We start from the raw sequence: 72089 nt of genomic DNA, 5'->3' as shown, positions 1-72089 counted from the left end.
AAGTGATTGAACCCACTATTCTTAGACTTTTCTATGTGATCTAAATGGTGCTTCTCTTTGCAATTACTTATAATCACATTAAAGATCTAAAAAAAGAAAAGAAGATGATTATTTCAACTTATTTCAATTTATTTATCATTGTAATAGTGGATATTTGTGGAGTACTATAAAGTTTGCAAAGCAAAAATACTGTTTGATCATCTAAATATAAGATACAATAGATGTTATTAAGCCTGTTTTATAGGTGAAGAAACTGAGTCTCAGGAAGATAGTCCCTAGCCAATGCAGCAAACAATTATCAAAGGCAGGATTTGAACGCAATTCTTCTGAGCCCAGATCCAGAACTCAATCTGATCTGCTAGTTAAAGCAATTTGCCATGGTAGTTAATCCTCATTCCCCAACCCCCATTATTATAAACAATAAGAACTGGTTGTAAATGAGAAAAGTAGCAATACAAGTCAACGGTACAATAACAGGATGCACCTGCAGATTTCATAGAAATAAGTGACAGCAAATTCGTATTATCTGTACCGTTAGGAGCATTACTAGGGTACATGACACACTGAAGGCTGAAACACAGCCTAAGAGTCTTTCAGACCTTTCAAAATTGAGAAAATACTGTCTGACAAACAAAACATCAAGCTGCTAACTGATGAAAAAAGCCAATATTATTGACCAATAAAGAATAGAAACATAGTTGCTCAACCGTAATAAAAATAAAAACAAGGAGTACTTAATTCAGCAACACATTCACCAACATTGGAACAATACAGAGAAGATTAGCATCACCCCTCAGCAAGGATGACCTGACAATTTGTAAAACATTCCATATTATTACACACATAAAAAAGACTGACCTAAATAATTTAAGGAATATTAATTGCTCATGGATAGACCAACCCATCATAATAAAATAACAATACTACTTAAATTGATTTACTTCCAAAAGATGACTTTATAAAGATAAAAAAAAATTCCTTGCCATTCCTTCGCACTCCTGCCCCCACCCCATTTTTTCCCTTAAGGTTCTTGAAGTACCAGATCTCAAGCTGCTAGCAGTAGCGTTTTAAAATTTTATTGCTGATTTAAAAATAGAGAGGTAGATCAGTGAAACAGATTAGGTACAAAATATATGGAAGCAAAGGAGCAGAATAGCCTAGTTTTTTATAACACCAAAGACTCCAACTACTGGAGTAAAAACTCACAATTTACCAAAGACTGAAAAGCAGTCTGTAAAAAACTACATGTAGAATACTATCTCGTAATTTCCTTTTTATTCTTGAGGGTACCACCATCATCCCAGTCCCCAGGCTTGCAACATAGGTATTAGCCTTGTCTCTTCATTCTCTCACCTCTCCACTTCACCCCAAATCCAATCACTTCTCAAGTCCTGTCATTTATGACTTCATACCATCTCTAATATACTCCCTCTTTTCTCCTCTCACCCTAGTGCAGGGCCTCATCACTTCACTCTTAGACTATTGCAATACCCTGCTGGTCAGTCTCCAAGAATCAAGTCTCTCCATTCAACTGTCCAACTGACATTTCTAAAACTCAAATCTGATCACATTGAATGAACTTCAGTGGCTCCCTATTACTTCCAGTTCATAACTCGATCCACTTCTAGCTTTCCAGTCTTCTTATACCTTACTCTATTTCATGTACTCTGAGATCCAGTAACACTGACCTCCTTTCTGTTCCTAAAACACAACACTCCTGACTGATCATTTTCACTGCCTGTCCCCTATAACTAGAATGTTCTCTCTTTGTTTCTGCCTCTTAGCTTCCCTGGTTTCCTTCAAGTTTCATTTGATGTACCACCTTCTGAAAAAACCCTTTCCCACTTTTTCTTTGTGTCTTCCCTCTCAGAACATCTCCAATTTATCCTGAGTCTATCTCATTTGTATGCAGTTGTTAGCATATTGTTTCCCCCATGAGACTGTGAGCTCCTTGAGAGTAGAAACTGGTTTCACCCTTTTTTGCTGTGTATAATGCCAAATAGTAGGCACTTAATAAATGCTAATTGACCAAGTGGCTGCCAATAGATCAAAATAAGTTCCAAGTAAGTTCATTCAGTCATATTCCACTGTTTGTGACCCCATTTAGGGTTTCTTAGCAAATATACTGAAGTGGTTTGTTGTTCCTCATCCAAATTACTATATGAGATAGAAGTAAAAGCTCAAATCATAAACAAATTAGAACAACAAAGAGTTCATGACCAAACAAAAGATAGGAAGATCCCAGACAATAAAAAGAACAATTTCAATTATATAACACTGAAAAGTTTTTGTACAAACAAAACCAGTGCGGTTAGAAGGGAAGAGATTTCCAGGGATGGATTCAAGATGGCAAAGTAGAGGAAGGACTCAGCCAAGTTTTCCTAGCATTCCCCTGCAAACAACTTTAAGAGGCTTATTTTTTTTTAAGTGAGGCAATTGGGGTTAAGTGACTTGCCCAGGGTCACACAGCTAGTAAGTGTTAAGTGTCTGAGGCCGGATTTGAACTCAAGTCCTCCTGACTCCAGGGCCAGTACTCTATCCACTGCGCCACCTAGCTGCCCCTGCAAACAACTTTAAAAGACCACCCCAAATCTTGTTCTAAAGTGTCAGCGCCAATAAAAGGTCAAAGGAAGATAATGGACCTAAAAAAGTCACTTCTTTTTCAGAAAAACGTAAAATGATCCAAAGCATAAAAAGAGTTGAAAGAACTTAAAAGGACTTTAAAAATCAAATAAGGAAGATGGAGAAAAAATTAGAAAAAAAAAAGAGCAACCTAAGAAAATCAAGAAAATTATGAAAGGAAAGTCAACCAAATGGAAATAAAGAATCAAAAACTTAAGGAAGAAAATAATTCCTTGAAAACTAGAATTGGGCATGGGGCAGCTAACACTATCCTAAGACACCAAGAAATAAAACAAAATCAAAAGAATGAATTAATAGAAAAGCAAGTGAACTATCTCATCAGAAAAAAAAACTGATCTAGAGAACAGATTGAGGAGAAAGACTATAAGAATAGTCAGACAATCTGAAAATTATTATTTAAAAAAAGAATCTTGATACAATATTACAAGAAATTATCAAGGAAAATCCATGAAGTTCTAGAACAAGAAGGCAAAGCAGAAATGGAAAAATTCCACCAATCACCACCTAAAAGAGATCCTAGGAAGGAAAACTTATAGGAATATCATAGTCATGTTTCATAGAACAAAAGAATTACGACCAAGGGTAATTTACCCAACAAAGTTAAGTATAATCCTGAATGGGGAAAAGGGACATTTAACAAACTGAAAGACTTTCAGGTTTTTGTGAAAAGAAACTGAGAACTTAAGGGGAAATTCAGCATATAATATCCAAGAGAAATATGAGGTAATCATTAAAGACCAATTATAAGGGAATCAATAAGGTCAAACTGTCTACTTTTTATGTGAAAATATTATAAGTTCTTTTATGATTGTCCTTTGAGCTGAGTATAATGGGATGATTCTAAAAAATAAAAATGTGTATGGAGAGATAAAAAAGGAGTAATTATCTCACATAAATGAGGCATAAAAGTAAAAATTGATACAGAAGAAGCTAGTACTCAGGAGAGTGGGTAGTGCTAGAACTTTACTTTCATCAGGAATGTGTGCATGCATGTGTTTATCTATGCATACATATATGTATATGTATGCACATACATGTGTGTGCCTATACATATATGTATACATGCATATCCAGAAGGATATAAAAGTCTTCTAAATTCAGAAAGTAATAAGAGGGCAAGGGAATAAGGTGGGGGAGAGGATAAGGAAGGAATTCTTACAGGGAGGGGTAGGTTAAGCAATAGGAGGGCAAGGTAATGGGTAGAAGCAAAACAAGAATGAGGTAAGATAGGACAAATAGTGTGAGAATAATAGTGAGGAAAATAGGAAGGAGGAAACTATACAAGTAATTATAGCTTAGAATGTGAATGGAATGAGTTTACCCATAAAACAGAAAATTAATAATAGATTAAAATTTTGAATTCAATAATATATTCCTTTCAGGAAACACTATAAAAATGAGAAATGCACACAAAGATAAAATAAAGGGCATGAGTAGAATTTATTATGTAAAAAAGCAGGAGTAGTAATCATGACCTCCAATAAAGTTCAAGCTAAAATAGATTTAGTCAAAAGAAAAAAATAGGGAAACTACACTGTCAGCAATATTATTCAATATTGTTTTAAACCATTTAAAGTTACTAGACAGTATAAAATAACTGAGCATATACCTGCCAAAACAGACTCAGGAACTATATGAACATAAACATAAAAATCTTTTTATACAAATAAAGTCAGATCTAAAAAAAGTGAAGTAATCTTTATTGTTCATTGGACAATTTTATTTAATTTATTTATTCAATACTATCCCAATTAAATTACTAAAAAATAAATTATCTTACTGAGTTAAAAAAAATAACAAACTTCATTTGGAAGAACAAAAGGACAGGAACTTCAAAGAAACCAGAGGGGGGAAATGTAAACAAAGAAGATTCAGCAGTATCAGACCTTAAACTATATTATAAAGTGAGAGCATTATTGAAGTATAAAATGGATAATTTAAATTACTTTCTTTTTTCTTTTGGCATGGCAATGAGGGTTAAGTGACTTGCCCAGGTCACATAGCTAGTGTCAAATGTCTGAGGACAAATTTGAACTCAGGTCCTCCTGAATCCAGGGTGGGTGCTTTATCTACTGCGCCACCTAGCTGCCCCTAAATTACTTTCAGTTAACATTTTCTTGTATAAATAAAATCTGTGTAGCCAAGAATAGGAATGCAGAAAATCTAGAAAAAACTTTCTTAATCTCTCAGGTATGATGTGATTGGGTTGAAATATTATTGTGGTATAGGAAATGATGAGCTGGTTGATTTAGGAAAACATGGAAAGAGTTGGATTTATGAAGGAAGATCCTATCCACCTTCAGAGAAACAGATAAGTGGAAATAAGCATAGTAAACTCTTACATATATATGTATATATGTGTATATTTCTAGATATCTATTTATATGTATATGTACACACACATATGTACTTAATTGTAGCCTTCTCTATAGTGGGGGTTAGAGGTGGGGAATAAAGTAAAAAGTTCACAGCAGAGAACAAAAGAAAACCTACAAGGAAGCAAAGAAAAGCTTGGCAGCTGGGAAAACAATATGCTTATGATATTTATGATATAGGTTTTCTTAAAGTGGAAATGTATTGTTTTATATGTTCTTATGTCTGCTATGTACATGGCAATGTTTTTTCTCTCTTATTTTTGTATTTAAGTTTAAAATATTTTTTAATTCCCAAAAAAGACAATTTAGGAGATTAGAAGGAGAGATCTGTGACATGGGAGTAGAGTGTGGCCTGGGGCCCACATGGATACACCAGAGGTGGGACTAGGTGGCCGCAACAGAAGCAGCAGCAGCTTCAGGAGCTCTCCAGCCAGAGGTAGCAAGGGCACCTGGCAACTGCTCAGAAAGAGATTACAGGGGACCCCTGTGCTACCACTGGTTTCAGGACCAGATGCTGTTTGGCAACTCCACTGACCATAAAGCACTTCTGGGCCACAATTCAAGGGCAGAGAGGTGCACCTTCACTTAAATCACTTCTAGTCCCAAGGGATAAGGGTCCTTTCCTAGGTAATGACAATATTATAAAGACAAATAGCTTTGAAAGACCTAAGAATTCTGAACACAATGACCAACCATTTTTTCCCAAAGCACTCAGGATGAAGCATGTTACCTAACTCCCGACACAGAGATGATGGACTCAAGGTACTCACTGAGACAATTTTTTTTTTGGACATGGCCAACAGGGAATTTATTTTGCTTGACCATGCATTTTTACAAGAGTTTTGCTCGTCTCTCTGTCTCTCTCTTTTTCCCAACGGAGAAAGGAGAGAAAAAATGGATTTTTGTTCCTTTAAAAACAAAATATAAAAAATAAAAAATAAAAAAACAAAAGCAAGGCTCCACAGACCAGCAGGGTAAGTGCTTATTGACTATTGACCGTATTGGTACTACCATGTTAAATTTAATACATATTTTAAAATAAGCTATATATAATGGATTCAGAACTTCAAATATAATCCCCATTTTTCTGACTTTCTTTGTATATAAAAGTGTTTATATTTGTTGATAATTCTCTAGTTCATAATACTTTAAAAAAAACACAACTGTAGAGGGCAGCTAGGTGGCGCAGTGGATAAAGTAACGACCCTGGATTCAGGAGGACATGAGTTCAAATCTAGGCTCAGACACTTGACACTTACTAGCTTTGTGACCTTGGGCAAGTCACTTAACCTTCACTGCCCTGCAAAAAACAAACAAAAAAAAAATGCAGACATCCCCCAAAAGAGAAAAAACCTATTTGTACAAAAATATTTATAGCAGCTCTTTTTGTGGTGGCTCGGAATTAGAAATCAAAGGAATGCCCATCAATTGGGGAATAGCTAAACAAGCTGTGGTATATGATGGTGATGGAATATTGTTGTCCTATGAGAAATGACAAGCATGATGATTTCAGAAAGGCCTGGAAATACTTACATAAACTAATATATAGTGAAGTGAGCAGAACCAGGAGAACATTGTGCACAGTGAGAATATTGTTCTGTGAAGAACTGTGAATGACTTAACTATCCTCAAAGGACTAATTATGAAGCATACTATCCACCTCCAAAGAAAAAACTGATATTGATTTAACACAGATTGAAGCATAGTATTTTTCATTTTCTTTCATTTTTTCTTTTATTCAGATTTTCTTATAAAAATGACAAATATGATAAGTTTTACATAATTGCACATGTATAATCTGATTGCTTACCACCTGAGGGAGGGAGAGGGGAGGAAGGGAAGGAGAGATAAAATTTGGAACTCAAAACTATAAAGAAAAATGTTTATTATTTGTTTAAAATAAATTAATTAATTGATTGAATGTAATGGTTTAAATGCAAAGAAATGGTTTAAAGGCAAAGAAACAATAGCAGAAAATAGCTGATTCTCTAGACTATAGCCAACCAAGACCGAAACTTAACATCAGCAGAAATTTCATAAGAAATTTGCATTATGTTTTCAAAGAGTTATTCATTTTAGTATCCTCACTAATCGTTAGCATATTGATAGTTGTTGAGACATACAGAATGAGCAGTGGAGAGAGGGTATAAATGGAGACTGTTCCAGATCTGAGATTTAAAATGACCATTCAACCCAGGCCTGGTGTAAGCAACCTGTAAAAGCCCCCAAGAAATCCCAAGATGAAAATGCAAACCAGCCTCTTCGGATTTTGACTTTGGGACCACAGCACAGCTTATCTTCAATCAGCCTAATTTCTTGAGGAGTATCAGGATAGCACACACTTAACCATCAACCCAAATATGTTAAATAAACCCTGGAGACAAATTACAGAAGCACAGAATAACTGTATAATATAGTACATACCATATAATACATATAATAATTTACCCCACATCACCTAGAAGGTGTAACACTGTTATTCTGCTTTATTCATAGGCCTACTAGGCTTCCTTCAGAGCTAAAGAAAAACAGGGCTTTTCTCAGTTGGCCTTCAGATACATTCCCTGAATTCAGTTAATTCTTAAATGTCATGATAATGAGAAGTATAATAGAAAGAGTGGGGGCAGCTAGGTGGCGCAGTGGATAGAGCACCGGCCCTGGAGTCAGGAGGACCTGAGTTCAAATCCGGCCTCAGACACTTAACACTTACTAGCTGTGTGACCCTGGGCAAGTCACTTAACCCCAATTGCCTCACTAAAAAAAAAAAAAAAAAAAGAAAGAAATAATAGAAAGAGTAACTAAAATGTACACCTAATCCCAAATGTCATTTAACTAGTTAATTTGCCAGGATCATGACTGGTGGTTGAAGGAGCCTTGGATTTGGAGACAAAACACCTGGGTTTGAGTCCTGAGTATGCCATTTACCACCTGTACTAATATGGGCAAGACATTTAACCTCTCTGAGACTCAGTTTCCTCAAATATAAAATGAGAGGTCTGAACTAGATTACCATTAAGTTCTTTTTAGTTATAAATTTATGGTACTACGATATGTTTTAGTCAACTGCCTAAGGCACCAGCCTATATTAGTAGAGGTTGTTTTCTAATCTCAGAATCTCTTATACTAAAGAAACCACAGGTCCCGTCCATATCCCTGTCCTTATCCCTCTAGAAATGTCCACAGATACTGATTAAATGCCCTGTGAAACATACATGGCTCAGAGAGACGCTGAGACCAATGCCTGAGGCCAATCTTGCTGTTAGAGATCACTCTTCAAGTTTATATAATTTCTGTATAGACCCTCTGCTAATGAATGAGAAGACCTGAGAGATGCTAAAAGGATCTATCATAATAGGTTATGAACATTATTCAACCACTAGTCCATGTATTTTGTGTATTATTTTTCTTTTTGATACTCTGTTGTGTCAAGATAATGGAATGTGATAGATGAGATTTGGCAGATACTCAGGAGCCCACCTAAGTGGATTACTGGCTGATTTGACTGGATTAGTAGTTGACTAGATTCTAAGCACATCTGGCTGGTACTTGAGAGAACTTAAGAAAGCATGGTTCTCAGAATCTAAAAAAACTTTGAATTTCCGGCCTAGTCAACCAACCAGCTTGAAGAACCTCCCATTTCTGGGAGGGGACAGGAAGGAGGAAGAAGAGCCCCGCACAGAGAGCTCTCTCTCTTTTGGTTCCTGATTTCACCATGGTGGAAGAGAGAGAGACTCCAGAGGACTTCACAGGAAAATTGAGGAAAGATAGGATTGCCAGGCTATAGGAATCTTTCTCTTTCTATTTTTCAATAAACCCTTAAAAACCTAAACTTGTTTTATCAGTGATTTTAGTCAGTTTCCCCCAAAACTGGGGGAACAGATTAGAACCCACATTTAGAATTTTAAATTACACAGTTGAATGAAATGTTTGTAATTTTTTAATTGTATTTATTTTTACTTATTATTTATGTGTAGTAGTTTATTTATTTTTATATATTATATTTATATTCTTTCTTTATAAGACTGATATTATTTATATATTTTTAATTTTGAATTGGTTTTATATTATTCTCTACAATAGGCACTATAGAGAATCATAGTATTGATGATTTGTACATTCTAAGACAGGCACATGGCACAAAGATTGACATAACTAAAAAGGGATTCCATGAAAGTACTGACCTGTAGATAAATGTTTTTAATTGCAAAAAATAAATACCCACTGAAGAATTCAAAGAGCAGAAGACCATTGTCCATAAAGATTTCCCATACCATTTCATAATAATCTGCCCAGTTCTAAAATTCTAAGGCATTTAGTTCCTGTACCATTCATTTAGTAATTAATCCAGTACTATCTTGAGATCTTTCCTGAACTGTTGCAATCAACTACTGATACTTCCATTCAATAAAATAACTGACCAACAAGCATTTATCAAGCAACAACTATAGGGCACCCACAGGGCAAGCAAACTAGCTTTACTGAAGCAGCAAGGCAGAAACAGACAGAGACAGAAGAGGTTACAAGTGCAAGACAGGTCCAAACACTGACAAATACCTTGACCTCACCTTTAGATCCCAATGAAGATAGCCTTGAACACATGAGCCCTTGGAATAGCAATACCTCCAGACCACCAGGCCTGTTTCCAGCCTGACCCCACATAGTTATCACTGAGAGAAACAATCCCTGTGGAGAATGGACCTTGCCAAAACTAACACTAACTAATGACCAATTGCCAATGATAAGCAGATAAGCCAAGAAACTCAAATTATAGTAATGCTTCCCAGACCATTGACAGAATGGGCTTCCAGCCCAATCCATCAACCATCATCCCTGGCAGTAATCCCTGTGGTGTAGGAGCCAGATATCTCTATCAATTAGCTGAGAACCAATTGCTACCTACAGGGCAGGTAAGCCAACCTAGCCTAAGCAGCAAGCACCTTGAGGGAAAGACTAAAGGAGGCTTGTATCAGGTAAGTCAATCTGTCATAACTACCACCTTTCCTCAGAACTCAGCAGAGACATCCCAAGACTCCCAGGCCAAGAACCTTAAGAATAGCAATTCCAGTCCCTCCAGAAAAACAGCTCTATCTCCAGCCCAGACCCCTTAGCTATCATCCATAGAATCAACCTTTCTGGACTTTCTATCTGGCTTCTGTAATTTCTGCAACCCCTACCACCTCAACAGCCACAGCTACTGAAGACCTGGAAAAGATCTTGCCTTCCAAAGCTTTGGGATTGTGAAGTGGTTTGACATCAGAAATAGATATAATGAGAGAATTATGGACAGAATAAAGCAGCAATCCCCCCTAAATAATTTAAAATAATGCCTCGAAGTAAATTTTAAAGTGTCAGAGATAATTAAAAGTCAACACAAAGCAATCATCCAACCTAAGACAACTTGGAAGGATATTAGGAAAGATCTGACCTCTCAGGGTGGTGATCTTTCCTGACCAAAGTCAACAAACCAAGCCCTGGAGGCATCTGAGGTTAGAGCAGCTGTGGTTGCCACAGCCTCATCTTCAAGAACTTTTGCCCCATAGACTATATGGAGAGTAGGTGGCTGATTGGGGGAACATTAGTGTAGGAGGATTTCCAAGGGAGGCCCAGGTGCACTAACTAAATGCTGTCCCAGACCATGGCTACTGGCAAGGAGGAGCATGAATACACAAGTGAGTACAGCCACAGAGGTGCACGCCCTGCTGGTTGTGGTCACTCACAGGAGAGCAAGTCCCTGGTTTCAGTTCCAGGGCCAAGAGATGTTCTGAAGCTTGTGACTGCTGGAGAGATTGCAGGAAGCAAGAGCTTTTGCAGTGGCAGTAGTGCTGAAGTGCTTGGTTGTAGCTTGAGGCAAAGAAGAGTACCTGAGGGCACCCATAGATCAAGGCATGAACCTGAGGAGCAATGACCACACCTGGCCTTGCATTATAGAACACTGTAAGAACCAGAAAGACCCCCAGATAAGAGTTCCAAAAGCAAAAGTATAAAAAAATCTGAATGCTGACATTATGCCCCATACCCCAGGAGGAGAGCCCAACCTAAACATAAAGTTAACAACCAAGAAATAGGCTGTTTTAAAAATGAAAAAAAAAGAAAAAGAAAAAGATGAATAAACAACAGATCTTTTTAGGGAGGTACAGAGAGGCAGGGTCAAAACCATTAGAGACCCTTTCAGAGAGATATAGCGGAGCAGAATCAGAACAGATATAGGTCCTCTAGGATATAGGTCCTCTCTATCAGAGAGATATAGAGGATTGATGGCGTAGGGGAGGGGAAAGGATGGTGGAATCTGAAGACTTTACCTTTCCAGACCCTAAGATCTTTAGCCCTCTTGTACCAGTCCATTCACCCTCCCCAGAATAGTGAACCCCATGTAACCCTTAGGATTGGGGACACTTATTATGATTGTTTATTAGATACTGGATCCTCAAGATCAGTCCTAGTGAGCAAACCTGACCCTGAATATACATCTATTGGATCTCTAAATGTAGTTGGAATCTCAGGGAAAACTCAAGCAGTTGCAAAATTAACACCTCACCTGGTGTCTATGGACCCATTAACAATAGAACATTAATTTCTACTTATGCCTGACTCTCCTAATAATCTTTTAGGTCGTGACCTCCTTTGTAAACTTAGAATGACTGTATCTTGTTCCCCAGATGGTGGCATTTCCCTGGAATTGCCAGAGGACACTGTTCATTTGCTGCCAATTTTGATCTCAAACACTCAGAAAACAGGGAGGGAAACATTTGAAATCCCTTCTGTTATTCCTGAGTCCCTGTGGGCTTCTTCCTCTTCTGATGTAAGTCTACTCAAATCTGCTGTGCCTGTTACCATTAAGACCAAAGATGGCCCACCACCATCTATTCCACAATATGTAGAGAGAAGCCATTGAGGGAATTATTTCTATAATTGAGGCTTTGACAAACCAAGGCATAATTGTTCCATACCATCATTCTCCATGTAATACTCCCATTTTTCCAGTTAAGAAAGCCCAAGCCTGGGCCTGATGGCAAACCTGTTTATCATTCTGTACAAGATCTATGAGCAATTAACTCCTATGTTATATTGTGGTAAAAAGTACGCCAGTTTTTGAAGGACCACCCTTTCAGGGAGGAGACTGACAGCCGTGCATGGGCTACGCACGCCAGCCCGGCTGCTAAGCACTCCACTTCCAGGGTGAGAGCTTAAAAGGTAAGGAGAGAACGGAAGTGAGAGGTCTTTTCGGCTCTCCTATTCACTGGCTGCTCTGCTCAGACAGATGCTGACTGGAGTTCGACTCGGCCCGGCTTGCCGTAGCAGCACGTGCTTGATGTGGCTCTCCCCCGCCAAAGGTGGCCTTGGGCTTTTGGTGAGTTTTATATGGAATAGAGACTAAGCTTAGACTTAAGACTATTTGTTTTGTATTTCTACTTTCCTATCCCTCTAATCAACATCACCTTGTGATTTCCAAACAATAAAAGCTCTAACTAGAGACCAGAGGCTTCTTCCATTTACTAGTCTGGGAGATAAAGAAGGGAAAAGTTAAAAAGGGAAGTTAATGCTCTAGTATCCAATTTTAAATCTCACAATATCTAGACGTCCAATAGTGCCCAACCCTGCTACTATCATTTCCTCAATCCCATGTGAGGCAACATGTTTTACAGGGATAGATCTCTGTTCTGCTTTCTTTTTGATACCAGTACATCAGGATTCCCAATACTTGTTTGCCTTCACCTGGAAGAATAGACAGTGAACTTGGATCAGACTCCCACAGGGGTTTATTGACAGTCGCACACTATTTTCTCAAATTTTACAGCAAGATTTAGCCTTCATTACTTTTAAAGGTTCCACTTTAGTCCAATATGTAGATGACTTACTCCTGGCTGCACCTAATGCTGAGATTTGCCAGGAAGACAGCCACCATCTGTTACTAGAGCTGCACAAACGAGGCCATAAGGTCTCTAAGTCTAAAGTACAATCGTGTCTACCTCAGGTGGAATATTTGAGTTTTGTTTTGGCCACTGGCACACAATCCATCTCTCCTAAGCATGTCTAGACTATTCAACAACTCTCTGCTCCCTCTACCAAGAAGCAGCTAAGGGCTATTCTGAGAGCAGCTGGATATTGCAGACAATGGATACCCTCTTTTGGTGAAATTACTAAGCCTCTTACATCTCTAACCAAAAATTCTGTCCCAGAACCTTTATAGCTGGATTCCCAGCATCTTTCAGCTATAACAGAATTAAAATGGGTCTTGTTATCAGCACCTGCAATAGGACTAGTAGTAGGCTAAAGAAATCAATGGGGTCTGGGTGACTTTGGAGGGGAAGCCACTTCTCCCCCAAGGCTTCTACCATTAGATATGCCTATCTATTCACAGAAAAGGCCATTTTGGCACACAAGCAATTGTGGACTCAGTAAAAAGGGTTTGGATTGCCCCTAGGGTTTCTGTCTCTTGCCCAGTCTGAAAGACTTATAATCAACATGTGTTCCAGGCTAAAACTTATGGAGGACATCTTTTAGCATATACACCTTTTGAGCACATACACATTTATTATATCACAATACCTAAGGTGGAATGTTATAAGTTTTGTCTTGTTATAGTTGATCAACTCACCCAGTGGCTAAAAGCTTTTTCATGTCCCGGAGCCACGTCTACATTTGTTGACAAAATTCTCCTCAAAGAAATAGTCCCTCACTTTGGCCCATCAGCCCGCATTGATTCTGACAAAGGCACACATTTTACTGATTCTTTTCTACCCAAAATTTACTCTTTCCTGGGAGTAACTCCAAAATTCCATACACCCTACCACCCACAAAGCTCAGGCCAGGTAGAATGTATGAATAAAGCTCTTAAGAGCATGATTGGCAAATTGCACACTGAAACTCATTTGAAGTGGCCTGATGTTCTACCCTTGACACTGTTCTATCTGCACAGCAGTCCAAGAGGAGAACTACATATATCTCCTTATGAGATGCTTTTTGGCTATCCTCCTATCCAAGCAAAACCTTTTTCCCCAGTATATACATCATTGGTGGGGGGAGATACCTCTGTTGCTTCCTATATACAGGAATTACAAGCTAGGCTACGTGAACTCCCCAAGGCAGGAGCAGCAGTACAGGCTGGCCCCTTGGACTTCTCCTTACATGATTTGAAACCAGGAGACAGTGTATATATCAAAAATTTTCAGTGAACTAGTGGAACTCAGCCAGCTTCAAAAGTTCCTTTCCAGGTATTGCTAACAACTCCGACTGCCATCAAAATCTGAGAGAAGGACTCATGGATCCATTACTCCCAGGTAAAACTGGTACCAGCACATGTAGACCATTGAATTTCATTGTCTCTTATTCTTCCATGTGTATTTTGTTCTATTCATCTATCTCTCCATTTTTGAACCAATGCAAGACGGTTTTGATTTCATAATACAATGTTAATTCTGGAAGTATTGTTCTCCCTTATTCTAATTTTTTTGTTTTTCCAACTGATTATTTGATCAAATTCTATAAAGTATTTTCTTGGCAAATTGGTTGCCATGTCAAGTGTAAATTAATTCTAGAAGTATTATTTTTGCAAAGCTTAAAAAAAGGAACATTTGCAAAAGTTTTTCATATTCGTGTAATCAAATTTATTATTGCCATAAACAGGGACATATTTTATAAGATAATAATATGCAATGTGAGGATTTTAGATATTGAAAAAAATGTTCTAGATCTACTTTTAAAATGTCAGTTGTATTAAAATATGTTCTTATTTTTCACAAAGATAATTATATACTTAATAAAAAGTTATTACTTGGAATTATTGCATAATTGTATATTATATTCTGAGTCAAAGCAAATTCACATTTTTTTTGTGGTCATCGTTATCCTCAGTTGTTAAATCCATATGAGACTTGGATTATGGGAATTTACCATTTAAGACATTAATTGCCTTCATTCTGAGTTACCAGATCAGAGCAGCCAAGATGTCAGCTATGCATACAAGAGCAGACATTGAACTGTCACAGAAGGGGAGATAGGCAAGAAGTCCAGGTAGTGCACTGCCTTGGGAAAGACTGAGAGAATAATCACTGGCAAGAGCTAAGGTTGGATTCTCTTGGTTTAATTTTTCCCCCCACATAGCACTGGACGGCCAGGCTATGCCATCTCATTCTATGCCTGACTTCGATTCCCCTCCTAGATGCCTAATATCATGGACATCTCAATCCTATGCATCTAATTAAACCTGACTCAGTTTTCCCTCTGTTCTTTGTTTTTTGTTTTTGTTTTTGCAGGGCAATAAGGGTTAAGTGACTTGCCCAGGGTCACACAGCTAGTAAGTGTCAAGTGTCTGAGTCCGGACTTGAACTCAGGTCCTCCTGAATCCAGGGCCAGTGCTTTATCCACTATGCCACCTAGCTGCCCCCACCCCATTCTTTTATGGTAAACCCATAATTATCTCAGGTGTCATGATAAATATAATGTTGTATTTGGCCTTGACATCTACTGCAAGTTATATTAGATCCTTTAACTTCTCATAATGGCATGAGGATAATTAGGCAGATGATGCAAAAAATGATAAAACAAAGATAAAAATTATTTTCAAAATTATTATCACAATTGTCTTCTCAATTTATTCTCTACAGGGGGGAGTGTAGTAATATTAGGTTTTAGAGAATGTTTCAATTTTTGTTTTTATTATATGTTTCATGTGTAACAACTGCACAATAATTGTAAAATCTCTAAAAGATTCTAAATTTCCTTAGACATGTTTTTGAGAAGTCTCGTTGTTTAATTTGGTTATTGGCCAAGCTATTTAAAGTTGTGTTAAGATCAATTTTGTAGGAAACTTTCCAGCTGATTACCAGTATCTGAAACACCTGAGAGACTTTACAATCACACCCAGAACTCTAAAGCTGAGACTTGTTAGCTGATCATCAGCATCCACACCTGAAAGACTTTCATTCCACAACTACACCCAGAAGACATCCCAAGAATCATCTGAGAAAAGACTTCCAAAGACTTAACTGGACATTTTCCTGTTTTCCTTTTCCCCATTGCATACAATTATTATAATGTCCACTTACGAAAGGGGAGCACCCCCTTTTGTTTTTCTCTGTAATATCCACCTACTAAAGGGGAGTACCCCCTTTAGCCTCTGTTAATGCATCATTCCATTTCTTTTCTCTCTTTTCATTCCCTTTACTTTATTAGTCATAAGTATCTGTAATGTTATTGCTTCGTATAAGGAAACAATGTTTCTTTATGAAGTACAGGGGGGAGTGTGAGAATCAGGGTGCCACCCCCTGCTGAGAAAGACATTGTGAGAACCAGCATGAACCCCCCCCCCCAGTGAGAAAGCATGTGACTAGCGTCCAGAAGCTGCCTGGCATCTGGAAGTTACATCTATTCATAGACCACCTGTAAGTCATGTCAATCAATGGACCAGCCAATTAGCTTGGAGCTGTGTGTGGGGACTGTGCTGCTTCCTGTTCCATAGGGGGCTTTGGGAGAAGTGGCTAGGACTCTCTCTCTTTGGAAGCATGGATAGCTAGGTGAAGGCAGCTTTCTATCTCTCTTTGCTAACCCCTAATACACTTTAATAAATGCTTAAAAGTCTAAACTGTTGCTGAATTTATAAGTAAACCTTAGCTAATTCTCCCCCCACACTGGGGAGGCAGGTGAGGACACACACATTAGATTTTTAAACATCACACCTGTGGTTTTCCTAAGTGAATTAGTGTAGGAATAATGTTAGGCAACCAGTTTATCAGTCACTCAATCAACTAAATGGATAAAGGACTTCCTCCCAGCAGGTCACATGGTTTAACTTGAAGCTTTTGCATTTGAGTCCTACATCCAGTACCATGCTATGCTCACCAGGATATCAGGATGGCTGTCACCAGTTTACAGTCACAGACCAGGTATCCAATTTATTTCTAATGGTCATAGGAAGATTGAGGGAAGTACAGAAAAAGAAAAAAATGAGACAGAGCTAGAGATCTGGCCAAATTTAACAGATGACAGATCAACCAAAGTCCTTGGTTGATCAATCTAAGAGGAATACTAATTTACCAATTAGGGTGATTAAGTGAGTTCTAACCCTGCCCTGAGTAATTCTCCAGGTCAAGGTATCACATTATGTAAATGACATTATATAAATGTCAACCAAAGGAACAAGAACTGTGCCCCATTCCAACCCTCAGCGAATCCACATAGTTCTCACTGTGCAGATTGAGCCCATCTAGGTGGGTACCACCCCTATAGTTGCAAATCAGATCCTACTTCTGACACCATAACTGATGTGGCAGAGAACAAAACCCAGAACTGAAATAATTTAGCCCACTTTCTCCCACTCCCCCATCCTTCCAGTGTCTGTAAGTTACATAGTATATAGGTTTCAAACAAAGGAACAAGGAAATAGTAACTAATTAGACAGCACAGAGGCAATTTCCAGATAAAACACATCATCAGCCTTCTGGTCCACTGGAAGATTCTTTTTGGGGTCATGATAAACTGGAGTCATAAGTTAAGCATTAAATAAATATGGTCTCTAAGCAACAGAGCTGGTTTCTTAGCCATGCAGGGCTAGATTCAAACAATGCAATAAAAATTTCCCACAAGACTGTATGTTTAATATTGATATTGGTTTGTTATCTCTGCATAATGTCTCAGGATAATGTCATTTCTTTGTCTATTTCTTCTTATGTTGTGATTTTTTGTTGTTGCTTTATCTTACGGCATGATTGCAACTCTTGCTTTTTTGGATTCACTTCATGTACATTCAATTTTGTCCCAATCCCTTATTTTTATTTTGTATGTATCTTTGGTTTTTTAAATATGTTTCTTATAAGTAACAGAGTGTGCCCACTGTCAATTTCTTTAAAAGTTCTATTTAGACACAAAAAAGTTCTATTTAGTGCTGAGAGACATACCTTTACTGATGACTCTTTTTAGATTCACTTGAAGTACACTAAATTTTCTTCTAACACCTTATTTTTTTCTGTGTATGTCTTTGGGGGTTTTGAAGTGGGTTTCTTATAGGTAATAGATTGTGCCCTAATATGTAGCCAATTTTTATAAAAGTTCTTTTTAGTGATGAAAGAGACTATACCTTTACCTTACCCACTATGAAAGTGTTCTTCAGTGAGACCCTCCCACCACTGAATAGACATTTGACCCTTTCCCCTTTTTCAATCGCTCCATTTGTCATGTCATCCATTCTCCTTAAGGCCCTCTTCTTTTTGAGAGATTACAAGAGTTGTTTCCCGTATTGCTTACCATCTTCTGAATTAGGGTACATCACAATTCTACTCTCTCTTCTTCCTCTACTTCCCCCTTTTATGTGCCTTCCCATTCTGCAGTTTAGTGCAGCAAAAAAAAGCATGAATTTACCTGTAGGTAGTATGTTATGGGGTTTAGTCCATGATTTTTCAGGCCTGTTCCTCTGTCATCATTTCTTTCATTTAAGTTCCAGTTTCACTCTAGTTTCTAGGTCCTTTCATAATTAAATCTCTTAATGGTCCCTCCACTCTTTTGTTGTTACTACTGCTGTTGTTTTTAAATCTATAAGTGTCTTTATCTTTCCATTTTTTTCCCCTTTTTTCTCCCTGGGTGATTTATTTTATTATTTATCCCTCCCTCATTTGCTGTATGTTTCTGTTTTAAGCTGTATACTTTATTTTTCTGTTCTCTAGGGTATTTGCAAAGAAAATTGTCCAACTAGGTCTATTTTTTGTTTGGCATGTGTGTTTTAGTAGTTTCAAATATCTCTTTCATTGAATGTTAACATTTTTTTTCATTGTCCATTATGCTCAGGTTTGCAGAGTATATTTCTATGGGTAGTATCTTCAGCTCTTTTACTCTTAGAACATATTCCATTTCCTTCTGTAGATTCTGGATGACATAGAATAGATTTGTATTATTCAAATTTCCTTGGAATTATTAAATTTAGCCACCATGGATTCAAGTTTTTCTATTTTACCAAATATTTCTGCTGTTCAGGCCATAAAATCTGGTTTCATGATTCTTGTTTCTCTCTTGAACCATTCTAGAACATTCTGCTATTCTTCCTTGTTTTCTTGGGTTCTCAACCTCTTCAGGCATTGCTTCATTTCCCTTTGTCTTTTGATATTTATTCAGGGATATTTGGATTTATTTAGATATTCCGAAAACAACATTCCCTTCTGTCATTAATGTTTTACCTGCTGGTTTATCTGCTTGAAGTTTTTAACTGACTTTTCTTCTTCCTTAGATATTTGGCTATTTCAGTCTTTTTTCTTTACAATCTTCTATTATTCATTTTTGGTCTCCTTCCCTTTTGATAGAAGATCAAGAGATAGAACTGGCATTTACCCAGTGCTAATCCCTTTCCTTCCAGTCTCATAAAACCTCACACATATGCTAATCTCCTATCCCTGTCTCTCTGCTCCTTAGTTATCTGGTTGAGCTCTTCTGCAAAACAGCTCACCACCTCAGGAGGAGCATGTTTTTTCTTTCCTATACCTTCTCCTTTATACAGTGTGAGGGGATAAGAGTTTGGTTAAAATGATAGAAGAACCCTTTCCTGACAGCAGACAAGATGCTGTAAGTGGAGCAGTAGAAGAAGCAAACCTTCTGGAAGTTCACATACCTCAGCATGGACCTGGATCAGCTTATTAACAGCTTGTCTTATGAACAGTACAGCACTGAGCAGCGATGGAGACTCAACCAGGATCTGCAGCACAAGCAGCATTCCCTCCTAAAGTGACTGAGGAAGGCCAAGAAGGAGGCACCCCACCATGGAAAAGCCCAAGGTAATGAAGATACACCTTCAAGACATGATCATCCTGCCAGAGATGGTGGGCATCTACAGTGGCAAGACCTTCTTCAATCAGGTTGAAATTAAGCCCAAGATGATTGGACACATTGGTAAGTTCTCTATCACCTACAAGCCTGTGAAACGCAGGCGGCCAGGTATTGGAGCCACCCACTCCTCTCATTTCATCCCTCTCAAGTAACTCAGATCCTAACAATAAAAACAAGAAGGTTCTTTAAATAAATAAAATTATAGAAGGGAAAAGTGACAAATGTTGGAGGGGATATAGAAAAATTGGAACACTAACATCATTGGTGAAATTATGAACTACTACAACCATTCTGGAGGATGTGCTGGAATTACGCCCAAAGAGTTATTATGACCCAGCAATATCACTACTTGGTCTATTTCCAAAGATAAGTAGGAAAAAAAAGAAAAGAACCTATATGTTCTAAAATGTTTATAGCCACTCTCTTTGTGGTGGCAAAGAACTGGAAATTGCAGGGATGTCCATCAATTGGGGAATTGGGAAAGACAAGTTGTGCTATATGATTGTCATGGAATACTACTGTGGTATAAGAAATGATTAGATCAATGATTTTAGAAAAACATGAACAGACTTGCACAAAATAATAAAGAGCAAAATGAACAGAACCAAGAGAAGACTGAATACAGTAACAGCGATATTGTTTTAAGAATGACTTTGAGTGACTAAGTTATTTTACCTATTATAAATACCCAAATTAAGTATAAAGGACTTATGAAGAAAGACACTATCTGCATCCATAGAAGTATGTTTAGAATAATTTCACATACCTACACCTATTTGTGTCTAATAATATCCATCTCTAGGGTAGAGGGGTGGTGGTGGTGGAGGAAGAGAAAAATTTATATAATAATTTTGTTGTATATTTGAAAGGAATAGTAAATTGTACATGATAGGTTTGAAGTTTCATATGCAATCATCGTTTTTATTATACAATGTTATGGAAATGTTTGTTTTATTTCATAAATTAAAAATAATTTTTAAAAAGAACTTTCAGTAAAATAAGAGAGATAAAACCAAAAAAAATGTTTATCATTTAAAATATCTCTTCTGTTCCATTCTCACTGACAACTCACATCTTATCACATCTTGTGTCTCCCCCTCTCATCCTTCACAAAATCATCAGATTAATCTTATTAAAACACCAGATTCATATCACTTCTCTTCTCAGGAACTTGTAAGCATTTCTTATTAGTGTCAGCTAGTGATGCAGTAGATAGAGTTTTGGACTTAAAGTCGGGAAGACCTGGGTTCAAATTCAGCCTCAGATACTTAGTAGCTGTGAGGCCCTGAGCAAATTACTTCACCTCTGTTTGCTTCAGTTTCCACAGCTATATTAACAGGAATAAGAGTAGCAGCTACTTCTTAGGGTTGTTATGAGGATCAAGTAAGACAATATTTGTAAAATGCACTTGGAACAGGGCCTGACACATAATAGGCACTATATAAATGCTAACTGTCTTTCTATTGCCTACACAATAAAGTCCAAACTCCTAAACATGGCATTCAAGGCTATAAACTTTTTCAACTTTGTCTCCTAGTATTCCCCCCGCAAAATTCCTTAGCTCCTGACAATTTGGTTTGTCTGCTATTTCTTGCACATACAAACCTTGCTCTCTTCTACCACCATGATTGCTTATAACACTTCTGTTTTAAAATCCCACCCCTCTCCTCTCTACTTATCAAAAGTACACCCATTTTTCAAAGATATCTCAGATCTTAGTCTCTCTGAGCACTCCAGTTCAAAGAATTCTCTTCCTCCCCATGACACCAAGAGTACTTCTTATTAATATTACAAATTTAGCCTATATCATTGGCTGTATTTTATTGTTATATTTTCATGCACATGTATCTTATTTTTCCCATCTAGATTTTATGCACCTGAGCACAGAAACTATGGTTTAGAGATTTTTGACATCTCCCTTAGTGTTTAGTATAATACATCTGCCTATTCTAGTATTCACAGGGACACTGGACTCCGTGATATCTTCCAGAGCACACTTATTCAGTGTGATAAAATAATGGAATTTGGCAAACGCCCAGGGGCCCCACCTAATTGATTTAGTATTGTTTGAATTGGATAGAGGCCACACCTGGCAGGCCCAGAGTGATATGTTGGTGTGCTACTGATGTCAGCAAGAGACCACTCTCAACCAATCAGTTTGAAGGACCTCCCCTTTGGGAGAGGGAGAGAGAAAAGAGGAAGTGAACTCTTGCTCAGGGAAGAACTCATTTTTGTGGTGAAGAAGAGGTGCATGGCAAGAGAGGGAGAATAGGAGTCCCCCTTGTCATTCAGGACATTGATTTGGTGGTGAGAGATTTCACGTGGACTGCTAAGAAAGGAAATTGCTTTCTTTCTCTCTGGCTATACTGAATTAGATCTGAGCTAGGATCTCCATGCTATAAGGAATCTATTCTCAATCTCTCTCTTCACTAACTTATAATATATATTTTAATAAATCTTTAAAAGCTGAATTTATCAGTGATTTTAGCCAGCTTCCCCCCAAGACTGGGGCAGGGGGCAGATTAGAACCACAATTTAGATTTTAAACAACACATCAGGAAGACATTCTTGACAATATCCCTACATCTTATTGGAAAAGCTTCTGGATTTGAATTCAGAAGATCTGGATTAGAATTCTGGTTCTATCATTTACTACCTGTGTATACTGCTTTATTTTTCTCAGACTCTCTCCATACATATCAAATGAGTACAATCTAGATAACATATAAGGTCCCTTTCATTCTCAAATCAACGGTCCCATGATTCCCTAGCCTCCTCCAATGGTGCAACATTGTCTTTTAGCCACTTAGCCAACCTCAAGACATGTCAGAGTCTAGTCCCAGTTCTAATGCTAGAACCATAGTCAAGAATATGAGATCAGATAAGGCCAATATGTCGTTCAGTTTTACTGAACTTTTTTTTTCTAATTTAATCTTTGCTATAAGAGATGGTATAATGGGCAGAAAGGATGAGGGTTATGTACAGAAATGAAAATGTTGCAAAATCAAAAAGTATAAATACAATTTTTTAAAATAACATAGGCAACAAATGTCCATGTTTATCCATTTGTAAAATTAGGGGATTGAACTAGATTTTGTTTAGCTGTAAAATCCTATGATCCCCTAATTCTGTTATAATAATAACAAACCACTGCTGAGAACAAAACCTGGAGCATTATGTTCTCTCCTCCTATAAGGGGTGCCTGTGCTCTGTATTCATGCACATGGTGGTACTGCAGTTGATGTTGAGAGAAGCTATTTGCTGAATGAGGTTAGACTCCCTTTCTCACCATCTTCCACTTCTACCTCAATATCCCCTAGTAAAACTTACTTAAAGCTTAGGTTTGGTCCATGTCTAGTTAGCAACCTTAAAAGGGAGAAGTTGAGAGGTACTTAATGAACAATGTAAATCAGATGTTATTTCCTAAAAACAAAATTAATGCCATGCAGAAAGTGGTCTCACCAGCTCACATTGACAGAAAGACTTTTTTTTTTAAGATTCAGTAATGTAATTACTGTTATAAGCAGTGCTCAATGTATAACTTATATTGAATTGTTTGAGTTCTTAAGGGGGAGGTGAGGGAGGGAGGAAGAGAATTTGGAACAGTTTTTAAAATTGATGTTAAAAATTGTTTTTACATGTAATTTGGGAAAAAATAAAATTCTAAAAAAAAAAAAGCAATATTCATCAACAGAAACTTACACATGCTATATACAAGTATCAATACTCCCTACTGTTAAACTCAGCTAAGAGGTTGAAACTTAAACATTGGAACATGAAATATTTTGTAAGACTGTTAAATAAGTAGTGTTACATTTCACCTTCTGTACTACCCAAACAACTCCAGGTCCATGTCTTTTGAAAAGTTAGGCCAGAACTTGGACTCAGCCTCCGGTTGATCGCCATGATGGAGGAATTTCCCTCTGGACTCTGGTGGAGAGCGGAGCTAGAAATGTGCTTTCCCTTTAATAGATAGGAATCTAGGCCTTTCTCTCTCTCTTTACCAAATTCTTGTTCTCCTTAATAAATGCTTAAAAGCCTAACTCTTGCTAAAGCTTATAATTTATTGGCGACCACTCGTTAGATATTTTAGACAGACTAGCTAGAATTTTAGCCCTCAACACCCTCAAGTTCCCAAGTGCTAAACTAGCACATGTGGTCAGCCTAAAGCAGAGAGAACAATTATGGAAATGTCTTGTTCAACTCCCAATTGCATTGCTTTCCTAACCACAGTCACTGAGCTTCAGACAAGTCCTCCCTTTGAATTTTCTCAGGATGAACAAGGTCTATCCCTACCCTCCCTTCCTCAGTAATAAGTCTATGACTAGTTACTCTTTTCAGATCCTTTCAGAAGAATTTTAAGTCTCATTCTTAGACATATCCCTAACTATCCAATTAGAATCAAAACAGAACCAACTTTTGCAGCTGCTGAATTTAATCTTTTTATTTTACCCTAAAGAAAAGAAAAGGAAAGAATAAGAAAGGGAAGAAACAGAATGGATATTTATTTCAGTGAAAGAAAAAAAACTAATATAAATAACACCATCTATGAAAATTCAGGGAAATAGTAACATGGATAACTTCAAGTCATTTTTATTTATTATTATTGTATTTATATTTAGGAGGCTTTATTCCCTAATAGAATTAGTAAAGTTCATACTTGTCAAACTTTTTTGATGGTACAGGGGAAGGGTATGAACTTAAAAGAATTATGTTTTAATCCCAGCTCTGGTTCTTAATAATCGCGTGACTATATCGTCACTTAATTTCTGTAGGCCTCAAATTTCCATACAAAATGAGGAGGTTTGACTAGAGGACCTATAAACTCTCCTCTGTACTTAAAATGATTCTATTCTTGCTTCTCTCCACAGTACAACAACATCTAGCTACCTAGTCAGCCACAAAGCATATCAAAGTGTTTTCAAATCCCAATTTAAGAAATGGCAAGTGTAAGTATATCTTGCATGGCCAATATGTTATTTAGTTTTGCTGAACATTTTTTCTACTTTTTTCTGTAAGGAATGTCTTGCTATGTAAGAGAGAGTTAAAAGACATATTTGAAAATAAATGTGATATTAAAACAAAAGAAATTTTTTTAAAAAGATAGGCAAGAAATATTAGCTCTCCTCCAGATCACACAAGCCATTGGCTATATCTTTTTTCTTTACTGTGAAGGACCCAAATGTGAACCTAAATAAAATTCCTCTTGTCAGCCCTATTCTGCCCCTCCTAGCACTGTTGCCATTGCTAAACTTGAAAAAAATCCCAGTCTGAAAAATTACCACAAACTATAGTGTCATCAAACCACTTCCTACACGCTTGTGGCCTAGTGAAAGAGAGCGCCAAGCATGATTTCCTGGCTGAATGCTACTAATAATTAAAGAGAGCTGACTTCCACTAGTCAGAAGGATTGGATGGACCTCAGCAAGCTGGTTTATTAATTGATGGGTCCTCTTCTCAGAGCTCTATTTGGTCTTCCCCCAAACAGGTATTTAACCTACTCTCCTAGACTGGATGGAGTGAGGAGGTGAGAGGGAAACCCTAAGAGATGCGCTGAGAAAGAGGAACTTTCATTTTTCATCGGCTCCAGGTGGACAAACTCAGGAGCCAGGGAGATGGCGTGGAACTTTCTTCTGATATGGGGAATATTCACCTCACCCATGGTAGCAGATTATGTAAGAGGTAAGGGAACATAGCCTATTTTAAAAACCTCAAACAGTCTATTTTATAATTCCATCCCACCATGAAACCCCTTCCCTCTTTTAACAGCAAGTACAACTTGCTTTTAACCATAAGAATGACAAATTCAGTGCAGGTATAAAAGTCCAGGGTTTTATTGATGATTCCATTAAAGCTGCACTTTGTTCCTCATTGGTCCCTATCTATAAATAACTGTTTTGGACTCTTTGACTTTCCTATTCAAATTCTTAAATTTTTTTTGTAAGAAAAGCAATAGAGTAATAGTTCCTTGTTAGGATAATACTGGTTGAAATCTCAAGACATTCTCTTTTCTTTATCAATGCCTTTAGATGTCTATTTTGCACTCCTGTCTATGCTATGAAGTGGTCAGGAAAGGTGATAGATCTGATTTTTGGCCTGATATTTCTGAGATGCTATTTTTATGGTCAAAATAGAGGGCTGCTTTAAATGTCTCAATTTTGTCTATAGAATTCCTGCCAGGAGGATTTGATACATCTGGGTCAATAGAATTTATATATGTTGTTGTGATTGGAAATATATTTTCTCAAAGGCTTTGGAAGGGATGAAAAGAGAAAATAAAGGACCATTCTTTTTCCCCTTTACCTTTCTATTATTTCCCCTAACTCTTTCTAGTTGAGGAGATACTTCATAATACCTTCTCTCTGTCCCCAATTAAAAAAGATTAGATATGGGATCCTATAAAAACCAATTATAATCAATATTTTTAAAAAAGAAATGCAATCATTTGGGTTCAGAAAAGATAGACTATGAAGTCAAAAATGCTCATATAAATATGTTTTATGAGAGTAGGGGATGGAGAAGATGGGAGAAAGAGAAAAAAGGGAGCCAAATGGTTAGATATGACTGTCCAGCAGATAATCTATCTTGGGCTATAGTCTCACTAAGTTGCTCATTTGAAACAGTTGTGAGAATGACTTGCACATGGTACAATGAATTAGAATTGGGATAATTTTTGGATGGATGGTGTGATAGACTATGGAACCCATATCCTTCCTATACTGCTAAGTAGGAGATTAAATTACATAATATGACCCTGCGGGTATAAGATAACATTTCTGAAAATGACAAATTATTCCAGGGAGACATATTTCCAAAAAATTCAGATCTTTACTGATCATCGATAACATTCAGTGGAGGACTGATTCCAGGTGTTAGTGGAGTAGAGGGGAAGTCAACGAGCTGCATTTTGCCTCTGTGGTCAGTGTAATGAAAAGAAAATACTCCAATGAACTACATGTTTTATATAAAACTTTCTCCTTTGAATCAACCTCAGGCTTGAAATACACGTCATTTTGATTGTCCAGGGGCAGAGTTTGATGACCCAAACCAAACAGGCCATCAGCAGACACAATTTCTCTCTGATTTATGACATCATTTTTCAGTCTGTAATTTCCCAAAGCTGCTGTGTAAAATTGTGTCAAGTGAGAAATCAATCAACACAGGTGGTTTCATGCTCTCTGTATTACTGGTTTTTGAGATGTGGCTGAAAGGATGTTCTCCTACCGTTGTCACCACAGCATATTGTTAGAGGCAACTTTCTCAGAATTATGGAAATGCTGAGAGGTCACCAATCTCTTGAGTATTTGTTTTTATTCTAGGAATCCTCTGATCAAATATTGATTTCTAGACTTAAGAAAAAAAAGAGTGGAAACCCTAGAAGATTACTTTTTTGGATAATTATTACTTTTTATAAAATCTGCTGCCCACACTGGAATTTCCCATTTGTATATTTGTCATGAAAACAAAGTAACTTCTGTTTGTATTTAAAGACTCTCATTCCCTCCACATTTCAAAGAACATTGCCCACACTTTCTTGTTCATCTTTTACAATGTTACTGAGGAGTATAAAGGATAGGGATAAGGACTGGTCCAGTTATTTCACTGATATAAGAAACTTCCAGGTGCAGAAACTCTTTCTATTAATGTGGATCAACACCTTTTCTGCTACTTTTAGTGCCTAGCAGCACTAAAAAATTAAGTGCCATGGGTCACATGTCAAAATATTCCTGAAGCAGGACTTGAATTAAGGTCTTCATGGCTCTGCTCCCTTTGTACAAAATATAATACCACTTTTTAAAAAGTTTAACTCAAACCAGCTTAAAAATTAATGTAGCAGACCATGAAACATAAATTCATTTTAAGAAAACTTTAACGGAAATGAATTGTAGAAGACTATATTAATTAGATGGCTTAATTAGATGATTTTTTAGTCAATTCTAACATATACATGTCACCAAAAGCTAAGAATCAGCATGGAGAAAATGTTTAGTTTTAACATACAACTTACATATGCTTTTTTCCTCTCTTAGGAGATGCATTTGTTGAATGTCATTCACAGACTATAGTTCAACCACAGGCTGAGCCCTTTATAAAATTCTGAAGGGAGTAATCCCCCTATGAAAGGTTCACAAAAACACCTGTACAATTAAATACTATATACAATGGAGGTAAAACAGATACTGCCTCCTTTAACATGACGTGGTTCTAAATAGATATTACTTGTATATAACCTCACTTTACATGTTGGGAAATTAAGAAAAGAGAAAGGAAAATTGAACCTTCATTCCAAACAGACTTTGCTTGCCCACTGACACTCCATAGCTAGAAGCAGTTAGGTAGCAGTAGGCCTGGAGTCAGGAAGACCTGAGTTCAAATGTGACTTCAAACACTTACTAGCTATATGACCCTGGAGAAAGTCACTTAACCTGTATGCCTCAGTTTCCCCAACTGTAAAATGGGGATAATAATAGCAATTACCTCACAGCATTGTTGTGGGGATCAAATGAGATAATAGTTTTAAAGTGTTCAGCAGAGTGCCTAGCACATAGCAGGGTCTTAATAAATGTTTGTTTTCCCCTCTCTCCCTCATGGTTATCTGAAGCATCATGATTCCCAAATCAAAGCTATATCTTGTATATGTATTATTACTGTGGGATTTGTTCACAGACCTGAGACCACTTAAAGTGCTTTCCCTTCTACCACAAGATCAGGTTCAATGGACACAGTGGAAATTAAATGTAAAATGGAACAAGTCTAGTTAAAATGATATATTTTCAAATCAGGTGTACTTCTGAATAAAGAAGGTTTCCAATATGAGAACATGCAAGACAAAATCTAAGTTCAGAGATCTTTGAGCTATCAGAGGGTTACACTTTAGCACCTTATTTACATGTTATATCATGCTCTTATATGACTCCAAATACTTCCATAATTAGAACTGCTTTAAGAGTCATTGGCAAAAACACAATTTCATGGTTTTTCCCCCTCTCTTTCCTGAGGAAATATTTGTACTGGTATGGCAACCATAGGTCCCTACCATCTTTATGCCAGGCTATATCTATTATGAGAAAGTCACTGCTCTAAGAAAAGAAGACTTCATCTTTAAGAGAGAATGTCTCCTCAGATAATATGTTCCCAGTCACTGGAAATGTTATAGCAAAGAATGCATAACAAATGAGACAAAGAATGTTAAGCAAAGAATGTATGGCAATATATAACAAAAGTCACTAGTATGTGATATAAATTGTACTCAATGACCTCTAAGGATTGTCTTCTACTAATCAGTCCCCTACTTCTTCCTTTCTCCTCACTACCCAAGATTTGTTAAGAGGTAGTTTCTGGTAATGAATAAGGGGGAAGAGTGAAGCACAGGAAAAACAGGGCAATGAACCCTTATCTTCTTTCTCTTTGTCCTGAGCTTCTGGATTGCAACAACATCCTAAAGAAAATTTATAGCACCTAATTATAATTCTCTACCTTAACTTTTGTTTCTCCTACTTATTACCTTGGACTGGCTTTAAAAAAAAAGAAAAGAAAAGAAATTAACCTGACAGTACTACCATGGTTTGTGAGCTACTAGCTCACAGATTATTTAGCTACTTTCCCACCCACTTTCTCCAAAAGAGTACCATTTTCTATTGCCCAAATATGACTCAACTTAGCATCAACTAATATATTTTATATAACACAATAAGCAGTAGTAAAGGAATGAACAGAAATCCAAGGTATAAAGGGGAACCATTATGAGAGCACATGGTTGGGTTTGGCAAGGTACCCCAGGAACTAGGGCTTTTCTGTGTTAACTCCATCTTCTCACAGAGAAGTGAAGCAAAAACCATGTAAAAGTGAAGAAATTAATGACAGCTGCCTTCTTCTCACCCCTTCTACCGCACCCCGCCCCCAACAATGAGAAGGTGAATTTGTCTTTGCTCTAAGGAAAGCCAGAGTCATCTCACTCAATTTGCTCTGCTAGACTCAATGCTGGCATTTTCTTTCACACTACCTTCAGGGACATTGTTAGCTGGGGGGGCCACTGTTGCAATAGAATCACCCACTCCTTTCAGAGTCTTTGAACTCTGGGGAGAGCAGAAAAGCACAAATAGAATGTGAAATGCTTGAATCTGCAAAAGTCTAAAGGGCCTTAAAATAGAGGTGACTCAACTTTCTACCCCTGAATTGTGGCATCTTCCTTCTTCCACCCCAAATTCTTTAAGAACTATCACAGGTAACTCTCAGTTTATGACCTTGACATTCCTTTAGGAAGTCATTCCTTCACATTCAGTATTTCTCATTTTAAAGCAAATATAATAATTCTACTTTGGAGAAGAAGAAGATAGTCTCTGAGCATCTCATGATCTTTCTGGAATTCTAAATCACCCATGTGCGTGTGTGCATGCACGAATGCACAAACACACACACATACACACACACTATCTATAAACAATTTAAGTTGTGTTGGCAGCCAGCCATAGGTATGGGTAAGGTATACACTGCCTTTATGGCATAATTTTTAAAAAAACATTAATTTTTTTAAAATTTTATTTAAAAGAGATTTAAAAATCCTTTCTCCCACCAAAATTACCTCCCCCACCAACATTATACCAAACCTGCCAGCAATTTCCACTATTAGAAACCTAAGTGCCTGAGGGCTTTCTGAGAACTGTGCATTTCAACTAAAGTCATGTATTTTACTTTGAAAGGGGTCATAGTAGGTAATGTATTAGCAAACACATTTCTCCAATTAACCTATCCTAACCTGTCAACACTTAGCAGAAAGTATGGCCCCTATAGAAATATGCTGCAGAACAGCCTTGATAGGGATAGGTAGAAAAAATTGCTGTTGGCTCCTTCTCTCACTTCAGTGAGGGACCCTGGATAGTGAGAGAATATCAAAACACTGAGTGCCTAGATAGTAGAGCACTGAAAATAGAGATGAAGGATCAAGGCATGGGTAAAGACAAACTTTGTCTTAGGACAAACTCTGTCCCTAACACAGTCAGGCAGAAAGCAACATCAATACTTCAATGCTGAGTCTATGTCAGCACTTTAGTTGATCTTGGACTATGGAATACAGATCAAATTTGATTATAGCAAACCCAAGAAACTTGTTCATATACTCTTTCAGTGAGCTTGAATGTGGTTGTAGCAAATGTCTCTTGAAATAGGTAGGTCATTATCTAGAGGTTGGACATCATGTTAATGTTCTAAGATACAGCTGCTAACAATATCATCTCTATGGCTATTTAGATAAGTCTGTGGCTGGTTATCTCAATTGGTTAGAGCACTGTGTATTCGGGTTTAAACCATTATCACAAACTTGACTCCCGTCTCTGATCAGCTGTGCACCATTGTTCAGTAAGGGAGACTGGAAGAGATAGTATGGATGGATTGATTCATTCAAAAAATATTTATGAGGGGGCAGCTAGGTGGCACATAAAGCCCTGGCCTTGGATTCAGGAAGACCTGAGTTCAAATCCAGCCTCAGACACTTGACACTAGCTGTGTGACCCTGGGCAAGTCACTTAACCCTCATTGCCCCGCCATAAAAAACCTATTAAACACATGCTTATTGTACTAGGTATATATGAATCACTGAAAATTCTTTATCTCTATTGGAAAAACAAATCAAAGTACACATGCTGATTCTGGATCAGTATATTAAAGAAAGAATTATAGTCGTGATGACTGTAATCACACTAGTAACACAAAACTTTTCATGTTTGCCTCCAACACCCATAGAGAATTAGAATATAATCTATGGTTACTAAAGAAGAACTCTCCATGTGCTCCAGGTATATGAGGCAACAGCCAACTTCAGTCTCCCAGTGCTTTGATATGATTTTGTTGCCAGCCCAGATCTCATACGCATCATTAAGGATAATATTCTTTGTGAAGCTAGGGCCCACTTTTTCATTTTCAGCATCTAGTACAGTGCCTGAAACATAGTAGGTACTTAATAAATGTTTATTGATTGATTTTGATATCTCTGGAGAAGATGGATTGGAGAAGCTAGGAGTCCAATTATGAAGTTGTTACAATAATCCAATCAAGAGGTGGTTGGGATTAAACTAGAATAGTAGCCGTGTGAGCAAAAAGGAAACAGATACAAGGGATGTTGTGAAGATGGAATGGACAAGATCGTCAAACTCATATATAGAGAGTAAGAGAGAAGGAAAATATTTTTAACCTGAATGACAAGAAGTATGGAGTACTTTCAACAGTAGTAGAAGGGGCAGCTAGGTGGCGCAGTGGATAGAGCACCGGCCCTGGAGTCAGGAGTACCTGAGTTCAAATCCGGCCTCAGACACTTAACACTTACTAGCTGTATGACCCTGGGCAAGTCACTTAACCCCAATTGCCTCACAAAAAAAAAACAGTAGTAGAAGAGTTTGGAGGAGAGAGAGGTTTCAGCAATTAGGGCAAAGATAATGAATTTGATTTTGGAAAGGTTGAATATCTTTTTCCTGCTGGAGATATCCAACAGGCAGCTAGCATTAACAATACATATGTATTATATTATATATTAGAATCATTTACATAGAGATGGTAACTGGCAAGATCTTTTGCTCTAAAGAACCAGGAAAATAAGATGGGCAAAGTAGGACAGAACAAGATGAGCTTCTCCCCTCTTCCCCACTCCCAAAAAAAGGCCTGAGAAGCCTCTGGGTAAGAGAGGTATGATTAAATATTGCAAAAACAAATGCTTAGAAAAGTCATGCTTATAACAGTTAAGTAATAATAGAAATAAGCTGTCACCAAGTGTTTATAAGTAGAGAGAAGTAAAAGATAGATATAGTGTTGTTAATAAAGAAATGTTTTTATAAAGAAAAAATTTCAAATGAATAAAAAAGGCTTATATCACTATTCTTGTTTATCAAAAGTAAGACTAATTCCTTGGCCTACATTACCTTTCACAAGCACCACTGTCCATGTGGCCTGGTGGCAATTAATTATCTTCATCAAATAATGGAAATACCCTCTTGCCAATTTTAATTCTCTATATCCTGCGTCTGTCACATCTAGCTCCCTTTCTCTCTTTTCTCTCTCTCTCTCTCTTCTCTCTCTCTCTCTCTCTCTCTCTCTCTCTCTCTCTCTCTCTCTCTCTCTCTCTCTCTCTCTCTCTCTCTCTCTCTCTCTCTCTGACCTCAAAGAGCCGTTTTGTGTTTCTTCTTTGCATATAACCCAGTTTCAAAGAAATCACCACAGCCTAATCAAGTCTGCCTTGAACAACCCACAAAACAGAGGAAATTCTGAGCCTCTCAGAGTACGACTAAACCTACTATATTCAGGAATTGCCATTTCTGCCCACGGAATCACCCACCATTTTCTGAAACAGACCAAAATTAGACATTTCCCTCAGAAGCTTTCTTAACAGCTTCTGCTCTTGGTGATTCAATGAACCATTCTATATATGTATAGAGGGTGTTATGTGAGCAGTAGCTTTATGAGTAAAAAGTTAAGGTTTTCCTTACCATTATGTGTCATTCAGGTTGAAAAGAGGCTCATAACCTGGTTGTCTGTAGTGTGGTCTATTTGGGGGCTACAGCAATTTCTAAAGATCATCTACTAAGGCAGAGAAAGGTTGTCATCTGCCAGTGGATGAAGTACTAATGAAATCATAGATCTTGCAAAAAACATCTGGAGAAAACAAAAGATGGCCTGCCTCATCCTGAAGGAAGCTATTGAATGCCCAAGGAGTATAAGTTGCTTCTTGGGTGTTGTTGGGGCTGTGGCAATTCCTTTGAGAATCCTACAGACCGCCACCTCTAGCCCTTGCCCCTACAACCAACCAATAATTAATCCATCTTTATACTGAAATAAAGCTTCTCAATATTTACATATTTCCTTTTAATAATAGAATTTGAGAACTGGGAGAGATTTAGGAATCTATTTTCCTAAGCATCTCATTTTTACAAAGTAGGAAATGAAGGCCCAGAGAAGAAAGGCAATTTGTCCAAGGTCACATGAGTTGCAGTTTCAGACCACAAATCCTTTTACTCCAGAACTCATGTCCTCTCTACTACAACACACAGAGAACATATGATTCATCTCAAACAAACATTTACTCTGGGAAAAGCACTATGCTAGGCACTATGGAAGATATAAAGATTAGCGTGACCTGCCTTCAAGGCTTTTACAATATTGCAAAGATTAGATGAATAAACAAATAATTACCATACACAATATAATGTGGTAAGTGCTTAAAAGAAGAATAAAGTGGTCGCAAAAAAACAAAGATATTTTTTGACGAATGGATTTCAGAAAGGTCTTAAAGGATAGATTATAAATATTTCAACCAGAAGAATTGGGCTGGGAGAAGGTATTCCAAGCATAGAAAATAAAAGTTGGAACCTACTCAGAAGCAAAGTGTTAACTCAGACTCCACTTACTGGTAATTTGATTTAGACAAGGTGAGACCAATTTTTTTTTTGCTGAAATTATAAATCTTCATAAGTCATAAAAATATATAGGATAAACTATTAAACTATTACACATGAAAATGTTTAAAATCCTTAAAAGGCCAAACTGTAACTACTTTCAAACACCAATTAACATTGTATAAACAGCATTCATATTCAAATAATTAATATGCTGATTATAAATGTCTAGGTGTCAAGTAGCTCTTTAAGAGAGTTTGAATGAATGAGTGAATAAGTGTATGTTATTTTTAAAATGCATTCTTCTTTAAAAATATCTATTCATATTGATTTGCCCTTTGTCTCAGGATTTTTAACTGTACTTTTTTTTTTTTGCTGGGCAATGAGGGTTAAGTGACTTGCCCAGGGTCACACAGCTAATAAGTGTCAAGTGTCTGAGGCTGGATTTGAACTGCTGAATTTGAAGCTGCCCCCTTAACTGCACTTTCTACAAAATGGGCAGGTGAAAGGGAAACTTCCCTGATGAAAAACCTGTTTGTTAGATTTTATCTATGTCAATTTTATGTTCATTTATGTTGTTATAAATAACTTAGGTTATTAGTATTTGTGTAGGGCTTTAGGACTTAAACTATTGAATTTCTTCCAAACATAGCATTCTGTGAGTTTCCCCAACTCTCTACAGGATAATCCTGAACTATTTTCCAGGTCCCTCACTTTACAGAAGACATTTATGTTAGTTCATCCATAAAGTGTGGTGCATCCTACCCCAGTTTAGCCTTAATACCTTAACTAGGTTAAAAATTAACCTCAATCGGGGGCAGCGAGGTGGCACAGTGGATAAAGCATCGGCCCTGGATTCAGAAGTACCTGAGTTCAAATCCGACCTCAGACACTTGACACTTACTAGCTGTATGACCCTGGGCAGGTCACTTAACCCCCACTGCCCCGCAAAAAAAAAAAAATTAACCTCAATCAATAATCACAGCTTTAGTCTAAGTATGAAAACTCTTTGAAGGCTATTGAATGAAGGCAAAAGATGACAGACAGGAAGTCTGTTCCAAGCAGCTCAGTGATTTTGTCAGGTGCTCCGGGTCCTTCACAAAATTTTGCTGGAATCAGAGTTCCAGAAAGCAATGTTTTTCAACCTTAGAGTTCCCTCTCCTTGTCTTTTGGCCAGAGTAGGACCTCCAAAAGGTCTAGAGGATTTTGAATTTCCTATCTTCTCATCCACCCCAGACCATAAGAGAGTTAGTGGTTGTGTCTGCATCAGAAGCCAAAGACAAAAACTGGGTACAATTTCAGTATGCTTAAAGGGAAATTTTTTATCATCCTACAAAAGGGGAAATGATTTTGAGTAATCAAGGGCTATGAGTCACCCCTTTGTCACCTGTGCTCTCTAAACTTAAGCCCACTTTCCCCTGCACTCTATATATTCTTGTTGGAAAATGTGTGACAGACTTTTGAGGGCATGTTGTAGATGAACCACTTAGTAAATGATGTACCGCCTTAGTAAATACCCCTTTGTAAAAGCTAACCTATTCTCTACTAATCATCTTGAGGGAAAAGAGAGAACAGTGGTTTGTAAGCTCCTTGAGGACAGAAACTGTCTTTTGCCTCCTTTTGTATCCCCGGTACTTAGAACAGTGCCTGGCACATAGTAGGCATTTAATAAATGTTTATCAAATGAATGAGTCCATGGCAGTGGGTAATTCCACACACACACACTCCTCAAATGTGCCCCTAGAACTCAGAAGATTCTGCCTTCCCCTGCATCCTAAAATTCTCTTAAGATCCTAGGGAGTTGAGATTAGCATATTCAGAGAGACTGAACTACACATCTTTTCTGCACAAAGGTAATGCTTTTAGGTTGTTTCTAACTCTGAATAAAAATAGAACTGTGTCTTTAAACTATGTTGTAGGAAGACTGTGGCATCTGGTTTCCATCTGTTTCATGCCCTCTTAAGAAAACCTATTTCAGAGTCAAAGATAGATTCTTTCTCTTAATAAGAAAAAAGGCATCCTGTTAGCAGCCACTGGCTAGAACACAGAGACCACATAAGTGTTAGAATTTAACTCTTAATCTTCACTTATTTTTATTTCTCACTTTTGGCTTTCACTGCTCTCCTTTGCCCAAACTAGACCCATCAGTTTCACTTTCCCTCTCCTGTCATTTGCATTTCTTTGGGGCTAAATTTCTGATTCAAGTAAGAACATGACACCTTCCTCAACATAGTATGCCTATTAATATGACAAAAAAGGAAAATAATAAATTTTGGAGAAGCTTTGGAAAAATTGAAACACTAATGCATTGTTGGTGGAGTTGTGAACTGATCCAACCATTCTGGAGAGCAATTTGGAACTATGCCCAAGCGGAGATGATGGGGCTATGGCACTTTGGCCCAGTAATACCACTACTAGGTCTATATCCCAAAGAGATCATGAAAAAGGGAAAAGGACCCACATGTACAAAAATAATTATAGCATCCCTCTTTGTGGTGGCAAAGAATTGGAAATCGAGGGGATGCCCATAAATTGGGGGATGGCTGAACAAGTTGTGGTATATGAATGTAATGAAATACTATTGTACTATAAGAAATGATGAGCAGGCAGATTTCAGAAAAAACTGTAAAGAATTAAGTAGACTGATGCTGGTGAAGTGAGCAGAACCAAGAGAACATTGTACAAAGTAACAGCAACATTGTGTGATAATCACTGTGATAGATTTAACTCTTCTCAGCAATACAAAGGACTCATGATAGAAAATGCTCTCCACATCCAGAAAAAAGAACTGTGGAATCTGAATGCAGATTGAACTGTACTATTTCTACTTTTTTTTTTCTTTTTTGAGGTTTTTCCCTTTTGCTCTGATTCTTTGGTGGGGGGGGGCTGTTTTTGGTGGGGCAACTGGGGTGAAGTAACTTGCCCAGGGTCACACAGCCAGTAAGTGTTAAGTGTCTGAGGCTGGATTTGAACTCAGGTCCTCCTGACTCCAGGGCTGGTGCTCTATCCACTGTGCCACCTAGCTTCCCCTTATTCTGATTTTTCTTTCACAACATGACTAATGCAGAAACATGTTTAATGTGATTGTACATATATAAGCTCTATCAGATTGTTTTCTGTCTTGGGGAGGGAGGAGGGGAGAGAGGGAGAAAAATTTGGAATTCAGAATCATATAAAAGCAAATGTTGAAAACTATCTTTACATGTAACTGGAAAAAATACTATTAAGATTGAAAAAAACCGACATAGTATGCCTATTTTCCCTTTCTGATTATCTTTCTTCCCACTTACTGAAAGGAAGACAGTCTGGGTTGGTTGGTTGGTTGGTTGGTTGTTCTTTTTCAGGGCCTTTGCTATGGGCTAGACACTGTGCCAAGCACTGTATAATTATTATCTCATTTGATCCTCACAACACTTAGGTAATATTATCCTCATTTTCCAGATGAGGAAACTGAAGCAAAAACAGGTTAAGTGACTTTCCCAGGGTCACACAATTTATAAAAGCCAGATTTGAACTCATCTTCCTCACTCTAGGGAAGGAAAGAAGAAAGGAAAGAAGGAAGGAAGGAAAAGGGGGGAAAGGGAGGGAAGGAAGGAGGAAAGGAGGAGAAAAAGAGGTAGAAAGATTAAATCCTTATAACAAATACACATTAACCAAACAAAACAAATTTTCACATTTCAAATTTCACAAAACAAACTTTTCACAAGTTTGCATTAATGTCTTTTGTTTTTTACATTATCATAATTTTCCGCAATAGCCCTCTCTCCCCTTCTTCCTCCCAAAGAACCATCCCATATAGCAAATAATATTTTTCACAAGACAAAAAAAGAAAAAGAGGACAAATCAGCACAACCAATCAATAAACTGAAAAAAGGATGAAATATGCAATGTACAACACTTGTGGACCTCCCACGTCTGCTTAGAGGTGGATTGGGAATGTCCTCTCATATCTCTTCATTTAAGTCATGCCTGATGTTTATAATTTTGCTATTATTCACTTTTGATTTTTTTAAATGTCATTGTTCTTTCCATCTGTATTGTAGTTATCATGTATAATGTTCTCTTGGCTCTGCTTTTTTTAAAACTACATGGCGGGGTGGGGGGCAGCTAGGTGGCACAGTGGATAAAGCACCAGCCCTGGATTCAGGAGTACCTAAGTTCAAATCTGGCCTCAGACACTTGACACTTACTAGCTGTGTGACCTTGGGCAAGTCACTTAACCCCCATTGCCCCACCCAAAAAAAAGGAAAAAAAACTACATGGGATTCTCTGTATTCAGCACATTCATCATTTTTACAGGATGGTGTTTAATCAAATAGTTGGGGTTTTCTTGGCAAAGAGAATAGAGTGATTTGTCATTTCCTTCTCCAGCTCATTTTACCAAGGAGGAACTGAGGTAAACATGGTTAAGTGACTTGCCCAGGGTCACACAGCTTGTAAGTATCTAAGTCTAGATTTGAACTCAGGTCCTCCTGACTCCAGAACCATCACTCTATCCACTGTGCCACCTAGCTGCCCCTTTTTACAGAACAGGAATATATCATTATATTCATGCACGACATTTTGCTTAACCATTCCTTAGTTGATGGGCATCTACTTTGTTTCCAATTCTTAGCTATCACAAAAAGTGCTGCTATAAATACTTTGATGACTTTCTTCTTTAAAATGATTTCTTTGGAGTATAGGACCAGTAATGGAGTCTTTGGTCAAAAGGGAGGGACATTTTAGTACACCAGTTACATAATTCCACATTGCTTTCCAAAATGGTTGTACCATTTCACAGTTCCACCAACAATGTATTAGTGTGCCTTTCCTTCCACAGTCCCTCCAACATTAACTGCTGCAATTTTTTTGTCATTTTGGACAATTTGTAGAATGTGAGGTGAAATCTCAAGGTTGTTTTGATTCTTATTTCTCTTATTAGTAGCAATTTGGAGCATTCTTTCATGTAGCTCTAAATTCTTTATACTTCTGCTTTTTTTTTTTGTGGGGCAATGGGTGTTAAATGACTCGCCCAGGGTCACAACCACTGCACCACCTAGCTTCCCCCTAAACTTCTGCTTTTAAGAACAGTTTACTCATATCCTTTGATCATTTATCTATTGGGAAATGTCTATTAGTTTAATATATATTTATTAATTTTTATATAGCATGGATACCAAACCCTTATCAGAGAAATTCAACACAAAGAACACTTTGTAAATGACTCTATGCAAGGTTTTGGGTGTGTGTGTGTATGTTTTATAGATTTTTGTATTTACTTGGAATAGGATTTCCTTTTCTGTTTTGATTCTTAGATTATTTTTATTATATAAAAATGCAGTTGATTTTTGAGGGTTTATTTTGTAGCCTTCAACTTTGCTGAAATTATTGTTTCAATTAGCATCTTTGTTAATTCCCTAAGCTTTTCCAAGTATTTCCAATCATTATGTCATCAACAAATAAAACTTCTCCACTTTTAAGAATAATTTGTGAAGTATAGGTATTAATTGTTCTTTAAACTTTAGATATTATTTTTCTGGGAACCCATCAGAACCAAAAGGGGTTTTTTGTTTGTTTTTGTGATAGTTAATCTACAGTTATATCTATTTTCTTTTCCGAGATTAGGTTATTTAAAATCTCTATCTGGTCTTCTGACAATTCAGAGTTATATTTTGAAGGTGCATTGCTATTTATTTTACTCAGTTTCATTAGCATGCAACTATACAAAATGTGTTTAGATGATTCTTTTTATTTCTTTTGGCTTTGTTGTGATTTTACCTTGTTTGTTTTCTATTTTATTGATTTATTCTTCTGCCCTTTTCTTTTAAATCATATTAGCTGAAAGGTTATTAATTTTGTTAATCTTTTCAAAGAAACAGGTCTTAATTTTTTCATTATTTCTATGATTTTTAGGTTGTGGTTTGTTTATTTTTCCTATAATTTTTAATATCTCCTCTTTTGTCTTTATTTTAGGTTTGTTCATTTATTGGCTTTTTAATTTTTAAAATACATATTCAGTTCCATATTAGAAAAAGAAGAAGCTTTTTCTGTTTTGTCAATATAGTTTGTATTTTCTCCTTAGGGATGCTATAGCTGTATTAAAATTTTTTGATATGTTGTTTGTTATGTTGTTTCATAATTATCCTTTTCTTTCATAGGATTATAAATTGTATCTGTGATTAATTCTTTGACCCACTCATTTTTTAGGATTACATTGTCATCTCCATTTGGATCTATGTCTTTTGTTTGTGGTCCCCAAACCAATTAATTTTTATTGATTCATGGGATATAAAGGATGTATTTACTCCTTTCTGCCTTTTTACATTTGTTTATAATATCTTTGTACCTTAATACATGGTCATTTTTTAAAGTTTCATGTGGTGCTAAAAATACATCTATCTATTCTTTTTAAGTTCCATTAAGAAAATGCCCTAAGTTTTATAGCTTTAGTTTCTCCAGAACTTTTTTTCAGTTCAATATTTTCCCTTTTTTATCTTTCTGTTAGATTTATCCAAAATTAAGAAAGGAATATTGAACTATACTGTCATTATTGTCTCATTGGTTTTGTATTCTTGTAATTCAATTAGTTTTTCTTTTATGAATTTGGTTACTAAAGATTTGGCGAATGTAAGTTTATTATTCTTAATGGTTGGTTGTTTATGGTTCTTTCAGCATAATATAGTTTTCATTTCTATCCTGTTTATTTTTTTTCTTTAATTGTTTGTTATTCATTTATTCATTCATTTGTTTATTTTGAATTTAAATACAGAAAGAGAAAAGGGGGAAAGCCATTGCCATGCACACAGGAGAACATAGGAGAGAATTCAATACAAAACAATAATTTTTCATTTCAAGAAAACCTATATAATAAATACTACACATGGTTTCTGAAGCTGCCAAGTTTTTCTTTGCTTCCTTGTAGGTTTTCTTTTGTTCTCTGCTGTGCACTTTTTATTTTATTTTTCCCCCACCTGACCCTTCCCTTGGCCTGATATATACATACACATATATGTACATATACATATACATGTATATATGACCTGCTATTCTTAGTTCCACTTGTCTGTTTCTCTGAAAGTGGACAGCATCTTCCTTCATAAGTCTAAGTCCTTCCATGTTTTTCTAAATCAATCAATTCATCATTTCCTATACCACAGCAATATTCCAACCCAATCATACCCTATATGAGAGATTGTCTCTGAAGATTTTCCCCCAATTTTTCTGCATTCCTTTTATTCTTGGCTACATGGGTTTTATTTATACAAGAAAATGTTCATTTAAAATAATCAAAATTATCACTTCAACCATGTTTTCACCTTATAATATAGTGTTCTGATGCTTTTGAATCTACCTCCTTTACATCTTTTTTCCCTTGTTTCTTTGAAGTTCCTGAAGTTTTATTCTTCCAAATGAAGTTGAGTATTATTTTTTCTAACTCAGCTAAAGTAATTTTTTAATAATTTTATTGGGATGGCATTGAATAAATAGATTAGGTAAAATTGTCATTTATATTATATTGACTTTACCTGCCCATGAACAATAAATACTGCTTCAATTATTTAGATCTGACTTTATTTGTATAAAAAGTGCTTTATGTTTGTGTTCATTTAGTTCCTTTATCTCTTGTAGCAGGTATACTCTTAGGTATCTTATACTGTCTGGTTATTTTAAATGGTCTAAAGCAATATTGAATAGTATTGCTGACAGAGTAGTTTCTCTCTTTTTCTCTTTTGATTAAATCTACTTTAATGTTAACTTTGTGCCCACAACTAGCAAGGTCTCCACCCTTCTGTTACTGCATTCACCAGCTGTGTGCTAGCTCCTTCTCCCCTACAGCCACAGCCCAGGATACATCTGGTCAGCACAATCTTTGCTTGGTGTCCCTCAACAGTGGAAGGTCCTTCATTCCTTTCCTACTCAGTTATTAGACCCCTATACTGTCTGTGAGATGAAAGTTTCTAAGGCTGAGGTTTCCTCTCAACCCAGCTGCCTCCATGGCTTGTTGTTTGTTGATTCTTCAGAATCATCCTGGCGGTGTCCAAACCTCTGCCCCTGGAGGAGGAGCTTTCCTGGGGATCCTCTCAAATTGTTTTAGTGGGTAACTCTTTCACCTGAGTTTTGTTTATTTCCTCTGCTCTACATTCCCTTTGAGGTGCTGTTCTTTTTTTTTTTTTTTTTTTTTTTGGTGAGGCAATTGGGGTTAAATGACTTGCCCAGGGTCACACAGCTAGTAAGTGTTAAGTGTCTGAGGTCGGATTTGAACTCAGGTACTCCTGAATCCAGGCCAGTGCTCTATCCACTGCACCATCTAGCTGCCCCAAGGTGCTGTTCTTTTTATGTAGAGGAAATTTAGAAATCTGAAATGTTTTTGATCTACTCTGCCATCTTCCCAGAATCCTGTTTTGATTTTTCAATGTTTGTTTTTGTTTTGATAGTATAATTACAGCTCCTGTTTTGTTTTGGATTCATTTGATAAAAAAATTTCCCCCATCTTCTTAGCTTTATTCTATGTATATCTTTGTTCATGTGTTTGTACATGTGTTTCTTGTAAGCAACATATTGTAGAGTTTTCTTTTATTATCCAATGTGTTGCTTTTTCATTTTATTAGATGGTTTAATCCATTAAAGTTATGAGTTAGCTTTATGATTTCTTCCATTTCTCTCTAAAATTGAACTTTCAAGTTGAGATTTTCCCCTCTTCCATGGTATATCAGTTACTTCAGTTACTATAGCTTAATATATTTTTTAAGGTGGTCCTACTCCAACTGGCTCTCTTCCCCTCATCTCCTCTCCTATTTGTTACCCTTTTCCCTTCAGAGTTTTGCTTATTAGTTCCTGTTGGAAAAGTGTGCCTGAAGTAGTATGGACAGAATCTTGTAGCACCTTGCCTACAGGTGAATCAGTTTTTTTGTGTATGGTACATAGAGTACATGGAAACAGGAAGGGGAAGAGGAGGTTACAGCAGAATCTGTAACAAAAGGAAAGAAAATGTCCTGATTTTATTTGGTTATTTAATTCATTCCCTCTTTTCTTTTTTTCTTCCTCAGGTAGTCAAATTCTTTCTTTTTTCCCCTTCAACTAGTCCTATTGGTTAGTATTTTTAATTTCTTTCTTTATGTCTGTTATGGGGAAATCAGATGGTTTTGGAATAGTGGTTCTTAGGAATTCCTCTTTAAAGAATTATACCCTCTTGCACACAAATCCAATTAGAATAAAATAGTCATTTATTTAGGTGCTAGGGAAAGGAAACCAAGAAAGAAATTCTTGGACTTCTCATGGGGAGAAGGCATGGCACAGAGACATGGCTCTCTGAGATACCTATCTCCTCGAGCAGGAGACAGGGAAATCTTTTTATAGAGGACAGATGGTGGTGGTCCAATTGGGTGATCATCTGACTGGGAAAAGTTCCTTTATTGGGGGAGGACCATCTCCCACTGATGGTAGCTGGGGGAAGTTGGGTGAGGGGCAGCTCCAGATCTCTCAAGCCATCTCTCTCCCCCTCAGGCCACAAAGGCAGCATCCACATCTAATCTTATCTCCCCAGGGGTGAGGGAGACTGGTATGAAGGGTGGTAGTCCTGGAGCTAACTCAATCCCAGTCCAGTACCACTTATCTCTTTAGGTGTGTCTGTCCTTTGGTTTAGTTTCTCAAAGGAAGGTTCTTTTGATTTACCCCAGAAGTTTTCTGGGGTACCCAGGGCCATTCAAATGAGGTACCCAAGGCCCATAAAGATGTCCCTTTCCAGAAAGGATTTCTCTCCATTCTCTTCATTATCTATGCTCTCTTTCTGCCTATTCTACAGTTTCACTCTCTGGTTCATGGCCCCTATACTTATTTAGTCTTTTTCTTTTCTCTGCATTCCTGATGGCATTCATTTTGGCCCTCCTCTCTAAGAAGTTTCTGAATAGGGGTAGCTACATGGTGCAGTGGATAAAGTACCGGCCCTGGATTCAGGAGGACCTGAGTTCAAATGTGGCCTCAGACACTTGACACTTACTAGCTGTGTGACACTGACAAGTCACTTAACCCCAATTGCCTCACCAAAAAAAAAAAAAATATATATATATATATATATATATATATATATATATATATATATATATATATATATATATATATACATACATATATGAATAAAGGGCCTTGGAAGCATGGATTAAAAATTAATTGGGAAAGAAATAATCTAATCCTAAGGAATGAGTGGGTCAAAGAACATGTGATAAAAAATAAATTATATTTTCATGAAAAATAATGACAATGATGAGCTGATTTTATAAAATAGAAAAAATCACTGATTAATTTGATTATAAAAAAAGAAAAAAGAAAACCAAGTTAGCAGAATCAAAAATGAAAAGGGTGGGGGCAGCTAGATGGCGCCGTGGATAGAGCACCAGCCCTGGAGTCAGGAGTACCTGAGTTCAAATACAGCCTCAGACACTTAATACTTACTAGCTATATGACCCTGGGCAAGTCACCTAACCCCTCACTAAAAAATAAAATAAATAAATTTTTTTTTAAATGAAAAGGGTGAATACATGACCAATGAAGATGAAACTAAAGCAATTTTTAGGAGTTATTTTGCCCAGTTGTAGGTCAATAAAATTGACAATCTATGTGAAATGCATAAATATTTACAAAAATATGAATAGCTCAGATTAACAGAAAAAGAAATAGAATATTTAAACAACCCTATATTTTGTCTTTCTGTTGTTTTTTTTTTTGGTAGGGCAATGAGGGTTAAGTGACTTGCCCAGGGTCACACAGCTATTAAGTATCAAGTGTCTGAGGTCACATTTGAACTCAGGTACTCCTAAATCCAGGGCTGGTGCTTTATCCACTGCGCCACCTAGTTGCCCCAACAACCCTATATTTTTTTAAAAAGAAATTGAATAAGTGATAAATTAGCTTTATGAGATAAAATACTCAGGACCAGATAGATTTAAAAGTGAATTCTACCAAATATTTAAAGAACAATTAATTCCAACACTATAAAGACTATTTTAAAAGATAGGTAAATAAGGAATCCTACCAAATTCCTTTTACAACATAAATATATTTTCATACCTAAATCAGGAAGAGCAAAAACAGAGAAAGAAAACTATAGGCCAATATCCTTATTAAATATTAATGAGAGATTTTCAATAAAATGCTAGCAAGAAGACTTCAGCAATATATTACAAATATCATGCACTATGGCCAGGCTGGATTTATACTAGCAATGCAGGACTGATTCAATATTAGGAAAACTAAAAGCATTTTTACCATATATGAAAAAACAAAAAAAATTATATGATTGTATCAATAGATGCAAAAAAAGCTTTTCATAAAATGCAACATCCCTTCCTATTAATAACACAAGAAAGCAAAGGAAAAATGGAGCTTTTCTTTAAATGACAGATAATATTTATCCAAAACCAAGAGCAAACTTTATCTATAATAGGGATAGAAGTCACCTTCTCCTCATTATTAGCCTTTCATTTGACTCTGGAACTTCACTTATTCCTTTCTATGCCCCTGCTCCCTTCCACCCCCTTTCATGTACCCTCCCATGTCATAATGTAGTCTCACAAAAGAAATATTCACCAAATAGTCAGGATATCACCAGGTTCTGTTCATAAGCCCCCTCCACCTCTTCATTGTTACTTCTCCCAGATTTCTACATTTACCTGTGTCTCCTTGAGTACATTTGAGAAATACCTTATTATAATATGTCTCTTATTAGTCTTTCTGGTGTCGCTCTGTTGTTGGTGCCTCTATTTATTCACTCCTCCTGAATTTCTGTTGTTCGAGAAGTATATAATCTCATCAGTTCTGGTTTTCTTTCTAAAAATGTTTCAAACTCTTTTTATTATTGAATACTTACCTTTTGTTCTGTATGACTAGCCTCAGATTGGTAGTCTAGGTCACCCTGGGTTATATCCTGAGTTCCCTGGCTCTTCAGAATTCATTATTCCATTCATTCCATCCACCTTTTTCTAGGGGGAATAGAATAATCAAGTTATCCAAATGTCCTTTCCTTTGTATTTTAATATCTTTCTCCTGGTTGCTTACAGAACTTGCTATCACTGAATGGAAGTCTTCAATTTAACCACAATATGTCTTGGAGTTTGCAGTTGTTGTTTCCTTTTGGAAACTTAAGATACTTTGGTTGTCTATGCATCCTGTCCTCAAGATCTGTCTGTTTTGCTTGCATAGAGAGCATATTTTTTCCAATGTTATTGGGGTTTTTTTGCTTCTCTTCTTCTAGGTTATATTTCACTTCTTTGTATTTGCATTCCCAATCTATTGTTTTCTCTTTTATTTCTTTGGTGAGGCTTTCATAACAAATTTAAGTTTTTCTATTCTGCTCATTATTTTTGCTGTTCTCTCATAATTCTCATTTCTCTTTTAAACTACTCAGAAGAAGCATGTTGTGGTTCCATTTTTTCCCTCAAATTCCATAGAATCCTCTGCCTCATCAACTGTTGGATACTTCGGTGGGGAGGAAGGGGAGGGTCAAGATCTCAAAGTGTCTCAACCTCCTCCCATACTAGGCAATTCAATTCACCATCCAAGTTTCTGACTCAGTTGACTTTTGGATAGACAGAACTGGCCATGGCTGAATGTTGTACTCTTCCCTCAGACTTCATGGAGTGCTGCACAGTTCCCCACATGAACAATGCCCTATCCTGGTGAACTGTCTCATTCCTTCTCCTTAGTTCTCTGGCCCAGCACCAAAAGTTTGGAGTCTGCTTTCCCTGGCACTGGCAATTCAGAGCTTTGCAGTATTGGTGCTTCCAAGTTAAAGCCCCCAACAGGTTTTTTTGCTCCTGAAGGACTGTGGCCAAGCTGGATATCAAGGTCTGAGGAAACTTCTACTGTCTGTATCTGGAGTCTCTATAGCACTGAAAATAGAGAGGGGGGACCAGGGTGCAGGGATAAGCCCATGTCATATCCTTGGGCTAATACAGTCTCACTGATGGCAGTTTGAGAGATGGGGGAGTAGTACTCACTGAACTCAGGGTCAGTGAGCATCAGTTTCTGTGCTTGGAGGCTGTTTTTTAACCTTCTTTTGGATTCTTGGTGTCCTAGACTATGGAAACAGCTGAAGTTGCTTTATATTTGACACATACTATTTTGGAAAGGCTGAAGAGATCATGGGGATTGGAGAAAATGTACTCTGCTATCTTATTCATATAACCTCAAATTTTCTCTAATTGTTCTATTTGCTATCCTTTATCTTCCTTTCATTGAATTATTAGCTTCTAAAACCACTCTGAGAGTTAATGTAATTGTTCCATTCTTACTGGGGGCAGAGGAACAGATAAAGGGAGGAAGAGGTATTTTACCTTTCATTTGGGTATTTAACTTCATTTTTTTTCAATTTATTATAACCTCTTTTTTGCTTATTATTTTTAGTTTCTCTCCTATTTCAGGAATTATTTTCTTTGTGAGTTTTTGTTTCTTTTTCCATTTTTGTTATTGCTGATAATACTTATCTTGATGTTTTAAGAGGATGAAGGAAAACTAAGCATAGATATAACCATTCACTCAGCCATATTGCAAGGTCTTTGCAAAAAAGTATACAAAGAGGTAAAACAATAGGCATTTAAAGGGCCACACATTGTGCCACTTTTAGCTCCTGTACCACTCCCTTTCATTTATTTTCTCTGAAAGAGATGGGAGAAGGACTATTCATGATTTTTTTAAGGAGAGGGGCATCAAGTTCAAATAACTTTCCACTGGGAACTTAGAGAGTTAATGACTCATTCATCCCTGCCTTATGAAATTGATTTTAGGAAATCCTACTGATCTAGACAGAATCCATTCACAGAATTACAGTATCTCAGAATGGGAAAAGACCTTGAAGGTCATCTAGTATAACCTGCACTTGAACAATAATCCACTATAAATGTATAGTGACAAATGTACCTGACAAATGATTATGGAACTTCCCCCCACCCCTTGGGGCAATGAGGGTTAAGTGACTTGCCCAGGGTCACACAGCTAGTAACAGTCAAGTGTCTGAGGCTGGATTTGAAGTCAGGTTTTCCTGAATCTAGGACCAGTGCTTTATCCACTGAGCCACCTAGCTGCCCCAATTATTCAACTTTTGCTTAAAACCCTCTAATTAAAGGAAATATACTACCCTTGAGGCAATACATTCCACTTCTAGATAGTTCTAATTGTTGATCTTTTTTTCTAACACTGAAACTATTTATCTCATTTCTTCTTCAACCTTATCTTCCTAATTTTGCCTTCAGGGGTCAAGAAAAAAACAAATCTTTTTTATCATAAAAGTATTTTATTAGTTTCTAGTTACATGTAAATATAGTTTTCAACATTCGTTTTCAGAAGATTTTTAGTTCCAAATTTTTCCCTCCCTCCCTTCCCTCCCCCCTCGCCAAGACAGAAAACAATATGATAGAGGTTATATATGTACAATCACATTAAACGTATTTCTGCATTGGTCATATTGTGAAAGAAGAATCAGAATACAAGGGAAAAACCTCAAAAAAGAAAAAAAAATCCAAAAAGTAGAACCGTTATGATTCAGTCTGCATTCAGAATCCACAGTTCTTTTTTCTGGATGTGAAGAACACTTTCTATCATGAGTTCTTTGGAATTATCTTGGATCATTGCACTGCTGAGAAGAGCCAAGTCTATCACAGTTAATCATCACACATTGCTGTTGTTACTATGTACAATGTTCTCCTGGTTCTACTCACTTCACTCAGCATCAGTCCACTTAAGTCTTTCCAGGTTTTTCTGAAATCTTCCTGCTCATCATTTCTTACAGCACAATAGTATTCCATTATATTCATAAACTACAACTTGTTTAGCCATTCCCCAATTTATGGGCATTCCCTCAATTTCTACTTCTTCACCACCACAAAGAGAGCTGCTATAAATATTTTTGTACATGTGGGTTCTTTTCCCTTTTCTGTGATCTCTTTGGGATATAGACCTAGGAGTGGATTACTGGGTCAAAGGATACGCATAGCCCTTTGGGCATAGTTCCAAATTGTTCTCCAGAATGGTTGGATTAGTTCACAACTCCACCAACAATGCATTAGTGTTCCAAAGGTGGGGGGGGAACAAATCTAATCCCTCTTCCATTACAAGTCTTAAGTCTTCTATAGGCTATACATCCCCAGTTCCTCCAAATTAATCTTTATATGTCATGACATTGAGACATTTCACCAATTTGTTGCCCTCCTCTGGACTGTTTATCAATGTCTTTCTTAAACTATAGTGTCCAAAATTGGTCACAGTGTTTTAGATAAGACCAAGGCACCAAAAACTATAAGCAAATGGCAATAGTGACTGGTGATACAGAAGTAATTGGAGCTAATTCCATTTTTATAGTCAAAGGGAATGATCTTCACATTGGAAAGTATAGAACCTACATGGCTAGGAGATCATCTAGATGTATAATATGTGAGTAAATAGTAAAATATTCCCTACTTGTGCTAAATGAGTTAATTTCATCTTTTAGATGAATATCCCCAAGGGAGTTGAAAGAACTTACAGATAAGATGGCTGAGCTACTTAGAAATTAACTAAAATAGGCTAAAGGGTCTACCTTCCAGAAAGGGCTCTGCCTCACATTAACCTACATTCATCCTGGTGTTTGAGGGGGCTGAACTCAAATAGCTGCATCAGATTTTCCTTCCTGTTCTTCAAAGACTGGCTAAATAGCCTACAAGGAGCTGATTTCTGAATGAGGAAATAAAAAGGAAAAAAACTTGGATCCCCTTGATATTAATTGTTTATTACTATAAGAGAAAAATAACTATTTCTCTCACCATCTATGTCAATTGCCTATGGTGATAATCCCAGTTTGAGATAATGAGAATCCAGTATCATTACCTCCTCCTCACTCAGATCCATCTGAAAATACTCTTTTCTCCAAAGTTTTCTTAGAGCATTCTACTAGGTTTCCCTCCTTAAATTGGCTTCAGATATCCAGATAGTGAATAATTTTTCACAATTGAATAGCCTCTCAATGCCAAAACTCAACCACCCAATTAATGAGAATAGTTTAACCTATCAAGGAAACATGATTAAAGTCTCAAAAAGGACGTAATCTTTTAACCTTATTAAATTTCCGAGGCTTACTCCTGGTTACTCTATTTCTAAGCCTCATTTAATCTCTAACCCCTGGCTTAACATACTAAATGCCTGACCTATTTATAAACCATATCAGAGGCAGTAGGACTGTGTCCAAAGGCAAGGATCTAAGAGAAGCAATGTCATATACAGGGGGAAATTACCAGCTTAGTTTGACTGAACTAGAGAGTATATAAAGGGGATTAATATCAAATAAAATTGGAAAGATAGATGAAAGCCATATTATGGAGGACTTTAAATGTCAGGCTGAGAATTTTTTATTTTATCTTAGAGGCACTAGGAAGTCACTGAAGATTATTGAATGGTGTGATGATATGATCAGATCTGTGTTTTATGTATATCAATTTGGCAGCTGTGTGGAGAATGGATTGGAGAATTGTTGTTGTTTGTTGTTGTTTGTCCTTCATTCTTGAAGAGGACCATGGCATCAGGATAATGTAATGACTTGCAGTGAATTGGATTTAAGTGAGGCAGGGCTGTGCAAAGTCACCAGAGCCATATGGGTCCAGTGGAAGATACATATCAGGATAACTGGAGGTGGCCCTGGATTTTTAAGGCAATTATGATTAAGTGACTTGCACAGGGTTACATAGCTAGTAAGTATCTGAGGTAAGATTTGAACTCATGTCCTCCCAACTTCAGGACCAGTGCTCTATCCACTGCACCACCTAGATGTCCAGAGTTGGAAAGCAGAGAGCCTAAGAAGGTGCTGCAAAATTGTTCAGGCAAGACCTGAGAAGGGCTTCAACTTGAATAGATGAATGAGTAAAGAGAACAGATATAAGATATGTTGTAGAGAAAGATGTGAAAAGACTTAGCAATTGATAGATATTGGTCGGGATGGGGAGCAGTGATGAAGAAAAGAAATGAATATTAGAGTATCACTCTAATATTGTAAACCTGATTGGGAAGATGGCAGTGCCATTGAGAGAAATAGAAAGGTTTGGATCAAGAATGAGTTGGAGGTGGGGCAGCTAGATGGCAAAGTGGATAGAGCACCGGCCCTGGAGTCAGGAGTACCTGAGTTCAAATCAGGCCTTAGACATTTAACACTCACTAGCTGTGTGACCCTGGGCAAGTCACTTAACCCCAATTGCCTCACTAAAAAAAAAAAAAAAAAAAAAGAATGAGTTGGAGGTGTGGAGTGGAAGATTGGGGTGGAGGAAATGTATTGAGTTTTATTTGGGGCATGTTGAGTTTGAAATACCTATGAGACATTTAGATGAAGATGCACCACAGGCACTTAGTGATACTGGACTAGAGTTTAAGAGAGATATTAGGTCTGAATAGATTTGTGAGTCTTCTGTACAGAGAAGGGGAGGGGAAAGGAGAAGAGAAGAGGGAAGAGGAGGAAAATACAGAAAATAGCATAGAAAGAAATGAGAAGAGTCAAGGACAAAGCCTTGGGGAATGTCCATATTTAGCAGATGGGAGCAGGATAATGATTCAGCAACAGAAAAAGCAGGACAAGGATCACATAGGATAAGAAAGATTGAATGGGCTACAATCTTCGCCTTTGGAGGGAACTCCCAAATTGATGATATCACAAAGCTATTTGAGTATATCTGTCTGCTTGCCTAAATGATTAAAATTTGTACATATTGTCTCCCCTGAAAGAAGATAATATTCTGAGCTGGAATTGTTTCACTTTCATTTTTGTATCTGCAGTGCCTGACACATAGTAGGTGCTTAATAAATGCTTGCTGATTGATGTACAGGTTATCCCGGATGCCACTGGTATTTGATGTCTAGGACTCTCTTATAGTGGTAGATCCAGGGTCAATCAAGCAGGTAAATATTGAGAATAAATATTCTCAGCAAGTGTTGGGTTGGATGGGCAGGTGCAGGAAAGTAGACAGTGACACCTATCTCCCAAGAAAAGGGAGGCTGAGGAAGTACTCACATATGGAGAAATTGAATCTAGGAGGTCAAAACAGGGCAGCTGTTCTGGGTGGGCAAAATAAGAAATGGATTCTAGGATTTCTACTAAAGTGAAAAAGTATGAATGGAGATGTTTTGCAAAGTGTTGTGTTCAAACCATTATTCTATGCTTCCTAGAATGAACTCTGGACCTCCTGGGGAAGTAGCTTTGTCTCTTTCAAGGCTTTTGAGCCTGTCCAAGGAAGAAGCAGTTCTTTGTCCTAGGGTGATAGAGGAACTATTCCAAGTCTCAGAATAGCCAAGATCCTTCCACAAAATCATTGCTCTTCAATTCATCCACTGGGGATAGAGTCCTTTAAGGTACATTTGCCTAAAACTAACATCTTAATGGTTTTGGTTTTGGTTTTTTCTCTTTCAGAAGAAGAATGCCCACATCCACCTCAAATTGACTCTGCCTCTTATGAAACACAAATTTATATGACAGGCACAAAATTAGACTGTTCCTGTAAACCTGGTTATGATAGGAAGGAAGGGACTCCCTTCTTTGTAGTGTGTGCAGCTAACTACGGGCATCCTTCCTGGAGTGGAAAGTGTCAGTGTAAGAGTAAATGTAAGTATTTCCTTTTGTAACCCAACAAGGAAGAAAAACTATTCTTTCTATATGGGAACTTCATAGTTCTATAAGGTTTCTCCAGGTGATCCATAGCCTTCTCCCCTTCTCTGATAGAATATATGCTAATAAAATGACACAGATTCATTGGCAGCTCTCCAAAGATAATTTTTTTCCTTTTTTTAAATATTTGTCTACAAATTTGGTAACTCCCTCCACCAATGCAGATCAATAACTCCTCAATGATACAGCCTTTGAGATCTTGTCTGGGGTACTGAATGTATGTGCAATCAGGGGCAGAATTTGAACTCAGGTCTTTCTAACTCCCAAGTCATTCCTCTATATAAATGTTAGATGCAAGCTCAAGGGTCATCTTTTACAGATAAAACTCCAGGAATCTGCAACATTAAAAGTCATATAGAAATCAGCAGTAGAATTCATTATATCATGTTTCCTGTGCCTCTCAAATGAATCAAAGATTATAGCTGGTTCTGATTTCTCCCTCTTTGGTTTCCAGTGCCACTTTCCTCAGCCTTCTCTAGCTTGAAGTTTGTGGTACCTGCCACCATCATTTTTGATGACTACAAGCATATAGAGGACCAGGATCAGGAAGACCTGCAGTCAAGTCCTATGTCTGATATATACTAGCTATGTGATCATTTTGCAAATTAATTGTTAACCTGTATGAATGAAAGAAGATATCCTTAGGAATTCACTAGACCAATGACAGGTGTGGACAAGGTGGGGGGGAAGAATGTTCTAATATGTTTCTCTCTTACAACAAAGCATAAAAATATCTCCATCATTTAGCATTAGAAAACCAAGAAAAAACAAATTTACAAAATTAGAAGTGTTGAAAGAACAAGTTTCTGTTGCTCCTAATTTCTGATACCAATTAATAAAAAAAATAGATACAGGTGTTTTAGGGCCTGAACAACTTCTGGGGTCTGCAAGGAATCTCAGTCCTGATCACAGGTCAGAGGAAGTACCCTGTCTATTCTGTCAGGTGGTTTCATTATATGTAGCAACACCAACCAGTGACCCAGAAGAAACACAATAGGTATCCCCAAAAAAGCAGATGTTTTAAACTGTGCTTGCTTCATTGGGGTGCCAGAAATTGAAAAATTGGTTCTTTTCCCTGTTTCTCCTAGAGGGATTTCATCCCTGACACCTGCAATCATCAACATTCAAATGATAGTAATTATAAGTGTTTGATCTGCTACAAATGTCACAAGACTAAGAAGAGCTGCTGGGGCATTTGACCAGTTTTCTGATCACTTACAGTTATTGGTTAAAAGTACTGTGCAGTTATTACTGCAACATAATATTTTCCCATATTTGTATAAATTTCTGTATTATTTTCAAGTTTTGAGTTTGTTTGCTTTTTGTTCACATGTACACCTAGCCCCTCAGAGCCATGAAGAAGAACATGTCGCAAGTGTTCCTTCTAACCCTGGAAAACAGACAAACAGAATGCAAACAAGTACAGAGAACATACTTCACACTTATAGCCTCACAAGTAAGAAATGGAGCAGGTAACAATGGAATTCTCTAATTGACTCCTCCAGCAGCGGATATCTTCTTTCTCATAAGTACATGACATATTTTTCCTTGAAGACTTAAAGGCTCAAAATATCATATTATCTGTTCACCTCCTCTTAGGATATAACACATAGAAAGAACTGATTTAATGACTTTTGCAGGAAAAGCCTATCACCATCTCAGACAAATGTATAATATGGTAATCTGGACTCAGTGTTCTTCTCCTAGAGGTAATATAGACTTTATCAGTCTGGGATAGTGGAGTAATAAAATCTCAAGTTGGATTTCCACTGTGTTTTTCTTTCAAGCACCAAGCATCAAAATATGAGCAGAAAGGAGTTTAGTTAGATGAAAGTAATAATTTCTTACATGTTAGGGTGACTAAACATCGACAAGACATCACAGGAGATGGTAGAATTTCCAATTTTGAAAATCCTTAAAATTGGAAAGGTCTTTCTTGCATGTCTTCATTATTGACTTATTTGGAGGCAGGATGCAGAATTGAATAATAATAACCTACAATTTTATAAAATATAAGGGTTATCAATATGCTTTATTTGCAACAATCTTGTGAAGTAAGTTGTTGCTGGTATTTCACTGATGAGTAAACTGAAGTTCACAGGAGCTGTCAGTTTCATCAGCAAAGGGAATTCCCAGGAAAGAAACTCTTTCTACCAACTTAAAGATTTAGAGAGTTGCTTAGTGCACTGAGAGTTTAAAAGCTGTGGGTCAGGGCGGCTAGGTGACGCAGTGGATAAAGCACCAGCCCTGGATTCAGGAGTACCTGAGTTCAAATCCGGCCTCAGACACTTGACACTTACTAGATGTGTGACCCTGGGCAAGTCACTTAACCCTCATTGCCCCACAAAAAAAAAAAAGTCAGAACAAATAAATCAGACCTCTAGTAAATGGAATATTCAGCATAAAAGCCTTGAACTAATAATACTTTGCAAGTATCTTCTTTCAAAAAAAGAAAATCCTTTTCATCAAAGATCCCTTCCTCTTCTTTCTCTCTATCTTCTCCAACTTATCTACAACCATAACAGGAAAATAAAATGTTTCCTCAAAAAAAAAAAAAAAGATTGATAGTTTGCCCAAGAAAGAAGTTTCTCTCCATTCTCTTTCTCTCTATTTTCTCTAAAGTTTCTCCTAAATTATTTCCTCATAGATCCTCATAGACCTAAGTTAAACTTCACCTGTATCCTGATTCTAATGGGACTGACATATCATAGAATGATAATAACAACTTTTATTCCTATTTTATCTGGTCTTAAAAAGACATTGATAGTTTCTATTGCCTCTTTAGAAAAAGGTTTTGAAACAGGAGTCACATATAGATATAGAAAATATATAGAAATGTTGATATAATTTATTTAAATACACACATTTCATTTGATCTCCATGAGTTGGTTCAAAAGGGATTATTAGGGACAGCTAGGTGGCGCAGTGGATAGAGCACCGGCCCTGGAGTCAGGAGTACCTGAGTTCAAATCCGGCCTCAGACACTTAACACTTACTAGCTGTGTGACCCTGGGCAAGTCACTTAACCCCAATTGCCTCACTAAAAAAAAAAAAAAAGAAAAAAGAAAAAAAGGGATTATTAGTCTTGCTTGATAAACAGAGACAGACTAAGGTACATGGTGCTTCAGTGGTTCCATGTATGACTTAAAGAGTTTGTTCTGAGGGGACCCCCTCCAAGAGATCATCACAGTAAGAAAACATACTTATGCATCTTGTCACTATACTATTGTCTATGCCAGCTACTCTCTCCTCCCCTCCCTTCTTGAATGTTTTTGGAAAAAGTTTTATTCTAGTAAATTTCTGCTTCTTAGAATCTCTGAAATCTTAGAATCTTCAAGACTTCAACTCAAATGCCACCTTCTTCAAGAGTGCCACAGCTGATAGTACCTTCCCCACTAAGATTATTTTCCATCTGCTCTGCTTGTATGTATACATATTTACTAACTTGCTGTCTTTCTCATTAGAAGGTAAATTTCCTAAGATCGGGGAATTTTTTGCCTTTCTTTGTATATTCAGTGTTTAATACAGTGCCTGATATCCCAGAAAGTTTTAATAACAGAGAAGTGGTACCAGGTAGCAGCAGGACTGGAACTAGAATTCAGGTCACTTGATCAAACAAGATAATGTACATGAAACACTTTGTGAGGCAACTGATGATTCAGTGGATGGAGCTCAGGAATATCTGAGTTCAAACCCAGCCTCAGAGAATTAGTGGTCGTGTGACCCTGGGCAAGTCACTTAACATCTGTTTTCCTGTTTCCAAAATTGCAAAATGGGGATAATAATAGCACCTACCTCTCAGGGTTGTTATGAGGATTAAATGAGATAATATTTGTTAAAAAGTGCTTAGCACAGTTCTTGGCACATAGTAGGTGCTACATCAATGCTTATTCCTTTCCTTTCCCTATTTTGCAAACCTTAAGTGCTATATAAATTACATTAGCTGAAGGCTCTTTCCATGGATAATTCCATTTAACTATAGGTCTGATTTATTAATTGTTTCAATTACCAAGAAAAGTTTAAAGTATCTAGGTTAGTTGTTACAATGTGATTCCTCCATCCCTTCAATCCAATTGAAACATTTATTTAATGTCTACTATGTATAAGGCACTGTTTGGGGTGCTGAGTTGCAAAGACAATAAGCAGTCTAACCGTCAAGTTCATATCCTAGTAATCTGGAGAGAGAACGTTGGACAAGAGCACATAAAACATGCATAAAAATTTGTTTTCAAAGATGTAACATGATAGAGGCACCACAGTTTAGCACTGCAATGCAATCTCAAAAATTCATTTGGTTCTTTGTTTTGCATTAACATGTACTGAAAATATTGTCCACATGAATAGTTTTAAGGTTCCTGAAGTAGAAGACAAATTAATGTTCTTCCTACAAGGAAAAAATAATAAATGGCTGGCTTTCTGAAGTCAGTAATGAGTAGGAAGCAAGGTTCCATGTCTCTATTCACCCTCTAGGCAGAAAGTCAGTAACTTCTATTCTCAACATCATCTTTAATTTCTGCACTTTGTTCTCTTCTTAAGGTCACTGCCAGGAACCTGTACTCTGGAGCCATGCTAGTGGAACAAAGAATTATCAGTTCATGGTGGGACAGAAGCTTCAATACCAGTGTCTTGAAACAGCTATATATAGTGGTACTGCTGAGAGTACCTGCATGAAAATCAATGGACAAATAACATGGACTAAACCCCATCTAAAATGCACTGTCAGTGAGTAAAGTCCTTTTCCAGTTATTTTTGTGATCCCTGCCTCTTCTCCACTTCTCTACCTCCTACTCCCAGACTAATGCATGGCTTCTCTGATAGCGTGCTTTTAGCCTCCCAATCAGAATGTTGTAAAGTGTTAAACCCCAATATCCAACACAGAACCCCCATTTTGAGGGTCAGTTTAAATACTAATTAGTTTTTATGAGTCAGATGACCTCTTGGGTGCCTCGTGGTTATGATTTTAGCAGTGACTCTGAATAGTTTTATCATGCAATTTGAATGGAGGCAAGGATGACATGGAGGTGACATTTCATTAAAGGCACTGATTGCCTTGCTTCCAGATACCCAGGACACAGAAACATCTCCTGCCTTCTGGTTGAACTTCCAAAGTCTCCTGGAACACAATAGGCACTAGTCCTTCTTTTACAGTTTGTTCTACCCAAATTCATCAACCAATTCAGATTCTGGTGACCATTATTTACTGATTCATAGAACATTATTATTCTCTCTGTCTCTCTGTCTCTCTCTGTCTCTCTGTCTCTCTGTTTCTCTCTCTCTCTCTCTCTCTGTCTCTCTACCCAGAGATCCATTCCATGATTCACACAAATAACCTCAAGTCTCTACCATCCCTAAAAAAAATAGACATTAATTTCTACTATATTCAATAGCTATTATCCTCTAGCTCTCCTCTCTTGAACTTTTTTTTTTTTGGAAAATCAGTACATTAGGTGTTTCTCCTTCTTCTCCTAAACCTCTACAACTTCATCATTAGCTTCTAACCTCATAATTCAACTGAAAATTCTCCCTTCAGTGTTACTAATAATGGGGGTTTTTCATTTTTTTGTGAGGCAATTGGGGTTAAGTAACTTGCCCAGGGTCACACAGCTAGTAAGTGTTAAGTGTCTGAGGCCTGATTTGAACTCAGGTCCTCCTGAGTCCAAAGCCAGTGCTCTATCCACTGTGCCACCTAGCTGCCCCGACTAATAATGTTTTAACTGCCAAACTTGCTAACCTTTTCTCAGTCCCCAATTCTTCCTGACCTCTCTGAAATATTTGGCACTATTAACCACCTTCTTTTCCTGTATATTTCTCTATGGGTTTCTGTAAAACTGCTATCTTGGTCTTCCTTCTACCTTTTGTACTGTTCCATTGGGGCAGCTAGGTGGCACAATGAATACAACACTGGCTCTGAAGTTGGGAGAACCTGAGTTAAATTTTCACCTCTTACTAGCTGTATGACCCTGGGCAAGTCACTTAACCCCAATTGCCTTAAACATCTGGGGCTATCTCCAGTCATCTTGATGTATATCTTGCCACTGGACCCAGATGGCTCTGGAGGAGAGAATGAGGTTGGTGACCTTGCACAGCCCTCCCTCACTTAAAAATCCAATTCATGCAGCAGCTAAGTGACACAGTGGATAAAGCACCAGCCCTGGATTCAGGAGGACCTGAGTTCAAATCTGGCCTCAGATACTTGACACTTATAAGCTGTGTGACCCTGGGCAAGTCACTTAACCTTCATTGCTCCACCAGAAAAAAAATCCAATTCACTGCAAGTCATTCCATGGTCCTCTTGAAGGATGAAGGACAAACAACAACTGTTCCATTAGAGTTTGCTTTATTGTATATTCACCCACTCAACACCCACAAACTATGGATATCCTCCAAGGCTCTGCATTTGGCCTGCTTCTCTTTCATCTCTATCTATAGCTTTTCCTTTAGTGACCTTAACAATTATCATCTCTAAACACAAGTACCGAAATGATTTTCCATGGAGACAAACTATTGATTGTAATACTAGGATACAGAAAGTGAAAAGTGATTTACTTAAGTAAATGCCTCCAGAAGACACATTGTGTATATATCAGTAAACCCTAAAGACTGACATAGTTGATTGCAGCCACCTTTCAATCTTTTTTTTTTTTAGTAAGGCAATTGGGGTTAAGTGACTTGCCCAGGGTCACACAGCTAGTCAACCTTTCAATTCTAACAGAGAGGGGCATGTAACAAGCATCCATCCCCTTTGCTTTGCTCTGATTTCATTTATGCTAGACTTTAAAGTAAAAAAAAAAAAAGTACTTAGTCTTTATGAAAAGGTAAAGGACACTTAGCCTTGGACACAAAGTATGGCAAATCCTGGGAGGCTAGTAGGAGGAAGCTAGACCCATTGTCCACCTTCCTACCTCTCTTTATTGAACTTCTAATTCATTCATGAACCACATTATTGTACTGTTTGATGTAATTAGAATAACAGACTTTTTCCCACTTGTCACAATTCCTAGAAAACATGCTCAATAATGGTTTTTTCACAGCTACCACTGAAACATCTGTACCAACTTCATTTACTACAGAGCATAAGACAGCAGGTAAGTCAAATTATTTTATGTTTACTTGTACCTTAAGAACAATTATTAAACATGTTAAAAAGCCCCCACTCTGGGTACTATGGAATGTTTGTCAAAGTTAAGGACATAGCCAGACTCCAGCATAACTCATATTGATACATAACTTTTTATGATAGGTTCTCAAACCATAGTCAATCAGCTGCTGGAGAGCTAACTTGGAACAGCAGAATGCCCTTTCAGGCCAGGTGATATTTAAGTGTGTTGGATGAGGCAAAGGTGAAGAAATAAGTGAATAATAATAAGTGAAGAAATAAGAAATAAGTGAAGGCAAAAGTGATGATGATGGCGTTTTTACACTACTCTATACTCTCTTCTTGTTGGGCTTGGGTCAGATGTTAGGTAGCTATGTGGCATAGTGGATAGAGTGTTGCATTTGAGGTCAGGAAGATCAGAATTCAAATCCAGTCCCAGACACTTCCTGGCTGTGTGACCCATAGCAAGTCACATAAACTCTGACTTAATTTCCTTATCTGTAAAATGGGGACAATAATAATACATACCTCAGAGGGTTGTTGTGTATATTTCTTTACCAATCTTAAAACATTTTATAAATGTTACTTATGATGATGTTTGAGGGTTTTCTTGTTTTTGTGGTTAATACCATTGACTGAGGAGAATAATTCTTCCTCTGTACTAGGCATCTCGTTTCTTAAACTACTTTGAACATTGTTGTCTATGGCAACAGAGACTTCTGTGGGTACTTTTAATGGAAATATGGTAGATTGGAAAAAAATTGTTCTATCCTTCACAGTTTCTCTTTGAAGAATTAGAAGGTCACCGATGAGACAATAACACCAGAATTTTTAGAGATACATTTACCTTGGAAAGCCAAATGGAGGGCTTGAAGAACTATATCCTCAATTTTTGCCTAGAGTTCTCAACAAACTACTGTACTGTTAGAATGAAAGTATTAGTTACTGTTGAGAGATTTAAGTTAACTATGAAGGAGTTGAGCCAACAATACTCAAAAATAAAATCCAAAACCTCCCCCAATAAAGTGATGGTGAGGTGAGAATATGATAGAAAAACCAGGAAAGTAACATTCTACGATTGTTAACCTTTGTTTTCTGGTCAGGAAAATCTGACCCACAAGACTGCATCTGTAAAAAGTGGACCAATCCTGAGAATGGAATAATTAATTAAAGGGATGATACTGCATTTGGCAAAAAAGTTAATCATTCGTAAGAATATTGGGTGATTCTTGGTAGATCAAGAGTTACCTGGAAATTAACATCCCTATTTCTGTAAAAGAGACCAACATTCTTCCAGTCACCTAGGTTGGCAAGTAAAGGGTCATCCTCACCTCTTCATTCTTAGTCACCTACCCCCACTCCATCTAACCAATTGCCAAGTCTTGTTGATTATACTTTCTCAACATCTCTTAACATCTATTTCCTTCTGTCTACACAACTTCCATGGTAAACCAAGCCCATTTCTTCTCATTTGAACTATTGCAAGAGCTCCCTAACTGATTTCCCTAAACACATTCTCTCTCAATCCTGTTCTACCAAACTGATATTCTTAAATTCCAATATTTTTCCCACAGCTTCCACTGAAACATCAGTACCAACTTCATTTACTACAGAGCATAATACAGAAGGTAAGTAAAATTATTTTGTTTACTTGTATCTTAAGAACAGTTATTAAACATGTTAAAAAGCACCCATTCTGGGTACTATGGAATGTTTGTCAAAGTTAAGGACAGACCTAGACTCTAGCAGAACTCATATTTTGACATACCTTTTTTTTTCCCATGGTTTTTTTTGGGGGGGGGGGGTGAGGCAATTGGGGTTAAGTGACTTGCCCAGGGTCACACAGCTTACTAAATGTTAAGTGTCTGAGACTGGATTTGAACTCAGGTCCTCCTGAATCCAAGGCTGGTGCTTTATCTACTGTGCCACCTAGCTGCCCCCTGGAGAGCTAACTTGAAACAACAGAATGCCCTTTCCAGCCAGGGGATATTTAAGTGTGTTGTATGAGACAAAGGTAAATATAAGGGAAGGCAAGAGTGATGATGAGGTGAGAATGTGACTAGAGAACTAGAGAGGTAACATTCTACAATTGGTTAACCTTGTTTTCTGGTCAGGGAAATCTGACCCACAAGACTACATCTGTAAAAAGTGGACCAATCCTGAGACTGGAATAATTAATGAAAGGGATGATGCTGCATTTGGCCAAAAAAAAGTTAATCATTCATAAGGATATTGGATGATTCTTGTTAGATCAAGAGTTACCTAGAAATTAACATCCCTATTTCTATAGAAGAGACCAACATTCTTCCAATCACCTAGGTTGGCAAGTAAAGGGTCATCCTCACCTCTTCATTCTTAGTCACCCTCCCTCTGCATCAATCAGTTGTAATTTCAGTTACTCAACATTTCTTACATCAATTTCCTTATGTTCACGCAACTTTCATGCTAGACTAAGCCCACATCTTCTCATTTGAACTACTGCAAGAACTTCCTAACCAATTTGCCTGAATACATTCTTTCTCATTTATCCTCCTCCATACAACTACCAAACTGATATTCTTAAATTCCAACATTTTTTTCCCACAGCTTCCACGGAAACATCTGTACCATCTTCGTTTACTACAGAATATAAGATAGCAGGTGGGTCAAATAATTTTCTGTATAATACTTGAATCTTAAGAACAGTTATTAAACATGTTTAAAAGCACCCATTCTAGGTACCATGTAATGTTTGTCAAAGTGAAGGATAGGTCCAGACTCTAGCATAACTCATATTAAGACATAGCTTTTTATGATAAGTTCTCTTAAACCCCAGGTTTGACCTAAAGAGTAGGTTGATTCCCAGAAGCTTCTGAGGTAGCCTATTGTTTCTAGAATCCAAACTCCTCTGTATAACCTTGAAATTTCTTCACAATATGATTCCAACATATCCTTCCAGAATAATTACACATTCCTCCCCTTCACATACTCTACCCTCCAGGTAAAGTGACCTACTTGTATTGCATGTACTTGATATTCCATCACCTGCCTCCATGTCTGGAATTCTCTACCTCATGCCTGAAATGTTCTACCTTACTTCTACCTCTTGGTTTCCTTCAAAGCTCAGCTCGTGCCACCCCCATCAGAAGGTCTTTCTTAATTCTTCTGCTTGTTAGTGTCTTCCCGTATCATTTTTCTTATATTTTGTATATATCTGGTATTTACTTTTCAAAAAAAAAATGTGTTACATTCTCCTTCCCCCACTCTGTCCCCTTAAATTGTTCTTATTTAACTTTCTTGAGGATAGGATTTTAGTATTTGTATCCTCAGCGGCCAGCATGGTGCCAAACTTGTAGTAGGTGCTTAATAAAGGTTCATTAATTGGAAATGAGATTGGACACATAATTTGGCCAATATATGAATGAAATAAGTGAAGTGGAAACAAGTAATTCTTAGATATGCAGGGGTGTAGGGTAGTTTTTATAATGACAGTATTCTATTAAATTTGAATAAATTCTAAACTGTGAACAAAATCATAAAACATAAAATAAATGTTGGTAAATATAATTTCATTTAAACCAAATACTTAGGGTACCAAGTAATAGGACTAACAAAATAACAGACACCAAGAAAATCATTTGGCTTAATGGATTAAATGTGATAGTTACACATGAAAGATGATAACTGTATGTGCATACACACATATACCCAGGGACAACCAATAGTTGAGTGTTCATCTTACACCTGCCTCTCTTTCCCCAACATCTTCAAACTTTCCATTACCTACTAGCATCTACCTTGAAGCCCAAGATCAGCTCACTGTTCATTAGCCCTTATAGCTGTGAGAAGATAGGGACTGGTTTCATCCTGAAAATTAGTTTCATACACAAAGATGAAAAGTAAAGCTAAGATCTTTGAGCTGGCCTTGACTGGGCTCTAGACTTGCATTTACTCTGTAGTCTAGACCTTCTTATCACCTCCCTTCCTATATTGGCATGACCCCCTCCCTTCCTTCCAGGGCAGACTTTGAGGGAGGTGACATGAATAGGCTTTTTCCCACCTCAGCCTTGTTAACTTCATAGCAAACATGTAAGAGGGCCAGTAGAGATAACCTGATTTTTTTTTTTGCTCTACTAAAAGTTGGACAAGGAAACAGCAATCAGTCAATCAATAAACATTTCCTTCTTTGGGGAACCCTTGACTAAAAGTACAATTGTAAACAGGATTTGCCTGGTCTACCAGGCTCAAGCAACTACTACTTCCCATAAGTTAATAGACTTAATTTTGCATTATATCTCCTTGGCAGCTGCTGTTTGTATTTTCCTAATAAGTTTTATAATCTTCCTGGTTTGGATCACCTGGAGGAAAAGATGGTAAGTCAAGTATTGACACAAATGTTTTCCAGAACTGGAAAAAGACATAAGAACAGAAGAGGCAATGGACCTGGGCAATATCCTTGTCAGCTTCCAACATAACTTCAATCAATCAATCAATAAGCATTTATCAATCCCCCTACTATGTATCAATCACTTTGGTAGGTGCTAAGGATACTAACACAAAAATGGGATAATTCTTGTGAGCAAGGAATTTATATTTTACAGGGAATATACATGTTCCCAGATATGTACAGAGAGGCTATATGTACAATAAATACATAAAAACGAGGGAGGACAAATGGTACTGACATTTGTGGGAATCAGGAAGGGCCTCAATGCATTTGAGCTGACCTTAAAGAAATATGGAGATTCCAAGAAGCAGATATAGAGATGAAAGGTCATTCCTGACATGAATGACAATCTTTGCAAAGCCACAGAGGCAGGATATAGAATAAAACATACAGAGAGTAGCTACAAGGCCAATTTGGTTAAAGTACAGAGTATGTAGGGAATAATGTATCAAAATCCTACAAAGAGGGTAGGACAGGGGTTTAGATAAAGAGCAGAAGCACTAGTCATGGAGAGTATATTGCTACTAACACTGGAAAGAGGAAAACGAAGCCAACATGGAGTCTTTTTTTAATATTTTAGACTTTTATTTTCCAAATTACATGTAAAAGCAAATTTTACTTCAATTTTTTAAAACTTTGTGTTCCAACTTCTCTTCCTCCCTCCCCTCCCACCCCCGCCCTAAGAACTCAAACAATTCAACATAAATTATACATGAGTAGTAGGCAAACAATTCTACATTATCTAGGTTGTGAGAGAAAACAGATAAAAACAAAACTTCAGATTAAGGAATTGTCAAAAAAAAAAATGTGTTCAGTCTGTTTCCAGATACCAACCATCAGTTCTTTCTCTGTAAAGTACTGCAATTTTCCTAAGATCTTCAGAGTTATATTGGATCATTGCCTTACTGAAAATAGCCACGTGCTTCCCAGCAGATCATCTTATACTAATGCTGTTATTTTGAATACAGTACATTTCTCTCTGCTTCAGTTCATGTGGGTCTTTTCACGTTTTTCTGATAGCATCCTGTTCATCATATTTTTTATATAGTACCTTCAACTTGACAGAGAATTTTCTTCACAATAGCCCAGCAGAGTAGGTACCATACATTTTCACAATTGTAGTCAATCACCATAACTATTTCCCTCCATCCCATTCCCTTCCAATGATATTTATTCTATTGTCCATCTTATTTTGCCCTAATCCTCCTCAAAAGTGTCTTGCTACTGACTGCCCCCTCCCCCACCCTACCCTCCCTTCATTCACCTTTCCCTCCTTATCCTCTTCCCTCCTACTTTCCTGTAGGGTTAAATAGATTACTCTTCCCTATTGGGGGTGTATGTGTTATTCATGGGACAGTCTTGTTAGCAGTTTCTATTGCCCTTTGTCCAAGGGTAGTACACAGGCTTTGGACATACAATCATCCAGTGTATTCACAACTCCAGTAGAAGACACAGAACCCCTCAAGGCTCAAAATCATACAGAGTTTTAGACCAAAAGCCAGTATGAGAGACTGTGGGAGACAAAATGGAATCTTCAACAAAAGGCAGTAGGAGGATAAAGTACCAGCTCTGGATTCAGGAGGACCTGAGCTCAAATCGGCCTCAGCACTTGACACTTACTAGCTGTGTGACCCTGGGCAAGTCACTTGACTCTCATTGCCCCACCCCCCAAAAAATGTAGTAGGATCTGGACCAATTAAATTAGGGTATTTCTGAATTACCTAATAAGGAATAAGGAATAGGTCAAGGATCCAGGAAACTTAAAATGTATACACAAGCAAGAGGTCTGGGGAGAACGGGAGTGCTAAAATTCCACTTTTAGGATTTATTAGCCCTTAGGATGCAGATATCCTGGGTGGGCTCTAGGGCCATGCTAGTCTAATTGGTTTTTACTGGCCCTAGTCCCAGCACCCTTCATCCAAATAAAAAACTCCTGATCCAGAACAGTAAAAGTGAACACTGAAAAAATTAGATACTCCTGCTATTCCTTGAATCGAGCAAAAGAAGGAGTTAAGTCAATGGCTCTGTAGCTATGTACCTGAGAGGAAAACATAAAAAATTATTGAATCCCCATGAAAAGCAAAAGCACCTTAATGGTGCCATCTAGGTCCATCTTCCTCCCTTGTACAAGTAATAGCCAGGGTAAAAGATGAAAGTAGAAAATCAAATCGGTCAACAGGAACAGTGAGAATGAAATTAGTTGTCTCCAGTGGCTCCATCAGTCTTGTTACCTGTGAAAATAAAGGAAGAATGTTTCAAGTCAGGGTTAAGAGTTCTCTTTCCCAACCAGCCCACATCTTCCTCTTTAGGTCTTCTCCAGCCTTTCACACCAGCCTATAAGTGCACCATCTGAAGGACAAGATCCACAGGTGGCACCATTTTCCTGGCCCACTCTCTCAAGTAGGACCCATTTATCACTACTGGTTCATTTCTACAAGGAGCACCACTACTCCTATGGCTGTCAGACCTTGGTGTCATAATCCACTTGCCAATATCTGGCCAACCATAACCCCAAGGAAATCTTGCCTAAAGATTCCCTTCTACATAGTGATAGAGTTGACAACCTGATGCAAGAAGCAGCAAGGAAGTAGTAACTGACAGAGATTCAGGATATGAACGCTTGCTTGTTCTCCATACTACTGTCAAAATCAGAGGCCTACAGGCCAGAAGAATGGCAAAGGGGAAAGATTGAATGCAGAGTGACAATTAGGAAGATATTACAATAGTCCAAATAAAGGTGATGAGGATAATTGAGTGAGTGGAAAGGAGGGAAAAGATGGTAAGAAATGTTGAAGAGGTAGAACGCACAAGACTTGAAAAACTGATTGAGCACTGGCCCGGATTCAGGAGGACCTGAGTTCAAATTTGACCACAGGACACTTGACACTACTAGCTAGTGTGACCCTGGCAAGTCACTCAACCCTCATTGCCCCCCCAAAGAAAAAAAGAAAGAAAATTGATTGTGAAAGAGGGTATTATACTTTCAAGAGTGTTGAATTTGAATGAGGAAACAGCAAGGGTTCGTATCCTGAATCTGTCAGTTACTACCTGGGTAACCTTTGGAAAGTTACTGAAGGGCTGCTGAATGACAGCAATGTGAAATGTCTAGAAAGTCTGGTCCTTTAAGAAATAAGCCCAGAAAAGATTTTAAAGAGCACCAAACAAAGAAAGATTCAATTTTTAAAAGGAAGCATAAGGAAATATCTCCATCCATTCTAAAATAAGAAGATGGCCAGAAGCCTATGTACTTTGTTTAAGTACATCTCAAGTCAGTAGAATCTCAGTCCTAAACTGTCAGAGACATATCAGTTGTCAAAGCCAGTTCCCAACAGATGCATATGTAAGGAGATGGAGACAGTACAGAGCTTCCTTAGGCAGCTGATGCTAGGACTCCCAAGGAAGCATGAACCCGGGGTGATCTCAAATCTCAGATATATTGTTTGGCCTGTGAGCTATCCAGCAAGGGAAAAGACCAACTACCATTTTGTGACTGAACACAGCAGAAACTGAAACTAGCACAGGAAAGAGAGCAGCATCTGTGTTAGGCCACTAGGGATGATGAAGAAGGCAGGGCTTGGTAGTAGCTCCAGATCTACTTCCTTATCCCAGGTTAGGGTTGTAGAAGGAGGCAGGGAGGGGGAATTAGGATGCAGCCATGCCATCCAATAGTGGATAGAACCTGATAGGATAGAAACTGACAATAGAACCTGAAAAAACACAAAGTCACCATTGGGGAACTAAGACTGGAGACATGAGTGTAACAGGGAAATATCCAATAGGGCCCCAGCCCTGGCAAGATGATGCAGTGTACCCCAGTACCCACTTGGATGTTTGATGGGCATACTTCTAGGAGTTTGTAATTAGGTAGAATTCCAAAAGCAGTCTCATCAACCTTCCAGTGGGTCTCCTACACATGTTGCCAGGATTGGGACCCAATTAAACAGTCTTCTGTTAAGAAAGCTCTTAACATGGTGTAGAAATAATATGGGATAAGAGAAGCCCAAAAGGTAAACACCAGAAGAAGAGAGTAACTGTAAAACAAGTAACAAGTAGGATCTCTGAAAAAAGAATGGCTTGCTATAAGAAGTCCAAGAGTAAATGGAAGAAATAAAGCAGGAGATTAAATTAAAAGATGATGTATACAAGTGATATCATGGAGACAAGATTTGGCAACAAATTTCCTGCGTGGGTTTAGTGTTAGTAAGGATTTGAAAGTGACACCCAGGTTTCTTATGTGGGTGGCTGAAAGGATGGTAATGTTGTTCCCAGTGAGAGGGAAGTTTGGAAGAGGAGTGACTTTGACTGGGACAGGATATCAAAAAAATATGCAAATGTGGGAGTCCAGAAATCTTATGAACCACACTCTTATTTCAAACTGGCATCAATTTTGTGTAAAAATACGTAAAATTTGATGGGAAGATAGGCAGGTACAGAGAAAGGGAGAAGAGGGAGGGGGAAAGTATATTCAAAAGTATAATCAATTCCAGCTATGGAGGGCAGATTATAAAAGGAAATTAAAAGGAGAAAGAAGAGAACCAGAGGTAGGAATATGGGCTAAGAGGAAAGGAAAGACAGAGGAATAGGACAAGTTATACATTATTAATGTAGATCCTATTCTCTTTTTTCCTTATGGAAGAAAACACAAAATTAAAATCATTAGCAATGAATGTGGATAAACACCCATAAAAGGGAAGAGGATAGAATATAAAAATTTGCAAAAAGATAAACTAAAGCATTGTATAATAATTTATTATGCCTCAGTTGAATCCAAAGAAGCAGGAATGACCTCAAACAAGAAAATTGTAAACATCGTTCAAAGAAATAAACAAGGAAGTTACATTATGCTTAAAGGCACCATAGTTGGTGAAATAGATATTTAATATGTGTGTACTTAATGGAATAGTATCTAAGCACTTGAAGGAAAAGCTAATCAAGCTACAGGTAGAAATAAACAATGAAACTATAAAACATCAATAGTTCTGTTAATATTCCCCTTTTAGATCTATAGAAATGTAACAAAAAAGATAAACAAAAAAGATGTTAAGAACCTAGTTTCTTTATCTTTTATTTCACTTAGTTAACAAGCATTTCATTTCTTTCTCTTCCACCCTTTCTACCACTACCACTACCACTGGAGGGACAAAAGGAAAAACCAGACCCATGTAACAAATATGCAGAGTTGTGATGACATCATAAACAAATTAGAGGAGCAAGGAAGAAACTATCTTTCAAATGTATGGTTAAGTGAAGAGGTCATGGCCAAATAAGGGATGAGAAAATCACAAAAGTTAAAACTGACAATCTTGGGGGAAGCTACATAGCGCAGTGGATAAAGCACCGGCCCTGGATTCAGGAGTACCTGAGATCAAATTCGGCCTCAGACACTTGACACTTACTAGCTGTGTGATCCTGGGCAAATCACTTAACCCCCATTGCTCCGCAAAAAAAAAACAAAACCTGACAATCTTGATTACATAGAATTTTAAAGATTTTTGAGCAAACAAAACTAATGCAGTTAAAATTAGACATATAACTAGAAAAAGTCTTTGTAGCAAATTTCTCTGATAAAGGTGTCATATCACATCATATCCAAGATATGAGAATTTATAATAAGAGTTATTCTCTAATAGGTCAAAGAATATAAATAGGCAGTATTCAAAGGAAAAAATCCCACCTCTCAAGAAACAAGTGAAAAAAAGGCTGCAAACCACTAATAATTAGAGAAATACACATTAAACTCTGAAGTTCATTCTCACGTATATTAGGTTGTCAAAGAAAATTTTAAAAGAAAATGGCATTGTTGGAAGTGTGGGGTGAATATGTGCCTAGTGGTAAACTGTTGATGGAGCTGGAAATTAGTCTGGTCATTCTGGAAAGCAATTTTGAAGATGTGCATCTCCTTTGACCCAGCAATACTACCACTAGAACTATGCCCCCAAAAAGATCAAAAAAAGAGAAAACGATGCATATGTGTAAAATATTTGTAGCAGCTCTTTTTGTAGCAGTAAAGAACTGAAAACTAAAAGGGGGGCACATCTATGAAGAATAGCCAAATTAAACACAATGTGATAGAATACAATTGCACCATAAGAAATAACAAAATCGGGGCAGCTAGGTGGCACAGCGGATAAAGCACTGGCCCTGGATTCAGAAGAATCTGAGTTCAAAATGTGGCCCTCATACACTTGACACTTACTTACTAGCTGTTGTGAACCTGGGCAAGTCACTTAAACCCTCATGCCCTGCCCCCCCAAAGAAAAGAAAAGTAAAGAAAAGAAATAGCAAAGTCATTTCAGAGAAACCTGGCAAGAACTGTATTGAGCTAATGCAGAATGAAATGAGCAGAATCAGGAGAAAAATTTATGTAATAACAATAGTGTAAAGAAAAAGGTTTTGAAAGAAAGTAAGTTTTGACCTCTAGTCTAGTGAGTCACAGAAGACTAGGAAGAAAAACTTGTACCCAATTATTATCAGTATCCTCATGGTAAGGTATCCTGGGATGGAATTTAAAGCTAGAGCAATCTATAAAATTATAATTTCTTCTTCTTACAATGGGGATAGAAAATAGAAATTTTCCTAAAACTGTATTATATTTTTTATATAGCTGTGTTTATGTGTGTTACTGCAGGAGAAGGAGATGGCAAAACTGGCCATGAAAAAAACAAAAGAGAGAAGTAAGAAGCCAACAATACCGTGGCAAGAATTCCATGCCTGACCAACCGTAGGACTCTTGTCTGCTTAGTGTGCTAGAGCCTTCCTTGTTTTCCCCTGACACTCCCCAAGGAGTAATCACATAAGCTAAACGGTCATGTGTAAAACCAATATATAATGACACAGAAAATCTTCCAGAAGTGTGAGGTACTGACTTATTTGATCTCCTAAATAAAGAAAGAAGACACAGCACCCTGGTTATATCAAAAACAAAGATCAATGCCCATCAGGACTGCTTTATAGAACACAATTGTGCTTGGTCCATTTTGAGCCAAGTTGGTGAGCATGGCCTAATGGATGGAGAGAGAGAAAAAAAAATAGAGCTCTTTGCTAGGCTAAAATAGTAACTTTCCTTTAGGTGTCAAATTACCCACTGATTCCATTCATTCATTCATTCAACAAAATGTTTATTAACCAATTATAAATAAGACTTGCTCTCTACCTTAAAAGAGATTTCTGTTTGGTTTTAGGGTGAGAGGGAAAGGACATAAACATGCACACACACACACACACACACACACACACACACACTAATACTTAGTAATCATTCTCCAATTTTAGTGCATTCTCAAGGGGATGGAATAATGAGTAACATGACTGACCTTAGTTACCAGGCTTAGGGGCAAATGAGAGGAGAATGACCATTTTTAAATCACCTGCCTACCTGGATCTACTGTTTAACTCCTAATCCCTCATCTCTAGACTACCTTTGAAACTTTTAGCACAAATAAACTACATGGTCTTTTTTCTTATCTCCAGTATTCAGCTATGTCCTTCATTCTTTTCCCATACCCAGGGTACTTCCTCTTATTCCCTTTGTGCTCTTTTCTTGACCTTTTTGAATACATTACCTGTCAATATCTATATCTCAGAACTGGAGGGAACAATGAAGAAAGTGAGGCAAAGAGAGGGGAAATAATATTTTTAAGGTTAAGTGACTTGCCCAAGGTCACACAGCTAGTACGTGTCAAGTGTCTGAGGCTGGATTTGAACTCAGGTCCTCCTG

At 37.3% G+C, this 72089-nt stretch overlaps 1 protein-coding gene, 1 non-coding gene and 1 pseudogene across 2 annotated transcripts; all 3 read left to right on the top strand.

Annotated features, from left to right (window-relative positions):
* The first annotated feature begins 730 nt into the window (after positions 1–730).
* On the top strand, positions 731–837 carry LOC122730207. The gene has a single exon (XR_006353416.1). It is a non-coding gene; the product is annotated as a U6 spliceosomal RNA (small nuclear RNA).
* Positions 838–19557: 18720 nt separating this feature from the next.
* On the top strand, positions 19558–19975 carry LOC122729735 (annotated as a pseudogene).
* Positions 19976–25234: 5259 nt separating this feature from the next.
* IL2RA (interleukin 2 receptor subunit alpha) lies at positions 25235–71819 on the top strand. Its single transcript, XM_043967987.1, has 10 exons — positions 25235–25311; positions 25414–25505; positions 52596–52787; positions 54193–54306; positions 57387–57572; positions 59882–59935; positions 61521–61574; positions 62533–62586; positions 64232–64298; positions 71001–71819. The coding sequence occupies exons 1-10, from the start codon at positions 25268–25270 to the stop codon at positions 71026–71028; spliced, it is 885 nt and encodes a 294-aa protein (XP_043823922.1). The 5' UTR covers positions 25235–25267; the 3' UTR covers positions 71029–71819.
* The last annotated feature ends 270 nt before the right edge of the window (positions 71820–72089 follow it).

This window comes from Dromiciops gliroides, chromosome 5 (genome assembly GCF_019393635.1).
Source record: "Dromiciops gliroides isolate mDroGli1 chromosome 5, mDroGli1.pri, whole genome shotgun sequence".
In the NCBI taxonomy this organism is placed as follows: Eukaryota; Metazoa; Chordata; class Mammalia; order Microbiotheria; family Microbiotheriidae; genus Dromiciops; species Dromiciops gliroides.
The sequence above is the reverse complement of the archived record's forward strand: the minus strand, read 5'-3'. Positions and strand labels throughout refer to the sequence as shown.

What these genes read in the sequence shown, in the direction of transcription:
- IL2RA (XM_043967987.1), top strand. Translation starts at nt 25,268, where the DNA reads ATGGGTCCTCTTCTCAGAGCTCTATTTGGTCTTCCCCCAAACAG. An exon ending in TACAGAGCATAATACAGAAG is followed by an intron (nt 61,575 to 62,532) that starts GTAAGTAAAATT and finishes TTTTTCCCACAG; the next exon opens with CTTCCACGGAAACATCTGTA. An exon ending in ATCACCTGGAGGAAAAGATG is followed by an intron (nt 64,299 to 71,000) that starts GTAAGTCAAGTA and finishes GTGTTACTGCAG; the next exon opens with GAGAAGGAGATGGCAAAACT.